The 72,089-nt window shown below is 41.5% G+C and overlaps 2 protein-coding genes and 1 long non-coding RNA gene across 4 annotated transcripts; 1 reads left to right on the plus strand and 2 right to left on the minus strand.

Annotated features, from left to right (window-relative positions):
* Positions 1–29,319: 29,319 nt before the first annotated feature.
* LOC311078114 lies at positions 29,320–29,995 on the minus strand. Its single transcript, XR_014605054.1, has 3 exons — positions 29,766–29,995; positions 29,570–29,673; positions 29,320–29,497 (listed from the first exon to the last, which is right to left on the minus strand). It is a non-coding gene; the product is annotated as an uncharacterized lncRNA (long non-coding RNA).
* Positions 29,996–43,476: 13,481 nt separating this feature from the next.
* LOC311071460 (uncharacterized protein) lies at positions 43,477–47,289 on the plus strand. 2 transcript variants are annotated; one of them, XM_084095869.1, is made up of 5 exons: positions 43,477–44,557; positions 44,708–44,829; positions 45,126–45,289; positions 45,381–45,513; positions 46,194–47,283. In XM_084095869.1, exons 1-5 carry the CDS (start codon positions 44,476–44,478, stop codon positions 46,698–46,700), a joined length of 1,008 nt encoding a protein of 335 aa, XP_083951995.1. In that variant the 5' UTR covers positions 43,477–44,475; the 3' UTR covers positions 46,701–47,283. The 2 variants fall into 2 exon arrangements, with proteins under 2 accessions (XP_083951995.1, XP_083951996.1); XM_084095870.1 differs by having other exon boundaries at positions 43,495–44,557; positions 46,239–47,289.
* Positions 47,290–47,291: 2 nt separating this feature from the next.
* On the minus strand, positions 47,292–49,514 carry LOC311071459 (uncharacterized protein). Its single transcript, XM_084095868.1, has 2 exons — positions 49,348–49,514; positions 47,292–48,769 (listed from the first exon to the last, which is right to left on the minus strand). Exons 1-2 carry the CDS (start codon positions 49,461–49,463, stop codon positions 47,563–47,565), a joined length of 1,323 nt encoding a protein of 440 aa, XP_083951994.1. The 5' UTR covers positions 49,464–49,514; the 3' UTR covers positions 47,292–47,562.
* Between the last annotated feature and the right edge of the window lie 22,575 nt (positions 49,515–72,089).

Below are 72,089 nucleotides of genomic sequence, written 5' to 3' on the forward strand. Positions count from 1 at the left end.
ACTAAGATTAAGACTTTACAGCTAACTAGACTAACAAACAACAAATACGATGTAACAATAACTCTCGACAGGACTCTAGACAAAGGTACTCACATGGAGTGTCTCAGAGAGATAAACACGCAAAGTTTAGACAATGAACCGACACAAGACAGCAAACACAAGGGGATTAAATAGGGAGAAACTAATGAAGACAGCAAGGTGACACAGATGAAACAATAATGACAAAACGAAGATAGCAAGTGGGCGGGGCAAGGTAACGAGACAACACAAGCACATGGCCCAAACACAAGGCCATGTGCTTGCACACAAAACACGGGTCTGTCATGATCCTGCCTCAAGACTAGAGAAAATCAAGGACACGAGGGCAGAATCATGACATAATGCATGTAATGCAGCTAGTGAGACACACATCTCAATCCATGCATTGTAGATACGTACACAGAGGCTAACTGCATTTTTAATGTATCTTCCGCTATAAATTGATTTCCAGGTGCTTTTTTTATTTTTTATTACTTTATTAAATATATGCATCATCATGTATGTCAAGTTCTTAATTTTAATCGATAAATTCAGTTAATAAGGCACTACTATGGGGCTGTAACCAGTCAAATAAAATCAGTATCAACAAAATCCATCTTCTCACTGCAGATGTGGGACGTGCAGAAGCTGACTCTGAATGGCATTAGATATAATTTACTGTTTAATGCAGAGGAGCCATGGATGCATTTACACCGCAATGACAATTGCATAAATAATGTTATGAGATTAATGTTTTAAATATAACATTTTGAATATAGAAATATGAAATGATGGAAACAATGAAATGATATGTTTAAATATTAAACTAAAACAGCGAGTAGGTGGCGGCAAGTCATTTGCTCCTGTCTGCTGACCGATTGCTCCTGTATGTCTTGCTGCTGAATGGTTCGCGATATGCTCCGTATAGCTTTCTATTTTGAATCTTCATTTACTATCATTCCTTGTTGTTTATATTGCTTATTTTTCTTGTGCGCTCGCGCCATCCGTGCCTGCCGTCTTTTTTTCTTTTTTTTTCTCACGCCATCTGTACCTGCCGTCTTTTTTTTTATTTTTTTTATTTTTATTATTTTCTCGCGTGCTCGCGCCATCCGTGCCTGCCGTCTTTATTTATTTATTTTTGAGTCCATCAAACAACTGTGGTGAGTAGGATCAGTCAACAGACACAATGAGTTATGTCATCTTCTCCTCTTATTGTCACTTGCACTTCATGTAACATGTATAGCATAGCCTTCTCTGTCAGCACAGGATTTACATGTGATAAATGCAGGGAGATAGTCAGGCTGACGGAGAAGATTTCAGAACTAGAGACATACACATCCAAACTTTAATCGAGGTTAATTGTAAGAGTGCAAGGGCTGTACATTGTTCGGTTCCGGCTGTAGAGCCCGTGCAGCAGGGCAACTGGGTGACCGTGAGACCCATGTAGTCATGGGACAAAACACTGCTCTTCCGGTACGATTACCATAACAAATTCTCCCCACTCAGTGAAACACCCACTGTGAATCCTGTTGAATGTGCCCTAGTTATTGGCGATTCTATTACACGGAACGTGAAAATGGAGACAACAGGCACCATAGTCACATGTTTGCCAGGAGCCAGAACACCTGACATCAAAGCAAATTTAAAAGTGCTGGCTAATGCTAATCGTAAATTCTCTTAAATTTTTGTGTTTTTGTCAATTTCCCATTCATTTCCTATGGTTGGTCATTTTCTCCATTCTGATGGAGTTTTGGTTCCTAGCCACTTTTTCCTTGGCACACACTCTAAACTACTGCTTGCTTGCCATTATGTAATCATGCAGAGTGCTCCCAATGCAGCACTCAAAGCAGCATGAGTTCCCTTGAAAGAGAACTTAGTATGTGTCTTTGATACAAAGATACTCAAAAAGTTGCGGGGCTGTGCCACCTTGACACATCTTGATAGATCCTGTAAGAATTGATAAATTAGGAGATGCCAGACAGTCTGTTTCGGGGGTGACCAGACCCTGAGAGGACAAAAGGACCTCTCTGGCGATTACCATTTGAACTGGCCCTCGTGCACCATTGAGACGAATGTCTCACCTCCGAGTCATCTTAATCTACATCTCTTTCCCTCTCCCCTCACCCCCTCTCTCTCATGCTCAGATGATCACCTGAATTCACCCAAGAAAATGTATAGTTTAATGTGAATGATTATCACAGTGTATTTTTCATGTTTGGTATCATTTAAAATGTCACAGTGCGACTGGTACAAATGTCTCATTTTCAATAAGTAAAACAAAAGGTAATAAGGTTTTTAAGAGTTTAAAGATAACTGACTTACAAAGGAAGGTGGTCTCTCAAGACAAATGGTCTTAACCTTAACCCTTATGTGCTGTTGGGGATGTTTTCATCCACTACGGGTTATTTTTGAGTCTTAATTTGGCCATAATTTTCTCCATGTTTCAGCAAATGGAATGATTTTTGGTGACAAATCTTATTTTTACACATATTTTGGGAAAATGCTTTGAAATTTTTCAAAAACAACAGTACACTGTGGGCAAATTCACTACCCTTTCGTTATGTTCGTGGCTGAAAACAGCCACTACTTTAAACTGCTGTAAAAATGTATCAGATATTTTTTTTTTTCTTTTTTTTTTGCATAAATGTATTAATCAAGCTCAGTCCTGATCAAAACTACTAAATGTTTAAAAAAAAATCAGGATTTTTGTCAATTCACCCTTTAATTGCCAAATTCATAAATGATGTCACTGATTTGGGAAAAAACACACACAAAATGACTTATTTTCAATATAAAATGTGAATGTGGACTGGATTTTTTTTACCTTTTATCACAGTCTTGGACATGTCAAAGATTAGAAACAACATTGTTTTTGATGCATTGTTAGTTTTTGTGCAGCATCAGATTTTAACTTTTTCTCCCTCATTTACTGTTCGTGGCTGTTTTTGCCCCATTGACTTCCATTATTTGTCATTTTTACTGTTGATAACCAGGTGGCACCATTAACCCGTTAGATAGGCCTGTGCAAAAAAAAAAAGCTTAGTTTCTGGCTTTTACATGGAGTTATATGGAGTATAATAGCATATTTGTGTGTGTGTGTGTGTGTGTGTGTGTGTGTGAGTGTGTGAGAGAGGGAGAGAGAGAGAGAGAGAGTATGAGAACTCACCTTGATGTGTCTGAGAAAATCAAAATATGCACCTCAGCTCTCAGAACTACATGGAGTAAACAAAAACAAAGTAAGTGTATTTATGCATCTGCTGCCTTTTGATGGTGAGAAATGCAGACTAAACAAAGCAAGTGGTTCCCTTTCAAGGGAACTTGCGTTGCGTCGAGATTGACGCTATGGGGAACGCCTTGCGTGATGATGTCTTGAAGCACATGTAAAATCAGTCCAATGGTGTGGCGGAACGTCAGAGGCTGGTGACGTCACGTACCAGGAAACTATAAAGCCGGCCCGAAAACAGAAAGCAAAAGCTTCTCTGTCTTCAGTAGCGCTCTATGTGAAAACTGTCCCGTTATTTGGTGTTGTTTGTCTTTATATCATATATATATATATATATATATAAAGTCATGGCGAGCAAGCAGCAGTTCAGACAGTGTGTGCACCCCTGCCCGCGTTATTTAACGGGTGGGGACACTCACGTTCTGTGTGTTGCTTGTTTGGGTGAAGAGCATGCCCAGTCAGCACTCGAGGGTGCTGGCTGTGAGCATTGTGACGCGCTCCCTTTGCGTACACTCCGATCCCGCCTGGCGTTCTTTAGCGAGGACGCTCAGGCTCGCGTTCCCCAGGGCTCTGGTCCCGCCGCTGCCGAGGCACGGCGCCGATCACAGACCTGGGGTTCGCAAATGGATGTATCAGCGGGGTTTGAGACGGGCCCAGCCTTATCTCAGCCTTCACCTGATAGATACGGTGTCTCTTCTCGGGGTTCGGAAGCACGCGCTGTGGTTCCTTCCGCCCCGATGGAGGCACCAATGGGGCTCGCGAATTATTTCTCTCCAGCGACTGCATCTTCCCTAAAGGCTCCAGCTCTGCCCACTAAGCCCATCAGAGTGACATCCTCTCTGGTGGGCAAGGCTTATTCCGCTTCTGGTCAGGCTGCAGCGTGTCTTCACACCATGTCACTTTTGCAAGCCTATCAAGCTGAATTATTGAGCGATCTAGATGAGGGCGGGGGGATTGGTCCTGAGGTTGTTTGTGAACTACGTAGAGCCACAGATTTGTCTCTCAGGGCCACCAAGGACACCGCTAAATCCATCGGCCGGTCTATGGCAGCCCTGGTGGCCACTGAGAGGCATCTGTGGCTCAACCTCAGTAACATCAAAGAGAAAGAAAAAAATATTCTTTTGGATTCGCCTGTTTCTACGTCAGGTCTCTTTGGTAACGTTGTCAATATTGAAGTTGAGAAATTTCAAGAGGCATCCAAGCAGGCAGCTGCCCTTCAAAAACTCCTTCCCCGCCGCTCTTATCAAGAGGCTGTTGAGCGGGAGCAGCCTCACACATCCAAAATGAGCTCACATTCATTACATCGTGCCACTCAGAAACAGAGCGTTTCCTCCCGTGCTCCCCCACAGAAATCACAGGGACACAGAGGGCGCTCTCAAACCCAGCAGCCTTCAAGGGGTAGAACGGATCTGCGGACCGTTATTGTCGCCAAGAAGGCTGCGGGGGAAACCCCCCCCCCCCCCCCCCCGAGTTCTAAACAAGTCAGTTATGCAGCTCAAGTTCAAAATGTTGACACTGAGACAGATCGTGCCACAGATCAGGTCCGAGGACTGGTTTGTCACGATAGATCTCAAAGACGCATATTTCCATGTTTCCATCCGTCCTTATCACAGGAAGTTCCTGAGGTTTGCTTTCGGGGGCAAAGCTTACCAATATCGAGTTCTTCCATTCGGCCTAGCTTTATCACCCCGCACTTTCACCAAATGCGTGGATGCAGCTCTGGCGCCCCTGCGCCTTCAGGGTATTCGCATCATGAACTACATCGACGATTGGTTGATTCTAGCTCAGTCGCATCAGATGGCGGTTCGGCATCGAGATGTTGTTCTCGTACATATGAAAGAGTTGGGGTTACGGCTAAACGCCAAGAAGAGTGTGCTCACTCCACTTCAGAGAACCACTTTTCTGGGTGTAGTTTGGGATTCAGTGTCGATGCAGGTGCGCCTGTCACCGCCATGCATAGAGTCCATCCTTGCAGCTGTAAAAAGTATAAAGCTAGGCCAGTCACTCACTGTCAAACAGTTTCAGAGACTGTTGGGCCTTATGGCAGCAGCTTCCAACGTGATACCTTTTGGACTACTGCACATAAGGCCCCTACAGTGGTGGCTCAGGGCCAAGGGGTTTTCCCCGAGGGGCAATCCGTTTCGCAAAATCAAGGTCACGCGGCGCTGCTTACGTGCCCTGATTATGTGGAAAAAACCTTGGTTCCTATCCCAAGGCCCCGTGCTGGGAGCTCCCTGTCGTCGCAAGCTGCTAACGACGGATGCCTCCCTCACGGGCTGGGGAGCGATCTTACACGGCCGCTCAACTCAGGGTCTGTGGAGAGACCATCATCTTTCATGGCACATCAACTGCCTGGAGATGTTGGCTGTATTTCTGGCTCTCAAGCATTTTCTCACAGATCTCAGGGGACACCATGTTTTAGTTCACACAGACAACACATCGGTAGTCGCCTACATAAATCATCAAGGGGGTTTGCGCTCTCGCCCATTATGCAAGTTGGCATGCCATATCCTCTTGTGGTCCCAGGACAAGCTGTTGTCGCTCAGAGCAGCTTACATCCCTGGGGACCAGAATTTAGGAGCAGACATTCTGTCGAGACAGAGGCTGAGGCCGGGGGAATGGAGGCTCCACCCCGAGGTGGTGGAGCAGATATGGAGGGTGTTTGGCCGAGCACAAGTGGATCTGTTTGCGTCTCGAGAGACGTCTCACTGTCCACTTTGGTTCTCCCTCACGCATCCAGCTCCTCTCGGACTCGATGCTATGGTACAGACGTGGCCGAGGCTACGTCTATACGCTTTCCCCCAATTGCTCTGCTCCCGGGAGTTCTGGAGAGAGTTCGCAGGGACCGGATTCACCTAATTCTTGTAGCCCCGCGCTGGCCGGGCAGAGTTTGGTTCCCCAATCTTGTGTCTCTCCTCGACGGGCCACCTCTGGAGCTACCCATCAGGAGCGACCTGCTGTCCCAAGCGGAGGGCTCGATATTTCACCCCCGACCAGAACTGTGGAAGCTGTGGGCTTGGCCTCTGAGGGGGCCCAGCTCATAGAGTCAGGTCTCTCAACTGAGGTTGTAGAGACCATTCTACATTCCAGAGCTCCCTCCACGAGGAAACTTTATGCCCTGAAGTGGAGAGTTTTCACTTCTTGGTGTAGTGACCGTCGGTTGGACCCAGTTAACTGCCCAGTCAGTACAGTGCTGGAGTTCCTGCAGGACCGGTTCACTGCAGGTCTAACCCCGTCCACTTTGAAGGTTTATGTGGCGGCCATAGGTGCTTACCACATTCCTTTGGGTGGAATGTCTGTGGGGAAGGACCCTTTGGTATCTCGTTTCCTCCGTGGCACTTTGAGGCTGAGGCCTGCAGCTTGTTCCAGGGTGCCCACTTGGGATTTGGCCGTTGCTTTGCAAGGTCTTTCCCTGGCTCCCTTTGAACCCATAGAGGAGGTTCCTGCTAAGTTTTTAACATTGAAAGCTCTTTTCCTCCTCGCCATTTCTTCTCTTAAGAGAATAGGGGATTTACAGGCATTGTCGGTTGCCCCTTCATGCTTAGAGTTTGCACCTGGTATGGTCAAGGCATTTCTCTATCCAAGACCAGGTTATATCCCTAAGGTCCCCACTAATGTGGTCAGACCTATCATTCTGCAGGCCTTCTGTCCTCCTCCCTTTCAGAATGCGGACCAGGAAAGAAATAATTTGCTTTGCCCAGTTCGGGCGTTAGATGCTTATGTCCACAGAGCTGCCCTGTGGCGTAAAACAGATCAACTGTTCGTGTGTTTAGGGTCCCCAAACAAGGGGTCCCCGGCATCTAAGCAAACTATGAGCAGGTGGGTGGTCGAGGCCATTTCACTTGCTTATGAGGCGGCCGGACAGCCTTCCCCTTTGGCTGTCCGGTCTCACTCTACAAGGAGTATGGCGGCCTCCAAGGCCCTTATTTCAGGAGTTTCACTTCAGGATGTTTGTGATGCAGCTGGCTGGTCCTCACCGCACACCTTCGTCAGATTTTATTCTCAAGACTTGAACTCTACACCAGGGTCTCAGGTTTTGTCTTCCTAGTGCTGCTCACTCGATTACACACAGGACAGACATTTGTAGCTATGGTGGCGTTGGTATAGACGTTCCCCATAGCGTCAATCTCGACGCAACGCGAGTTCCCTTGAAAGGGAACGCCACGGTTACGACTGTAACCTCGGTTCCCTGAAGAGGGAACGAGCGTTGCGTCACCTTGCCATATCTCCTTCATGCCTGTCAGCGCCTACTTCAGACTTTACGAAGCTTTCGCTTTCTGTTTTCGGGCAGGCTTTATAGTTTCCTGGTACGTGACGTCACCCGCCTCTGATGTGCTTCAAGACATCATCACGCAAGGCGTTCCCAATAGCGTCAATCTCGACGCAACGCTCGTTCCCTCTTCAGGGAACCGAGGTTACAGTCGTAACCGAGACGATTTAAACACTTGCATGCAAGCCTGCTGGTCATTTGATGGTGAGAAGAGCAGCAAGCAACGTGAGAAAGGGCTTGACTTGTAGTGAAGTTGTGACACTGTCACATTAATTTAAGTGTTCCTTTGAAAACAGAAATGCTTATGATTGCTCAGGAGGTATTATATTGGTTCACATAATGTTTATGTATGATGAATGATACTCCTGTGTATTCCTGTGTGATATGCTTAGCTTCCACTGTGTATGTTGGTAAGAGGGGATGTCTCTTTAAGGCTCGGCCACCCGCACTTACTAGGAAGGCGTGCCTAAGCTTATGAATGGAGGGTGAATCAGGAAGGTGGGAAGGTGTGTTTGAATTCATGGCGCCAGCAATGTTTGCTGCAGCTATAATATTTAAAGCTTGTTCCTTATGGTTTGATAGCATTTTCAAACGTTACTTTAAGAGACTGCTTTAATGGTGGAGAGAGGTCAGAAAATTATTCAACCACCTGGATTTTTCACTCGTGTACACATCTCTGGCAAACGGATTATTTTCACGGACTAATTTTTTCCTTTTTTGGTATGTGTGTGGATTACTTTTTTGTCTCGTTCCGATCGAGGATCATTCCCATGGACTAATGGACTGAACGTTTCCCGGTTGGAAAGACGGTAGCGAGCTCATGAGGCAACCCAGACATTTTTTTAAATTTATTTTTCCTGTACGGGGTGTTTGAAGGTGGTGAGTGCACGGGATAATTGTTTCATTATAATATACCGCGCTCAGCGCATCATTCAATTGAGCTGTTTTGTGTGTTTTATGTTTATGGTGTTCAGCGCCGTCTGAATATTATTGTTATCTTTTATGCTGTGTGACTTATTCACTATCATACATCTGCTCGTGCTAATTTATATGTTAGAGAAAGTATTGATGTAGGTGACAGTATTGAAGCTTTGGTGATATTCGCCATTATTGTATTCATTCCAAAGAATCTCCTTGTGCGTTTATAGTAACACTGCTGTTTAAAAAGAATATTTGAGGGCGGATTGTTACAGATGGTGGCCCGTACGGGGAATGAAATGTAATTTTGTTGATTTTGCTTTATTACCAGAGCTATGTGAATATTGTTTACTGGTATATATATATTAATTATATTTTGAACATTTGCTGAATACTTTCCCTGAGCAATCTTTGCACATATTATACTCTGTTTGATATTGCATTTAAGCACAAAAAAAAAAAAAAAAAAAAAAAGGGAAAGGGAAAAAAATGACAGACGTGCCAGAAATAAGAGTCGCACAACTTGTGGAGCTTGATGAAGTCCAGGATGAAATATCTGAGAATGACACCAGGGCCTCTACACCTACGTCAGAGCATGGGGTTAGTGAACAGCACCATTAAGCAAGGGGAGATGCATGGGTCACTAGGAGAAATCCTGTGGGGGAAGTAACATCCCTTATTAGTTCACTTTATATCTCAGATCCAGAAGAGAATGAACAAAGCATTGGAGATGAGGGAGACACATCTTATCTCACGCTTCCCGTTCTTACTACTATTACCAATGATTTGGGATCAGTCATGGACAGATTAAATACACTTGAGACTGACTTTAGAGATTCGATTAATAGTGCGTTGAACAGAGAAGTGGGCATAAGGAGTTATGTTAACAGAAGTGTTGAGGTGCTTGAGCAATGCATGATATCAACATTAAAACAGTTTGAGGAAAAATTAGTGGATTGCTTGCAAAGGCGTGATGAAAAGTGGAAAGCAGAACATGAACGTCTGAAGCGAGCCAGCCGTGTTGCTCTCCCTAGGTCTCTTCCACGCACAGGAGTTACTCTTCTTCCACCCCATAGCCGCTCTACTCCTGCCCAAGCTTCATCTAGTGCTTTCACACAAACTGCAGCTCCTCTGGGTATAGACGCACATGTAATGAGCCCGTCTATCAGCAGAATTACTCCATCTCGGCTTAACAACATGACAGCTCCTGACATGGCGGCTGGTTCTGACAATATTGATCAGTCTTCAAATCCTTATGCTCGAGTGTTCATTCCGTGCCCACCAGTTCCACCCGGTGCACCGCTTCAGACACCATTCAATGGAGCACTTTCTCATCCACCTATACAGTCTTTCATGCCAAGCACCAGTATTTCACCTTCGTTGGGTGTTTCATGTAGTCAAGACATCAGACCACCTGTGGTTTATTCACGACCAGCTATTCAGATGGAATTTCCTTCATTTAGTGGATCTAGGGAGGTGGCCGATGTTCTCAACTTTGTTGATCGCTGCGAAACATTCTTTGCAGTACGGCCATTGTCTGATGCAGAGCTAATAGGCGCCCTATCTAACACTCTTAAAGGGCCAGTACATAGCTGGTGGATGGTGGCGAAACACAGGGTGAACAACTGGTCTGAGTTTAAGAAAGCCTTTATGGATGCCTTTCTCCCCCCTGATTACCTCACCGAGGTAGAAGAAAAGCTCAGAGACATGGTCCAGTTGCCTGATCAGTGTCTGAGGGATTTTGCTTACGATTACCGTGCTCTCTGTTTGCGGTGGAAGCCAGACATCACAGAAACCGAGTTGGTGCGCAAAATCCTTAATAACTGCAACCCTCGAATAGCTGGTTGTCTCCGGGGTACGGTAACAAACGTGGACCAGTTGGTTCAGACTGGCACCTTGGTGGAGAAAGACTGCACATCGTCTAAAGAATACTGGGGGAAAGTGGACCAGCAAAAGGCCAAGGAAAAGGGCTTAAGGAAGACCCAGGACAAGGGACCTGCTAAAGAGTTCAAGAAACCTGCTGATGTGGTGACAGTAGTGCAGCTAGGACGGAAATCTCCAATGGTGCTCCTCCATGTTCCAATAGAAGTGAGGGGAAGGCAGTGTCATGCGGTGTTTGACACAGGATGTACTTACTCACTTATGCGGCAGGGTCTCTGGCTGGAGCTGGCTCGCGATGGTGAGCGACTGAAGCCGAGTGACAATCAAAACTTTGCCTTGGCCGATGGGAAGACTTATGGTGCTGTGGGGAAGACACAGATGGTGTACGTCTGGCATGAGGTGATATGGACGCTGGAGATATTCGTCATGGCTGACAACCACTTGGCTTTCCCTATCATTCTTGGTTTGGATTTCCTCAGAAAAACCTCTACCATCATTAATATGGGAGACCACACTTATGGGGTGAAAGGACCCAGGGGTTATAATTTCCATCCCTTTCTGTCTCACCCGCTGGAGGAAACGTTGATGCAGGAACCTGAAACTAGTTCCAATGCCAGCCTATATGTGGCTGTTCCTTACCCGGGGGCTTTGAGTCCATTACCACCATTGGGAGTGGTGTCTTCTGCTTTTCCAGACCAATCTTCAGAGGTTAGAGAACTGTTCCAGGCCTGGCCGAGGGTGTGTTCTGGGACACTGGGCAAGACCAGGGTTGAAGAACATCGTATCTTTACCACTGACGAGGTGCCTGTTCGCTGCAGGGCATATAGGGTTTCGCCTTTTAAGCGGCAGATTATTGCTGACCATGTGGAGCAGATGCTCAAGGATGGCATTATTGAGCCGTCACAGTCCGCCTGGGGTGCTCCGGTGGTATTAGTCAAGAAGCCAGATGACTCCCTTCGATTTTGTGTGGATTTTAGGCACCTCAATGCCAAAACCCATCCAGATGCCTACCCTATGCCTATTATCCACGAGATACTGGAGTCTATGCATGGTGCAGCCTTTTTCAGTACTCTTGATTTAAAGTCTGGATATTGGCAGGTCGCCATGTCCGAAGACAGTAAGGCCAAGACGGCTGTGATAACACCTATGGGCCTCTACCAGTTCAAGTGTATGCCTTTTGGGCTCCGGAATGCTGGAGCCACTTTTCAGCGACTGATGGAGAAGGTTTTGGGAGAGCTTAGAGGGAATACCTGCTGTGTGTATATTGATGATGTCATAGTATTTTCACCTACACATGAACAACATCTCCAGGATCTGCATGCTGTCTTAGGGAAGTTCCACAAGGCTGGACTGACCCTTAATATCAAGAAGTGTATCTTTTTCCGGCAGGAGCTGAGGTTCTTGGGCCACGTAGTTTCAGACAAAGGCGTGCAGGTGGATCCAGGAAAAATTGAGGCAGTGACAACATATCCTAAGCCCACTAACCTCAAGACCCTTCAGCGTTTCTTAGGCCTTGTGGGGTGGTACCACAAATTTATCGACCATTTTGCTGACTTGGCTGCCCCATTGAATCGTCTGAAGAGGAAGACCGTGGAGTGGGACTGGTCAGAGGAATGTCAGCAGAGCTTTGATCAGCTGAAGAGAGCGCTGGTGAACGCACCTATCCTCATGCAGCCTGACACCACCCTACCCTTTGAAATCCACACAGACGCTAGCGATGTGGGTTTGGGGGCTGTATTGGTGCAGAAAACATCAGAAGGCGAGAAAGTGATCGCGTATGCATCCAGAGGGATACGTGGGGCAGAGTGTAATTACTCCACCTCTGAAAAGGAGTGTCTTGCCGTCGTTTGGGCGGTGGAGAAGTGGAAGCACTATCTTGAGGGGGCTGAGTTCACCATATATACTGACCATGCTGCCCTGACCTGGGCCTTCAATTGTCCGAAGACCTGCTCTCGCCTGACTCGTTGGATCCTGCGGCTTCAACAGTTTCAGTTTAGAGTCCAGTATAGGAAAGGACTCCATAACCTTATGCCTGATGCCCTGTCCCGAGCAGTCACACCTCCTTCTTCAACTGCCGTTTATGCTGCAGCAAATGCCTATGTTTCTTCTGATCTGCCTTCCTCTCTGTCTGAAATAAGGGAAGCTCAGGAAGAAGATTCAGAGGTCACCGATCTGGTACAAGGGGCGGATGCTCTGAGTATGCCTGGCCGGATAGGATTCACAAAGCTGCAAGGCCTTCTGTATCGACGGTCACCTGTAAAAGAAGGAGGTGATAAATATCAGCTGGTCGTTCCAAAGTCTCTCGTACTGGTCTTTCTGACCTACTTTCACGATCATCCTCTGAGCGGGCATCTGGGTAGGCTGAAAACACTCTTGAGGATCCTTGAGGTCGCCTGGTGGCCATCCATTCGAAAGGACGTTTGGAACCACGTCAAGGTTTGTGCCATCTGCCAGGTCTATAAGGCTGGAAATCAAAAGCCAGCTGGCCTCATGCAGGCTACTCCTGTGGAAGAACCCTGGGCAAAGCTAGGGATTGACCTCATGGGGCCATTTCCCCGGAGTAAAAAAGGCAACACCATCCTTCTTGTCCTTGTGGATTACTTCACAAAGTGGGTGGAGATGTTTCCATTTAAAGATGGCAAGGCACACCGCATTGTGTCAATTCTGAAGGATGAAATCTTCACCCGCTTTGGTGTTCCTCGGGAGTTGGTGTCTGACCGGGGGCCGCAGTTCACTGGCCATGAAGTGGCTAGCCTCTGTAAGACCTGGGGAGTAACACAGAAATTTACCACTAGTTATCACCCCCAAGCTAACCTTACTGAGAGGTCCAATCGGTCCATCAAGACGATGATTGCATCATACGTGGGGAACCAACATAAGAACTGGGATCAGTGGATCAGGGAATTCCGTTTTGCCATCAATGCCGCCTATCATGAGACCACGGGCCAAACACCTGCAGAGCTGGCGCTCGGAAGGTCCCTGAAAGGCCCACTGGAAAGACTCATTAGTTCCCCTCCTACTCCACAACAGTTACCATACACCCTACTGGAAAGACAGAAACAAATGAATGATCAAGTCAAGAAGAGAATTGGGGTGTGTCAGTCTAGACAAGCCAGGTATTACAATACCCACAGGAGAAGTGCACAACTCCTGCCGGGAGACCTGGTCTGGGTCCGCACTCACCCACTCTCTAAAGCCTCAGAAAACTTCTCATCGAAGCTTGCGCCTAAGTGGTCGGGTCCAGCCACTGTGATGAGAAAATTAGGCCCCATCAATTACCATGTACAGTGGAATGACCAAAACAAAAAGATGGACACGATTAATGTGGTTAATCTGAAGCCCTACTTTGGGGTTCAGCCTCCAGCTAGGGGGGGGGATCTGTGACACTGTCACATTAATTTAAGTGTTCCTTTGAAAACAGAAATGCTTATGATTGCTCAGGAGGTATTATATTGGTTCACATAATGTTTATGTATGATGAATGATACTCCTGTGTATTCCTGTGTGATATGCTTAGCTTCCACTGTGTATGTTGGTAAGAGGGGATGTCTCTTTAAGGCTCCGCCGCCCGCACTTACTAGGAAGGCGTGCCTAAGCTTATGAATGGAGGGTGAATCAGGAAGGTGGGAAGGTGTGTTTGAATTCATGGCGCCAGCAATGTTTGCTGCAGCTATAATATTTAAAGCTTGTTCCTTATGGTTTGATAGCATTTTCAAACGTTACTTTAAGAGACTGCTTTAATGGTGGAGAGAGGTCGGAAAATTATTCAACCACCTGGATTTTTCACTCGTGTACACATCTCTGGCAAACGGATTATTTTCACGGACTAATTTTTTCCTTTTTTGGTATGTGTGTGGATTACTTTTTTGTCTCGTTCCGATCGAGGATCATTCCCATGGACTAATGGACTGAACGTTTCCCGGTTGAAAAGACGGTAGCGAGCTCATGAGGCAACCCGGACATTTTTTTTAATTTATTTTTCCTGTACGGGGTGTTTGAAGGTGGTGAGTGCACGGGATAATTGTTTCATTATAATATACCGCACTCAGCGCGTCATTCAATTGAGCTGTTTTGTGTGTTTTATGTTTATGGTGTTCAGCGCCGTCTGAATATTATTGTTATCTTTTATGCTGTGTGACTTATTCACTATCATACATCTGCTCGTGCTAATTTATATGTTAGAGAAAGTATTGATGTAGGTGACAGTATTGAAGCTTTGGTGATATTCGCCATTATTGTATTTATTCCAAAGAATCTCCTTGTGCGTTTATAGTAACACTGCTGTTTAAAAAGAATATTTGAGGGCGGATTGTTACAAAGTTTTAGAGATGATTATGCCGCCTGACCCCTCCAGCGAGCTGCAGGATGTATCGTCTTCTCCCTCTGACACCACAGACTCAGGAGAGTCAGATCCTGATTTGGATGTGGCACCCTCATCATCCTCTCTAGCTTCCACTGAAGGCGAGGCGGATTCGGAGGATCCTGGATCTGGGTGGATTGGGAGAAACGGCAAAGTGTGGTTTTCCACCAACGCTGAGACAACTCCCTTTCTTCAGCCTGCCAACTCCCGTGACTCCAGGGCCGACGCGCTATGCCATCGCAAGGGTCCAGAACATGGATTCCGTGTTCAATCTGTTTTCATTTTGTGTTCCTGCAGAGTTTCTGGTGGTCCTGGATCAGCTGCTCAGGTCTGCTTAATTGGGTTTGGAGCTAAACTCTGTGATTGTACACTTGAGTGTTTTTGTTTCGAGGCCGACCAACACAAACCGAGACATGGGAAGAAAAAAAATGGTGGCGAGACTAGATGGCAAACAATACTGTAAAGGGGAGAAGACAAACAATATTATTATGTTATAAATAATTTGTTCTGTGTTCATCTGCTTACCTGTACAAAGTATGCATCATGAATAAGCGGTATTGAATTTGATCTTTTGATTACACTGTTTTACTACATTAATACTACAAACCTGATAAAAATAACTGGTGGGCAATGGAAAGCCTCATCTAATATCTCATCTACACATAAGATGTGATTAAAAGCCCAAATTTACAGCTCAAGTCTATAGTTAACCTGTTACCTCTAGTTAGTTAGCTAACTTAGATGCTAACGGACTTTTTCGAAGACACTAAACCATTTCTATACAGTAAATATTCAACGGAAGCGAGTGATTTACATGAAAGAAAGTCTCAGAAACATTTGTATGTACTATTTGTGTAATTTTATGGACTGAACTTACCTTAAAGTAGTTAAAACAACAGTGACAGACGTAGTTTCGCTGATTGTCAGTTGAGCTGCCGCCTCGTTTCCATGGTAACGCCCTCCGCTCCAGTTCAAATGCGGCTTGAATGTTCAGCGCGCACGCCCATTAAAACACGTAGAAGTCACGCAGCATTTACATACATTTAGATTGATGGAGTGAATTTGATAATCAGCTAAAATATCCTGAAACCTGATGTATTATTAAGTGGATAGTAGGCCTGTGGCCATCGCAAACTGTAAATGGAATGAAAATATGAAAGCATTGAAAATGTAAAACAATGTTTGAAGTCATTTATATAATAGGCTTATAATATAATATAATATAATATATAGGTCTTAGAAATGGTAAACGTGGTGTAGAAATAAAATAGCAAAAACTACATGATATAATTATGAACATATTTTCTCATAGGCTACACAAATTTACAGATGTAACACGAGGAACAAGCTTCTAAGCATTTTTAAAATGTATTTCAAATATACAAAATGTATTTCAATATATTTGCTTCACATATATGTGAATATATTAATAGTGCTGTTGTTTATCGGGGTCTACGCAGTGCTTAATTTGTAAAGGGAGGATCCTCCCCTTACACTGCCTACGTAGCTTTACGGCGCCAGATAATTTTTAACGCATGTGCTGAGGGGGTGCTAGATCATTGATGGGGGGAGCGGCGCAAAACTTGGCCACTAAATATTTAATATTCAGTTATGTTACTGGTCACAATTAAAGTTTTAATGGTAACACTTTACGGTAAGGGTACATGAATTATCATGAATTCATGTATAAATTCATGCATGAAATATGCATTCATTCATGCATTAATATCTCATGAATCATCAGGAACTAACACGAGTTCAACGTTTTTCATTCATGACTTCATGGATGAACAACACCTTAATTAAAACATTAACTAAGATGAGTACATCATCATGAATTATGATTTATTACGCATGATCATGATGTTTTCTTTGTTCACACAAAAAATTGGTCTTTACCACCCATTGTGGATACAGCTATGGTTATGGTACATGCATCATCATGAATTCATGCATAAAAAAGTATTAATTCATGCATGCAAGACTACTCTTCGAATTATTAAAGGAATGTACAAAAATCCACATTATCTAATGCATGCATACAGGCTAGAACAGTATATCAATTAATGTGAGAACTTTTTTTCTGAATTATGATCTGAGTTCCCAAGCATGTTCATGTCCACACAGTACATTGGCTTGAACTTTCATGTTCATATTCATGTCATTTCACAGTTATGCCACATTGTTCATCAGTGTTTCAAAGCACCAAGTCACCACTTTAGTTGAGGGGCCACACACATGATGAAGTCATAGATAAATAATGCTTAGTTAATGATGACTACTGTATTTGAATGCCAACAGAATTTGTATGTTATGTGCTGTGATTGGCCAATTTTGGGGTCTGTCCATTTACCTGCAGGCTATGAAGAAGACATGAACATGATGGATAACTCAGATCATAATGAAAACACATTGTTCATCAGTGTTTCAAAGCACCAAGTCACCACTTTAGTTGAGGGGCCACACACATGATGAAGTCATTGATAAATAATGCTTAGTTAATGATGACTACTGTATTTGAACGCCAACAGAATTCGTATAATATGTGCTGTGATTGGCCAATTTTGGGGTCTGTCCATTTACCTGCAGGCTAAGAAGACATGAACATGCTTGGAAACTCAGATCATAATTCAGAAAAAAAGTTCTCACATTAATTGTTCTAGCCTGTATGCATGCATTAGATAATGTGGATTTTTGTACATTCCTTTAATAATTCGAAGAGTAGTCTTGCATGCATGAATTAATACTTTTTTATGCATGAATTCATGATGATGCATGTACCATAACCATAGCTGTATCCACAATGGGTGGTAAAGACCAATTTTTTGTGTGAACAAAGAAAACATCATGATCATGCGTAATAAATCATAATTCATGATGATGTACTCATCTTAGTTAATGTTTTAATTAAGGTGTTGTTCATCCATGAAGTCATGAATGAAAAACGTTGAACTCGTGTTAGTTCCTGATGATTCATGAGATATTAATGCATGAATGAATGCATATTTCATGCATGAATTTATACATGAATTCATGATAATTCATGTACCCTTACCGTAAAGTGTTACCGTTTTAATTTTATTAAATTGAACAAGCACAACATTCAGCATTCAATCAAATATTCTAAAAGATGTAGGCTATTATTAATAATAATGTTATTTCAACACAATATCTTGTTATTTCGACATAATATGTGTGCGTGCAACAAGCAAGATGTGCATTTGTAAATCCGGTGACGCGTGTATTGATTTTTATTAATAAACAAGTGTTTTCTCTGACAGTGTCGACTCGGCTGCAAAGATATACACATAAATAGGCCTAATGGATTACATAATCAGAGAGTAGCCTTTTTCTTTTTTCGTTTTGAATTATTTCGTTTAAAGACATTTCAAGCTTTGTGTATTTGATGTATTTTTCATGTCTGTGTGAGTCATACACTGAGTTTCGTTAAGTTAGGATGAGATGCGCTCCAGTTCACGTGCAATGCAAGTGACCACGCGGGCGCCTCCATGATTGTCTGTTTTATTCATTAAATCCAGGCAATTGGTTGATGAAAAATTGATTAAAATTAAGATACAATTTATACAAAACGAAATTCACTTTAAAGAAAGGCTTTCTACAAAACAAAACTTAATGAAGTGGTCAAAATCATGCCTGACCCGCATGTCTCATATTGTGCATCCTATCTTACTCGGTTGTGCTGTTCACTTTTCATAAATCAACATAAATGAAAAAAAAAAAAAAAACATAATATTTGAACAAATATGAAACTAAATGTGCTTTTTTAATGGCTACAACAGTATAGTAGGCCTACATACTCTCTATTTGTACAAATTGCTGCACATTCATTTAATTCTGAATTTTGCACACACAAGTTGAAAGGCATTTGTTCAAATCAAGTTCACGGATAATTGTGCGTGCATTTATTAATCATTATTATGATACTAAAATCATAAAGTAGGCTATGCTATGTACAAAAAATCAGATGAGCCCAGAATATGAACGCAATTACACGTTAAGCATTTTCCTCCCATAGAAAACCATAAGAACGCTTAATGTGGCTTAATGCAGATTAGAATGTCCCCTTATTTTGTCGAAATAACGAGATATTATGTCGATACTAGGCTACTGCTGTGTCCACCGTGGTCTCCACATTCTTGATCAGCGGAAACGATTGTTGCTTGTTTGGGATCTGACTGGCCAGGATTTATGCCAAATCATGTAGGTATTTATATGGTTTGCGAACGTATAGGTGCTTACAAATAATGTATTTCTGGCATGTGCAGTGACACGTAACTTTGAAACTATTTCTAATATCTATTTCTTCACTTGCTACAATAGACTTTAATTGTATTTATGCTACATTAGGGCTATATGTGGTCCAAAACAGAGCGTCTTGGGTTAAATAAACAAAGCCAAATTTTCAAGTCTTTTTTCGGGCTAATATTGGACCAAATCAGACGGACCAAACAAAGCCCAATTTTCAACGTCTATGTTTGGGCTAAATTTGGACCAAATCAGACGGACCAAACAAAGCCCAATTTTCAACGTCTATTTTTGGGCTAAATGAAGACTATGACGGGCCGACTTGATTTAGCCAAAAAAACAACGTCTTAATGACGTCTGGGGCCGGTTTCACAAAGCTATTTTAGACCGGTCTATAGTGTTAGACAAGTCTAAAATTTGCTCATAGACTAGTCTAATGCAAGTTAGACTGTTTCACAAAAATAAAGACTGACTTAATTTAGACCAAAAAAATTAGACACCTTACCCCCAGGCTAACTTAGGTCTAAGACTCTATGTTACCTTGGCAACCAGCAGTAACAATCAGTTACAAACTGCCAAAATAAAAGGGAAAATGGCTCATAATTTAAACATTTCTTCCAGTTATTACATTCCCAAGTAAAATGTCCTTGTAACTGTTAGGGCCGTTACATAGTCAACGCGAGCAACGATCGACGCGCTCCTTTTCATAGTCTGAGCAGTGGATGCAAGCGTCACGGGCGATGCGTGAAATGCAATACACCGCTCACGCAACTGGGGGTAGTAGAGTCATAGTGGAGTCATAGCTCTGAACCTGAACGCCCTTCTATTTCGCTTCAAACGCTCGCTTTATACGCGCGTCCTATTCGCCTTGGACGCGCGGATGGATTCAAAATGTTCAAGCGTCGAACTAGACGCGATAGACGTGAATTTGACGCTCTATTCGCGTTTGGTGTGAATGCTGCATAATAACAGGCTGCGATGTCAAGATTGCAATGCTGAAGTGTGTGTGTGTGTGTGTCAGAGAGAGAGAGGCACGGGCGCGACCGAACAATGGAAACATAAAAACATACGCCGTCATTTATACTCCTCCAACAAACACATTTTTTCCGCTGGGGTAAACAGCACTGAGCGGTTGAATGCGCTTACTCGATCCGCCATGTTTTTTGTTTTGAAAAGTGTCTTATTTTACCCAGAATGCATTGCAGTGTAGTCCTACTTAAGATAGTCAGAGTCTTAAGTGCTTTGTGCAACGGTCTGATTTAGATGTCTATCTGAAGTCTGACTATCTACTATATCTAAGCCATAGTCAAAGTCTATCTTTGTGAAACCGGCCCCTGGTGCTGGGTGGGAAGCTTACAATCCCTTCGATCATTTGATGGAATGATGCCAAACTGCATTTGAGGCTGTATCTCTGCAAGGCTTTGGTATACTAACACCAAATTTAGTGTGCCATTGCCACCCAACACTGACCACACCAAATAAATTTCTTGTTAGCACCACCTCAAAAGTTATACGAATTTATGTTACATTGAAAGTAATTGTATTTAAATTGTGGTTTTAAACCATTTTGCTTAAAATCGTCTTCAAATACTTTTTACTAGTTTTTTGCAGTTGGTCGGATGCGCACTGTTTTGCTGGCTCATTATTTTGCCTATAGTATTTTGTCCCTTAATTGCTGTTTGCAGCTATATTTAAGTTGAGATTGTTGTATCCGTATTGTATCCGTTAGTTTTCTTTTTTTTTTTTTGCTTTTGCTTTTGAGTCTATGGCAGCCGTATGAACCATATGGTTGAACGGTAAGGAAAGATAAAGGACAGTCGGAACAATAACCACAGCAATTTTGGAGTCTCTATCTCAGGAGTATCCAAACTTTTTTTTAAAGAGGGCCAGATTCGATGTTGTGAACACACCTGGGGACCGGACAGTATGGATTCTATAGTATCTAGAATGGCTTTATTTATAAAAAGAATCTCTAATAGCTTTTGATTAATGCCTATTTTAATGAAACTGTCTTGATAGATTCCTTGAGTCATACTGACAGCAATAACAATTATGCCATATTAGGTCAAAGTTGCTGTCTGCCATTTTTTATTTCTTTGAAAACGAGTAGGGAACGAGATTCTGCATCGATACTCAACGCTTTGGGGAATGCCTTCGGCATGAAGCATCTGAAGTCAACTATGGTATTATTCCAATCTTGATTGTTGTAGCGTCATTGCGTCACTCGTGACGTCGCATGTGACGGTGATCCGGAAGCTATAAAAGGATCACAGGAACCAGGAAATGTTAGCTTCTGATTGGTCAAAGCAAGTCGTTCTCAGGGGCGTGAAAAGTGTGGCCGAGGGATGCAGCGTCTCGTTCCCTACTCAGGGAACGAGGGTTACAATAGTAACCCGAGGCGTTCCCTTTCGTAAGGGAACTCCCGCTGCATTGATACTCGACGCTTTGGGGAACGAATACCCACGCCGCCACACTGAGAGAAATACGCCCTGGTGTAAAGCATCTGGCACACTCACGGACAATAGAAATGAGTAGAGGGCAGATCCAACCTAGCTTGTCATAAGATTTGGTGTAAGAAGGGGAGGTCTGGAGCCAAAGGCTCGACTGACCTCATGGAAGGGAACCCCAGACAGTAGAAAGTATTAGATAAGAGGTGAAGGCAAAGGCGCACCTTGTACTCCAGATATGAGTGGTTTCTGCAGATAACCAACTGTCAAATTGATAAAGGGGAATAGCTCCTAACCCTTGATACAGTGAGGAAAATAAGTATTTGAACACCCTGCTATTTTGCAAGTTCTCCCACTTAGAAATCATGGAGGGGTCTGAAATTGTCATCGTAGGTGCATGTCCACTGTGAGAGACATAATCTAAAAAAAAAATCCAGAAATCACAATGTATGATTTTTTAACTATTTATTTGTATGATACAGCTGCAAATACGTATTTGAACACCTGATAAAATCAATGTTAATATTTGGTACAGTAGCCTTTGTTTGCAATTACAGAGGTCAAACGTTTCCTGTAGTTTTTCACCAGGTTTGCACACACTGCAGGAGGGAGTTTGGCCCACTCCTCCACACAGATCTTCTCTAGATCAGTCAGGTTTCTGGGCTATCGCTGAGAAACACGGAGTTTGAGCTCCCTCCAAAGATTCTCTATTGGGTTTAGGTCTGGAGACTGGCTAGGCCACGCCAGAACCTTGATATGCTTCTTACAGAGCCACTCCTTGGTTATCCTGGTTGTGTGCTTCGGGTCATTGTCATGTTGGAAGACCCAGCCTCGACCCATCTTCAATGCTCTAACTGAGGGAAGGAGGTTGTTCCCCAAAATCTCGCAATACATGGCCCCGGTCATCCTCTCCTTAATACAGTGCAGTCGCCCTGTCCCATGTGCAGAAAAACACCCCCAAAGCATGATGCTACCACCCCCATGCTTCACAGTAGGGATGGTGTTCTTGGGATGGTACTCATCATTCTTCTTCCTCCAAACACGTTTAGTGAAATTATGACCAAAAAGTTCTATTTTGGTCTCATCTGACCACATGACTTTCTCCCATGACTCCTCTGGATCATCCAAATGGTCATTGGCAAATTTAAGACGGGCCTTGACATGTGCTGGTTTAAGCAGGGGAACCTTCCGTGCCATGCATGATTTCAAACCATGACGTCTTAGTGTATTACCAACAGTAACCTTGGAAACTGTGGTCCCAGCTCTTTTCAGGTCATTGACCAGCTCCTCCTGTGTAGTTCTGGGCTGATTTCTCACCTTTCTTAGGATCATTGAGACCCCACGAGGTGAGATCTTGCATGGAGCCCCAGTCCGAGGGAGATTGACAGTCATGTTTAGCTTCTTCCATTTTCTAATGATTGCTCCAACAGTGGACCTTTTTTCACCAAGCTGCTTGGCAATTTCCCCATAGCCCTTTCCAGCCTTGTGGAGGTGTACAATTTTGTCTCTAGTGTCTTTGGACAGCTCTTTGGTCTTGGCCATGTTAGTAGTTGGATTCTTACTGATTATATGGGGTGGACAGGTGTCTTTATGCAGCTAACGACCTCAAACAGGTGCATCTAATTTAGGATAATAAATGGAGTGGAGGTGGACATTTTAAAGGCAGACTAACAGGTCTTTGAGGGTCAGAATTCTAGCTGATAGACAGGTGTTCAAATACTTATTTGCAGCTGTATCATACAAATAAATAGTTAAAAAATCATATATTGTGATTTCTGGATTTTTTTTTTAGATTATGTCTCTCACAGTGGACATGCACCTACGATGACAATTTCAGACCCCTCCATGATTTCCAAGTGGGAGAACTTGCAAAATAGCAGGGTGTTCAAATACTTATTTTCCTCACTGTACATAACTAGATGGATTGACTCATCCCAGCCCGAGGCCCAACATAGGAACCTCCAAGGCTAAGACCTTGACCATCCGACACATGCGATGGAGGATGGAATACCTGAAAAATCATGATATTGCCTACAGGCACCTCAGTAGTGGGGCAAAAATAATATAGAGTGGTGCCCACGCTAGCAAGTAAGAGGGGGCAGCACCACCACTCTTCCAGGGAGTAAGACGAGCAGGAAGCAGACTCAATAGATTCTCAAATATACTCATATATACTCATATATACTTATATAACTCATCCTCAGGGCATGATGGGTGCCAGGGATAACCCATCAGCCTGATGCCAATAGGCTGGATGACAGGATTCATCCTCCAATCAACAGGAACATGGAGTTTTAGTGGGAAAGTCCCTACGTGCACACCCTTAGAGGCTTGCGGAGGGCACCTGGGCCGCCACAGAGGTCCTAAGCATGAACGGGAGATTCCGTTAGAGAACAGGATGGAACGCCAGTACTGAAGCCAGTGGGAAAGCCAGTGGGGAAGCCAGTACTGAAATTAACTGGGTTCAATGCCGTCCCTAACTTTAAATATTTAGTTCCTAGTAGAGTGGGGTTCTAGAATGGATGACCTGACCACCTCGGTGGAAAGGGCAACCTATTTATGGGCTGGTCCCCCTCAGAGGCCAGACCCATAGTCTCCATAACTCCGGCCGTGGATGAAATAATGTACCACCGGCCTGAGAAAGAAGATCTCTCCTGATAGGGATTTGCCAGGGAGGACTCTCCAATCTCACACCGTACCTCCTGACCCTTTCTAGAACCCCAGGGAGCTGAGCGATCAGGGAAAAAGCGTACAGACGTGACCTCGGCCACATCTGTACCATGGCATCCAAGCCAAAAGGAGCTGGATGTGAGAGAGAGAACCAGAGCGGGCAATCAGAGTTCTCATGAGAAGCGAACAGGTCAACCTCTGCCCGGCCAAACTCTCTCCATATGAGCTCAACCACTTCAGGGTGGATCCGCCATTCCCCGGGCCTCTGATGCGAATCAGATGAAGAATCTGATGCGCCAGTCTACAAAGAGGGCGTGATCTCAAGCCTCCTTGGTGGTTGATATAAGAGACCACCAACATATTGTCTGTCCTAATAAGAACAGGATGGCCTCTGAGTTCTACAAGGAAGTGCCTCAGGGTAAAAAAATACAGCCAGCATCTCCAAGCGATTAATATGCCATGAGAGATGATGGTCCTTCCAAGTACCTCGGGTGTAATGGCCCTCCATAACCGCACCCCAGCCCGTGAGGGACGCATCCGTAGTCAAAGTCCTTTTCTGACATGGTGCTCCCAGAACCGGGCCTTGAGACAGGAACCATGGTTTCTTCCACATGACGAGAGAACGAAGGCATCTGCGTGTAACTCTGATCATGCGAAAGGGGTTTCCCAGAGGAGAAAACCCCTTGGTCCTGAGCCACCACTGCAAGGCCCTCATATGGAGCAGACCAAAAGGCACTACCGTGGAAGCTGCAGCCATAAGGCCCAAAACTCTTTGAAAATGTTTGACAGTGATGGCCTGGCCTAACCTAATACTCTTCATTGTGTTTAAGATAGTATTTATACTAGCAGGAGACAATTGTGCCCGCGTCGTGACTAAGTCCCACTCTACTCCCAGGAACGTAGTCCTCTGAAGAGGAGTTAAGGAACTTTTCTTCACATTGAGTCTCAACCCCAAGCACCTCAGATGACTCAAAACAACATCTCGATGTTGAATTGCCAGTTCTTTCGACTGAGCCAAAATGAGCCAGTCATCTATATAATTTAAGATACGGACCCCCTGAAGTCTCAATGGAGCAAGGGCCGCGTCCATACATTTAGTGAAGGTGCGAGGGGTTAAGGCTAGGCCGAAAGGAAGAACCCTATATTGATAAGCTTTTCCCCCAAAAGCGAATCTAAGGAACCTCCTATGATGTGGAATGATGGAAATATGAAAATATGCATCCTTAAGATCTATCGTTACAAACCAGTCCTCGGATCTGATTTGCTGAACAATCATAGGTATAGTGAGCATCTTGAACTTAAATCTCCTCAAAGATTTATTCAATACCCTAAGATCTATAATGGGACGCAAGCCACCATCCTTTTTTGGAACTATGAAGTACCGGCTGTAAAACCCGGACTCCCTCTGGTGGGAGGGCACATATTCTATGGCCCCCTTAGCTAAGAGGGTCTAGACTTCATCTTCCATCACCTGATCCTGGTCAGGAGATACCAGCGTATGAGTAATACCACTAAATCTGAGTGGTCTATACTGGAAATGGATTCTATATCCTTTCTCAACTGTATTCAGGACCCACTGAGATATATTTTGAAGACACTTCCAGGTGTCTAAATAATCTACTAGGGGGATCAGTCTCTCAGGACTGACCTCAGGTGTTTTATTTATTTCTTCGGTGACCTGAAGCAATTTTCTGGCAGGAACTAACCGAATAATTTTTTTCTACAGGCCTCGTGAGAGGTAGCGAATGTTTCAGAGCCATAGATTTTGTAGGAACATTTTGTGAAATACATTCGCTGTAAGTCGATGCGTCCCGAAGCGCACTTGGCGGCGGGAAGCAACATCGATTTCCTGAGGGCTCCGTGGAGCGAAGTTTTAAAAAGCCCACGCGGAGGGGGACGCCCTCAGAGGCCTGAACCTCCCGTCACGGCCTCTTAGCCGAAGCCTTCCTCGCCTGAATAACAGTCCTCAGATATGTTTTCGGTTTCGAAGGCTTCGACTGAGGGTGTTGCCTCTGACTCCAGGCCTTTTGAGGGGGAGCACGAGAGGCAACACTCTTCTTCTGCCTCAGCAGGTGTGAGGAGCTGGCGGCAGCCTCATGGGACTGCCCCCTGGCAGCAGACCCACGAGACCTGGAGCGATGGCGGGGAATAAGCTCTTTGAATGCGGCTGACTGTCGTTTCGTCTCCTGAAACCTATCGACGACATTGTTGACACCGTCGCCGAAAAGGCCAGAAGGCGAAACTGGGGCATCGAGGAGACAAGCCCTGTCCTTGTCCCCAATGCCCGACAGATTCAGCCACAAGTGTCTCTCCGTGGCTACCAGTGCTGCCATGGAGCGGCCGATCTCTCGGATGTCATTGAAGGCGACCTCCCCGCTGTCGTCCACCTCTTTGAAGAGGTCGGTCTGGTATGCCTGCAACAGCCCCATCGTATGGAGACAACTACCAGCCCGACCTGCCGCCATATATGCCTTCCCAACCAAGGCCGATGTTGTACGGCAGGGCTTGGTGGGAAGCGCCGGAGCCCGCAGGGATGATGCAACGTCAGGGGAGAGATGAGAGGCAAACGACTCTTCATCCCATAGCCCTCCTCCTTGGCACCCATTATATTAGAATATAGATGGACGTTGGGGCCAGATATTCTCGAGGAGAAGGGCTTATTCCATGATCTCCACACCTCGGTGTGGAGATCGTGAAAAAATGGCAGACTCCAGCGTAGAGGCTGTGATCGAGTCTGCAGGAAGCACTCATCAAGTTAAATTTTTTTAGTTGCTTCCTGCATTTCTGGTGGCCAATCGATTTTTAATTTGGCCACGGCTCTGGTCACAACCTCTAGCAGCTCCTCAAAGGCAGGGGAATGGGGAGGCGAATTTTCACATTCCCTGCCTCGATGCCCAAAATATGTAGCTCCTCGGAACCAGATAATTCGAGCATCGGTTCTACTGCAGAGGCGGAAGAAGCCGCAACGCGGGCTTCCGCACCCTGAGCGGAACTCATGGAGCTAGCTTCAGAATGTTGAGAAAGGGCCGAGGCCGTCTCAACATCATCCGCTAGCTCCCTTTGCGATCCCCATGAATGCAGACGCCGCGCTGCCTCAGCAGACGCGGGACCTGATCCACGGGGAGCGCGAGCCTGACCAGCTTCATCAAACATGGCCCGGCGGGAGCGGAGCGTTCTTAGGGGCAGTGTTTCACAGTTAGCACAGACAGCACCCTCGAGTGCTGCCTGTGCATGCTCCGCTCCCAGACAAACCACACACAGCGAGTGTGTGTCACCCTCGCTCAAAAAATGTGGGCAAGGGGACGCACACTGCCTGAACAGTTTCTCTTTGTTCGCCATCTCTTTTCGCTTTCTCACAGTGACAATACAACACCAAATAAGACAAACAGTTTGACACAGAACGCTTGCTGAAGACCAGAAGCTAACATTTCCTGGTACCTGTGATCCTTTTATAGCTTCCGGATCACCGTCACATGCGACGTCACGAGTGACGCAATGACGCTACACCAATCAAGATTGGAATAATTCCATAGTTGACTTCAGACGCTTCATGCCGAAGGCATTCCCCAAAGCATAGAGTATCGATGCAGCAGGAGTTTCCTTACGAAAGGGAACCAAATTTTTCTAACTCCTCATAGATCATTGCTACAATTTTCACCAAAATCAGTTCAGATCATGCCGACCAAAAGTTATAAACAGCTTTTTGATTGACCAAACCATTCTTGAATAACACATGAACGAAATTGATTGCATAATGCAAAGCTGATTCTGAGGCTGTAACTCTGCAACACTTAAGCCCAAAGTATACTTCGGCAGTCCGTGTTCCGCGATGGTCCACGCCGTGTGATGCAATTTTCGTCATTAGGAGGGTCTGTGGATGTCCGTGCGCACACTGTTGCGTGCAGCCCAAAGTTTGTGTCCGCATGGGCAGTGCGTCTACAATTGCGCATGTGTGAGTGACTTGAGTGCTTGAAAACAAAGTCCAATAGACAGTGTCCACTCTTTCCGTGCTCATGGCCAAAGGAGTATACTTTGAAAGGCTTGCACGCTCAACTGTGCGCGAAACGGAGCAGAACACAGTAAATGAAGTATACTCGGGCCTTTAGGCATATTGACACCAAACTTTGTATGTGTCAGCCACCTCACAGTTTTTTCATTATTATTCAATTCAAATCTGGACACAGAGAAAACATTTTGTGACTCATACTAGCTACATATAATAGCTTGATCAGTCACATCAAAGTAATCAGAATAAATATTGACTCAGTGTGACAAGGAAAATATTTTATAATATATACATTTGACTGTTTACATACCATGAACAGAGATGTGGTCTGTGGTCACTAATCAATCAGTGATTGACAAACTAAGATTCAAGTAACTTTATTTGCATGATGAAAAGGCTTTATATTGCCAAAGCATTGACAGCACTCTGATCCAATGGACACTGCTGAGCATTGTCAAATTTTCAGGCAGCATTGGGCAAATCAAGCAGTAATTGACATTACTCTGATCCAATTGCGTATGTAGCAGAGCGGGCGTGGTTTGGCTCAAATTGATATAATTTCCGACTACGCCACCTGGGGAATTTCACCCCAAGAATTTAACACAACCTCTAAACACAGGCACACACAGGTTCTAATCACTGTTGGAATCAGAGACATAGGTAATGAAAAAGATTTTATTGATTATTAGAAGACATAATGATTATAAAAGGCGTTGACCAGCAATCACTCTCATCTATTTACTTAATTCTATCGTTGGCAGCAGAGGAACCTGGGCTTACCCACAGGGGCAGTCTCAAGATATCACCCTTATGAAAATTACTCTATTCGCAGTGCACACACACTCAACGACTCATGTCAGAGAAGACCACGACACACAGTGAAGACGTCACCACCTAAATGGTCACTCGCCTGCCCCCGGGTGCCCAGGCCCTGCTAACAAACAAAAGAAAAAAAAAAGACATTATCAACCAGTGATATGCAAAAAGAACAAAATGATATAACCATAAGTCACCAATACAATAATCAAACCAAAATAAACATACACATTCAGAAAGATAAATCAATTAAAAGAAATAAACAGAAGACAACCAAAAAAACCTCAAAACATATCACTGAGAACAGAATTTACTGGAAACAGTGCACTGGAACAGTCCACTCGAGACAGTTCACTCAAGACGATTCACTCGAGGCAGTTCACTCGAGTCGGTTCCCTCGAGACAGTTCACTCGAGACAGTTCACTCGAGTCGGTTCCCTCGAGACAGTTCACTCGAGTCGGTTCCCTCGAGACAGTTCACTCGAGTCGGTTCCCTCAAGACAACAGTCAAACAGATAAAACAGAACAGCAGCCGATGAGGAGCAGAGCAAACAGCACTTTACGATGAAGCACAGGGCAGATAATTCTCATGCAGGACGCTGCTATTGTCCTTATCATGTGCCTAAAAACAAAACGAAAGGTGTTACACTGCAATTCCTTTTCCCTTGGCTTCACGCTCGAGCAATATACTCACAACAAAACAGGCTGTCCCGGGATTACTATCCCCGAACTATGCGGTGGATGGAGCCAGATGTCACCGACAAAACTCGTTTGCAGAAAGCGCAGATAGATCTTACACTACATTAAGCATACAGATCAGTCAGATTACCCGCTCAGCCAAAGCAAAACTTCATTTACAAAACACCGTCGCATACAAATGCTTCCCTTACCTGTCTCAAATGTCCATACTGAATTTCCAGAAAGCACACAGACTGGCAAACAGCACCGACAGTGAATAAGCAGCTTCAGCGATCTTTTACGAGCAACACCTGACACTGCACTCCAGCAAAAAGCAGCAGGGCGCCTGGGTGACGTCACGGCCCCGGATAGTGACGCACACTAAGGAACCGGTAACCCATGCTCTTATACGCACCGGATGCCAGGCCATTGGCCAAACCATAACAAGTAGGAGGGGTCATAACCCTTCCTGCTACACGTAGGTCATTGTCAGATTAACAGATTTATAGTAGTATGGTAGTCATGGTAGAATGGTAGTGTGGTAATTATATCACAACAATATAATGCTCAAGGAAATGCAGAACCTAAAGAGGAGTAAGAAAAAAAATTAAATGACTTTTAAAGCTGTTTGTTAGCTTCTCAGGTCAGGTCAGTTCAAAGAAAATATTTGTTTTCACAAGCACTTGCCCTGGTTAAGATGTAGCAATTAAATATATGCATACACATAAAACCAAAGTTGTAGTACAATGTCTTGAAAAAAAAAAAAGCAAAGAATATTCGGAATTAAGCATGTCTAAGTATTCCACAATTAGAGATATGTAAGTACATATCCACAGAGAAGTAAATAAGGCACTCTGTCACAAGTGTATTCTTTCACTTCTTACCAAAAAAATGCTATAATATCTCCCATGTTTCCACATATGTTCAAAACCATGACTGCTGCCAGTTACCACAGAGAGGAGAGGGATCAGAGAAGGTGTGCTGAAAAAGAGGGGAAGAATCACAGTAACCCCTAAGGGCTGGCTCTGGCGGAGGAACTGAGAGGTGTTTGGCTTGTGTTGCATTCTGGGGGAGTACAATGTCTCCCAGAAGGAGGCTATAAAAAGACAAAAGAGGCAGCAGGCCATGTGGAGTGACTGTTGAATGTGAGTGAACACCCACTCCAAATCCCCTGCTACCAGAGACACACACTTATTATACAACACACACATATATAGCGGACACACACAGAGAGCTGGAAAAGTAGAGTCATTAGCGCCCTCTTACTTACATAAGGGATGTAAATAGAGATCAGTGCTCAGCTTTCAGAACATCAGTGGGGAATATGAGACTCAATCATAAGGTCTCACTGCACTTAGCTCTCTCTCTCTCTCTCTCTCTCTCTCTCTCTTTGCTGATAATTTACTCACCCCAATGTCATCCAAGATATCCATGTCTTTCTTTCTTCAGTCGAAAAGAAATTAAGGTTTTTGAGGAAAACATTCCAGGATTTTTCTACACAGAATGGACTTCAATGGTGTGGTAGATTTTTCCCTAAACCTAACTATCTGGGTCTCGTCTACAAATCGACGTCCCCAAATGTCTACCGTCAACCTTTAATCTATCTGGGTCTCGTCTGCAAATCGACGTCCCCTGGGTCTCGTCTACAAATTGACGTCCCCATTCAATAATAGTCACATAACTAACTTGTTCCCCTAAACTAGCTTCCTTCCTAAACTAGCTTCCTGCGCAGGAATAAATCGACAAACAGACCTGCAAATGTCCTTTAAATGCTTTAATCACGGCCAGGAGATCTTCCCAAGCAATTCTCAGGGAATCTCTCCCAAGAAGCAAGGCCGGAGGATTTTTTGAGAATCCCACCGTAAAACACAGATACAACAGTTTTTATAGAATCGAGAAAACAAATAAGACTAACATGTCACCTTCAATATGATTTGTTCAATTTGTTCAAAAGCCCCAACCTTTTTCCTCTGTCACTGGCACAAGCAAACTCTGATTTTGTGATTACTTATCACAAGGTTTGAGAGTTAGTCATCCGTCTAGTTTCACTTCCCCTTTCTGTTATTTATACACACACACACATACTCAAAGTCACAAGTTTTCCCCAAAGAGTTTGGAAACATTAAAAACATATGAATGTCATTCCTGCAAGAAAAACAAATGTTAGTTGATTAATTAAAGTTGATTAATTAAAATCCATCACAATGGCAACCAACTATACCAATGTTCAAAGAAGGTTCAAATGTCCGTCTCAGTGCAGCTTCAAAGTCTCTACACGATCCCAGTCGAGAATTAAGGGTCTTATCTAGCGAAACGATCAGTCATTTTCTAAAAAAAATGGCTATGTGTCAGGCCATGCATGCCGAGAAAATTGCAAGTGAGCTTATGACTGTCCCATTGTCGAATGACACGATAGCTTGCCGTATTCATGATATTTCAAAAGACATTAAGAGTCAATTGATTGATAGGTTAAATGGAAAGAAATATGTGTTACAGGTCGACGAATCTACTGATGATTCTAATTATTCTCAGTTGCTGGCATTCATCAGATACACATTTGTTGGAAAACTGCATGAGGAAATGCTCTTCTGCTCAGTGCTGGAGGGCACTTGTACCGGCAGTGACATTTTCAACAAGCTGGACACCAGACTAAAGGAGATACGACTTTCATGGGATAACTGTGTTGGTGTATGTACTGATGGTGCAGGTGCAATGGTAGATAAAAACAAGGGACTCAAGGCAAAGGTTTTAGAAGTGGCTCCTCATGTTAAGTTTATGCACTGCATCATTCACCGTGAGTCTCTTGCTAGCAGAGCACTTGACAGTGAGCTTAACAGTGTTCTCAAAGGTGCAATCAAAATTGTAAATCACATAAAATCACATCCAGTAAACAGTAGACTGCTAGCCACCCTTTGCAATGAGATGGGCTCACAGTGAAAAAGCTGGAAAGATGGGCTGAGCGAGTTGAACAAGGTAATGTGGAGATGTTTCCTGAGCTGGATGAACATCTGGAGGAGAGTGGACTGAGTGGACCTTTTTTTTTTTTTTAATTGGCTGTCATGGCGAATGCGGAGAAGGCAAGTTATGAGCAACTCACCCCACGGCATGGAATAAAAGTGGCGGTCAGAGTTGAGTGCTCAGTTGAAGAATGTGTGTCACACTATATTTGAATTTGAATGCCACAGTCACACTATATTTTGGGCACACAAAATTTTTACGGACACTATAACAGTCGGGATATGATGTCACACTCTGCTATGTCTTTTTTTATAAACATCAATTCAAGATATAACAAATAGTAATACATTCAAATAAACAATCTACTCGACTTTACTGCAAAAATATGTGTTTCTTTTAATTCAGCCAAGAGGTCACGGCGTGACGTATTAATCTTCTACTGGTACGCATGCATATGAAGGTGTTTGGTGTTTTTAACCCCCAACGGTGCCTTCCAGGCAACGAGGGGATGGGTAGGTTTAACCTGTTAGCGTTCCTGCAAATTCTGCCAAAAACGCCTAAAAAAGGCCTACCCAAATTAAATTGCATGCTGTTCTTGAACCATTTGGAGTATATGCATGGTATTGGTCTCTTTTGAAAGGGGAGACTTTGAGGTTTGTTCCCAAACAGTCAGAATCACTGTAAGTCTCACTGGTATTGAGTAATAGAACTTTGAACACACTAAAAAAGATGGAAAAATGTTCCGCCTAACTTTTTTTTTGTAAAAAGATGCCTGCAGATAACTATAGCTGGGAGGTATTAGCTGGAAAACACAGTGGGATCACAGCATGAAGCCTTACCAAGCCCAATCAAATGTTGATAACAATACCTAAGCTAATGAGTGTTTTACACAGGTTTATCTAAGTTTATGTCTAGGCGCTCCCCAAAAAAGGCCACTTGGAGACTCCAAATGACACTTTGTAACCACAGACACATAACATGCTGCTATTCTTGAATGCTTTACTGTACAGTCATAATTTTGGGCTCTAATGAAAGGTTACACTTAGAGCTATTCTATTCCTTATTCAGATTCACTGTAAAAAATTGTTGACACATAGTAACTGAAGTATAAACATATTATATTGTTTTTTTGCAATTCTTGAAACTGAAATTTGTGCAAATAACAATACAAAACAAGTGTTATGGTATTAAAATATTGTTTAATATTAGTATTTTATACACTACATATATATCAAACTATTTAAAAATTTATGATTAGGTTTTTCTTTGGTTATTGAACCTCTCTAGGAAGGTGAAGGAAAGGGTTCCTCTCTTGATGTCCATCATATGGCTTTCTGCTGACTCCCATTCTTCATCCAGTTCAATGTCAGATGATTTTCTGTGATATAAAAAAGCAAAAAAACAAATAATTTACATCTTTTATGTATTGTGTACTATTTTAAACACACACACACACACACACACACACACACACACAAACCCGTGGATAAAGACACACAGGGACATAAACAACGATACACGCACACCTCATAACAATAACAAGAGCGCTAAAAGCACCAAACACACACAAACAAACACGGACAAACACAAACCCGTGGATAAAGACACACAGGGACATAAACAAACTGATAAATGTACAACACAACAGTAACATGAGCGCTCAATGCACACATACGCTTGAGGACGAGCTTTAGCCATCAGCAGTTAGCATTGGGCATCTCAAAACAGTGAAACACAAACACAAGATACTCAGAAAAACACGTCAAATATGTTATATAGTATAATAAAACACTTACTTGTCGAAAGAGACGATTTCCCATCAAAAAAGCCTTTCTCCAAAGTCATATGTCATTTGCTACAGCGTTACGCAGTTTTGCGCACGGGCGCACTGATCCACAACAACCATTTGCGCACCGTCATTGCTGGCCGTGTTTGGATTCCTCCCACAAAAACTGCATATCAATGTCTTCAGGAGATCATTGGCTATCAGAGACGTCAGTCATTTGCTAACATTGCTCCAATTGGAGTAGCCAAATGTCCGTCAAAGCGAAGGATGGACTGTGTCCCTAATGCGCGGTGACTGGCTCAAGCTGGAGGAAAAACCCCCCTTAAACTCCGTGATTCGCTGAAATCCGCTGTCATTCAAAAGTTCAGGGGTCAGCGGCCATTTTGAAGTCAAAATAGCTGTATTATTGACATGTAATTTGAAGATTTACCATAGTATGTTTTATAGTTGTGAGAGATCTGTCGGCTAACTTGGAATGCTACTATTCACAGTAAGTGGCTGTTTATTGATATATAAATGTGTTATGGACTAAATACTTCGCTGAATTGATTGTATGGAGCCTTTACAGTGTAACTAAACCATTGTTGTTGCAATGTAATGGATCAGTGGACGAACAGAAGGCTTTTTAGGCAAGTGTCTTCCACTTCCTGTTTGTTTATTTGGCTGTTGGTGGTCTGACAAATACACAGATTGTACCCGCTGTGTTTATTGTATCCTAAAATGGCTTATATCGTTAGAATCACAAGAATCTCAGCTTTCCATAGATATGCGACTTGTAAAAAAATATTTTTTTTTTTTTGTGTCTTTCATAAAGTTAACCCTCAAACCACCCAATGTCCCGCGGGCGACCCGTCGGACCACTATCTGGTTGAGGTTAGGGTTAGCTGCCTGGAAGGAGCCATTGGGGGCTAAAAACACCATAGAGCGCATATGAATGGAAGTCAATGGAATGAAATGTGCATAGTGTCCCCCTTTAGCGGTAGGAGAGGTGTTCGCCCACAGTTGTATTCATTCCATGTCTAATATGAATGGTGCTTTTGTGTTATTCCTGGATAAAGTTTAAAAAGTTAATGAGATTTTTTCATTACGTTTCATTAGGGTTTTCCGAAGAGACCAGTCTGGGACACGGGGGAGTTAACCCTCTGGGGACCAAGGTGTTTTTGGGGCCCTTGGGATGTTTTGACATGCCCTGACATTTGTGCTTTTTTCAGTTATTTATAAACGTTAATGGCAAAGGTGTAAATTCACTCTATATAGCACAAACGGGGCTACCATAATATGTAAGTAACATGTATGTACATGTTTGTATTTTTAAGAGAATAATGTTTATGCGTGGTTATTGAAAAAAATAAAAATGAAAGTTGCTGAAATAAGACCACAAAACACATACTAAATATGTGTCCACAAGACTTTTGACTGGCTTCTGGCTTCAAAATGATGTGAAAATCATCCTGCCTAATCGTTCTCATAAAACAATACATTGATTTAAACATTGTAAGACAGTTTTTTTGTCAGAAGAGGTTTATGCATGGGAGTGGTAATGGCCTATCAATATTAATGAGATTCAGACCAGGGGTGTGACATAGACACCCCCCCAATGGCTAATGGGCCATCAAGTGAGGCAGCCTGAAGAAAGAATGAGAGGACATTCAAAGGTTTTGTTTTTCAATCTGTTTTATTGTAATTCCTCTGTGTGGAGGAACTAAATGTTCTAAATTCTAAATGTTGCTCTAAGCAAATTAAATGTGAGCAAAATAAAAAAATAATCAGTCGGCTATAAACAAAGCAATTGTGAGCGATAAATAAACAAAAGGAATCTACCGATAAAACTGTAAAGGCAACTCTTGTGTACACTGTTTATCTTATTTTTTTTATTCAATGTTCAAATCAAAAACAGGATGTGCTATATATATATGTATGAGTAGGCTATGAATCCAAGTATGAATCATAATCAGAATAGATTTTATTGCCATTGTCAATGAAAGGTTTCACAGACTAGGAATTTTCTTCGGTGTAGCCTACTCGTGCAACATGAAACAAACTTTTGCTAATGATAAATAATAAGCAATAAACTATGGAAATAGGCATAGGCATAATTTGCGGGTGGGACGGATGGGACATGTTCCCACCACTTTTTAAAACATCTCGCGACACGAATGTACCAATTCTACAAATAAATAAAACATCTCCAGTTAACTGGCAGAGCATTCATTTCGTTCGTTTTTTAAATAAGATACTAGCGCTGAAATGTATTTTTTTTTAAATCAAGTGATCAAAGTGCTCGTTGCCGCTGCGATCAGTGGCGCAGATATGGTGTTTTCTCATGTGGCTCGTGCACACACCGCACTGTCTTCACTCGACGCGCGCTTCAATCCGGTGCGTTGCGGATACTCTCTATTCGTTCTGGTGAAACCACAAAACATAATGCAAACGTTTGCGTGTCCCTGCTTGATATACAACCACTGATGAACATAATCGTTTTGATGAGAGAAAAAAAAACTATACGAGAAAAAAAAAAACCTATACAAGGGCGGATTCGAACTCAGACCCTCTGACACGGCTGGCGAAAGCTCTACCACTGGACCATTAAGATACACATTGGTTAAATAGGCGGATCTATGTATTGGCACTGACAACATGTATTAGGCTACATCTCATTTAACGACAAATTAAACCCCATGTAACCTACTATTTAAATTGATTGCTGGACATCGTAATGTTATTGGCATCCATCTTCATTGAATTTTGAAATCAGATAGAGCCGGCCAGAGCGCTGCATAATAAGTAGTCACGCCGGCTTATTCAGTATGGAAATACACACCGACAATGACATGCCCCTACTGCGTGCTAGAATCTCCGAAAAACAAGCCGATTTCAAACTCAAAATGTACGCTTTTAAATATACCAATACTGCTATCTCAAACATGGAGAGGCTTCTTCGTGATCTCAACTAACAGATTCTGCAAAAAAACGAAAATCACCAATTTTGAAATAAAACGCTTATTTCTCATTTTGCTCGAACGTTGTGCTGCCGACTTGTGTCCCTGGTTTCCGTGACGGGTCACAAATGTGGACTCTTCGTCGCTAGTATCCAGGACGAGCTGAAGGGCTTCTGCACCGGTGTATCGTGCCATCTTCCCAACGCGCAGGTGACTGAATGATGAAACTTGAAGCGTTTAATGCATTTGCTTGGGGGCGTTTACATGTTTTGCATAGATGGCTTAACACATTATCTTGTGAATAGCGCGCTCCGTGAGTAGGCGTGAACGAATTAAAGTGAATGAGCTCGTAATGAGCTCGACTGGAACAGATTAAGAAGCTGAGAATATTTGTTTTTTATATAAATTACTTCATTTAAAAGATGAGATCTCAAGCTTTATGCCCGTGGGTATGTTTGCCTGTTTGACTGAATTTTCGCGGAGTTACAGATCATTTTCGAACGCGTTTCAAATTGGAGTTCACTGACAGAGAGAGTGCAGAACTCGCATCATGTTAATTTTTCTTTATTTGCCAAAAAGCAAAACACTTTATTTTTATTGTGAGTACACAGAAAAAAAATAGAAACTGAACAGGATCGATTGATGTATAACACGAAAATGAAAGTTCAAAATTAACAGAGCATTATGAACTTAATTTACATTGCTAAAAAAAAAAAACGAGCAAAACGCGCGGGCGCGTTTTTGGTCCCCAGAGGGTTAAGGAACCTGACTTTGTGAGGTCCGTCACAGAGCGTGAGGTCCGTCGTGGCACAAAGTTCTTGGAGAACTTGAGGATCATGACCACCCTCGAGCAGGTCCTTCAGTGCCTTGGCCTGATGGACCAGCAACAATGCCATGGCGTGTATGGCAGAGGCAGCTTCTCCATAGGCCTTGTAAGCCTTGCCGGTTAACCCTTTCGCACGTACGATCACACCGGTGTGATCAGTCTAGGCTGGTCCCTGGAGCGTACGATCACACCAGTGTGATTAGAACGGTCAGTGCATGACGTGATCAACTGCTAAATTCAAATGTGCTTTCGCTCGTTGGCTGGCACTGAGCCAGAGACAGGCGTGCTCAGAGCTGTCATATATCACAACTTTGTGTTTTCAACCACATAATGTTTATTTTAGGTTTCAGACATATAAGTACTTAAAAAACAATACATTTAGAGTTTGTAAAATACACACTGATGTCAAAGGAAGAGGCAATAATAATCCTTTCCATTATAATTAGTTTTATTCATATCAGATACACATTGTGTAAGTAACTTTTTGTGTAAGTGGCAGGTGAACTTCCCCCAGTTCACCTGCCACTTACTTTTATGTATTTCGGGAGAAGTGGATGAATTCACGTGTTGTAAATCCAACAGATCCGATTCTCTGAACAGTGTCTGCGGCTCAAACTAAGATGGCGGCGCCCATCGCGCATACAGCTCAACTAACGTGATCGTTATAAAGGTGTTTAAACAACAAAACACTTACACTTGCATATATTTGACAATCGGAATATCAGATATTTCATGCCATATCAAACAAATTTGTGAATATTTTGAATAAAAAAGGAAAAATGACATAAAAGCAGATCATCATTCATTCAGCTCTGTTGTTGCTGTGGTGTGTCACGTGACAAGCAATGACGCGTCACCATGGAAACCATAAAGTGACACATTCTAAATAACGGTCGCCTTGAAAAATTCACGCTGGGGGGTCAGCCAGAATATTTTAAACTTACGTGTGAAAGGGTTAAGTCCGACGAGTACTTACAGGCTCGGGAAGGGAGACACAGTTCTCCGCGCCAAGTGGAGTTAGGGCACAGTTGCATAGCAATGGCCCGCTCCACTGGTGGGATACGTGTGTAACCCTTAGCTGCCCCACCATCAAGGTTGGTGAGGGAGGAGGAGCCACCGGTACGGTTTCTGGCAGTAAAAGGTGCCGTCCATGCCCCAGTGAGCACCTCATGCACCTCCGGGAATAAAGGCTGATGGGTTGGTTGGTGGGTATCTCGCGCCACCCCGAGATACCAATCGTCCAGCCTTGAGGGCTCGGGACACGGTTGAGGGTTCCACACGACCCCGATCCTGTTGGTGGCCCGGGAAAGCATGACCATCATCTCCAGGTCCACCTCGGGCAGGAATCGTCAAATCGCCACCCTCCCTCCGATGCAGCGATTGACATCTGTTCATCATGGGGAGCGCCGAAGGAAATGACTGGTACACACCTCGTGGATGGTCCAGCATGTTCCGTTGGCGGCTCTACTGGCTGCGGAGCATGGGAGGGATGAGGGTTCCTAGGGAGTTGGCTCCTCGAAGGAAGCGCGCTCACCGTGATCCTCAGGTGAAAAACTGACTTTTTACACATGGATATTAGATTATTATATTAGATATTGTTTAAAAAACTACGAACAGTATATAATAGAAACACTAAAAATATGTCCTGGAGGGCCGCTGTCTTTTGAGTATGTAAGTTAATTTCTTTTATTCCTCCTCTTTCTGAGAAGATCTCAGTGACTGGCAGCCGTCGACTGAGTCAGCCCTGCAAACTTGTTGGTGGACAGTGGAAATATGCACTGATCCCAGATGATGTCCCTCCAGCAGAGGCTTTACCAGCGTCTCATTGTGCAGCTCACCCAGGATCTCCTGCTCAGCTCAATAACAGTCTACAGAAAAATATTTTCTTACAATCTGTTTTATGTGTACTGTTAATTTAAACTTTTATTTTGTTTTTTGTATTTTAAATCTTGTAAATAGTTGTAAAAAGTACTGTAAATAAAAATGTATAGAACAATTTATTTTCTATCAAATGTACAAATTCATTGAAAAGAAAATGACAGAATAATTTCTTTATTACATTTACAAGTCATAACTTGCATTACAAAAATAAACAATGCACATAAAATATTTTTTGTTTCATTTACAAACTATGGCCCTGTCCCATTTCTCCCCCCTTAAAACTTCCACTTGGTTTTGAGTGCCCTCAAAAGTAAAGTCCCCTCAACGAGGGGAAGTGGAGTTGAAGATCTTTCCCTATGAAATGGGACACCACTATATGCAAATTATATACATGCACATAACTATCCCAGTTATGATCAGGATATAAGTATCCATAATAATATGCTAGAAATCTAAGTAATCAAATGTAAAATAACACAGCATAGTTTATTATAGATAGATTAATGCTCATTAAAGCTAAAGTTATTCATTCAAGAGCTGGGAGAAATTTTCTCTTTGCCTTTAGTTGTTTTATTCACATTAAAGGTGTAATCATTCGCAGGTTTATTAGACGCTGCCACTTTAAGACCGAATGCAGATCTAATAATACACATTTTCTCCTAACTATTCCACAACCAACTCCCATTTAAGACATAAACTGTGTTAAAGTGAATCTCCAAACCGGTCATTTAGCCATATTTTTGTCTGTATTTGATCGTTTAGAACTTTAGACGCGCACATGAAACCCAAAGTATAGTTTGCTTGTCTAGTTGCAGTCCGTTTCCGAACGCGCGCCACCATGGGAACAGGGTCAAGTCTCTTGCGCGGATCATTGTGCTTATAATTTTAATAGCTCTTTTTACAATCAAACACCTCCCGCAATTTATAATCAGCAGACACTGCATTTTACAACCATCACTGATTGTGCTCAGTGCTGTTTGGGTTTAACGTTAGGGAGAAGTGACAGCGCGCTGTGAAGAAAAAGATGAAGCACTAGACGAACGCGGCTATTTTTTAAAAGTTTTACCTCACGTCTTCTTTTTATAATAATTGGAAGCCAACATCGAAAATAAAATTAGATTAACTACCCAGATAAGATGTATATTTGATGGGCAGACTCTCTTGAAGCACTCGGCAGATATCAACATCGTATAGATAGCTTCGTGAAATATTTTCTAACATTAGTGTTCAAAACTTTACAGTCCTTTGGATGTGCATCAAACTAATATATTCCAACATATTTAGAAATTTTAACATGCTTATTTGCGAAAATATAATTACAATTCAATTGTTCCTTTCCAGCGGTGTCCGCCATCTTGTTTAAAAAATTTTACCGGGTTGCTGAGCCCGCAAGGTATCCTGGGTAATTTCATCTTCCACTTCGTTTTAAGCCTGCATCGGACCGCACTATGTTTTGAGGGTTGATTTTAAGGGGAGAATAGCACTCCCCCTTGCTCTTTAGAGTATTGGGACACCCTACCCCTACACGAGAACGCGCAAAAACAAGGGTTAGGGCAGAAATCTAGGGTAAGGGGAGGTATTGGGACAGGCCCTATAACTCACATAAAAATAATGCATACGATTTTTTAATCTACAAATTTTAATTCACATAAGAAAAAGTTTATTTAATCTGTCAAGAAGAGAAAACAATCTGTGCATTCTCTCCCTGCTCTCCTGTGATCTCCTCTCCTCTGTCTCTCTCTGAGGGTGTACTCACACTAGCCAGTTTGAACCGTGCCCGAGTGCGTTTGACCACCAAAGCGCGGTTCGTTTGACTAGTGTGAGTGCTCCGAACCGTGCCCGGGCGCGGCTCGATTAGCCGGCCCTGGCCCGCTTGGAAGAGGTGGGCCAGAGCACGGTTCAGTTGGACTCGGGCGCGGTTCGCATGCAGTGTAAGCGCTAACCGTGCTGGAGCACGGAACAGGACGCATATAACAGGAAAATATATATATATATATATAATGACCAGGAGAACAGCAAGGATTTGCCGTGGAACAAATAAATGTAACCTTATTATAACCCTAATTTATATTTCCTATTTAGTTTATAATTAGGGCCCAAGCCCTGAAAGGGCGAAGGCCCTATTGTTTTCGGTAAGATTATTATTATTATTATTAGGGCCCAAGCCCTGAAAGGGCGAAGGCCCTATTGTTTTCGGTAGGATTATTATTATTAGGGCCCAAGCCCTGAAAGGGCGAAGGCCCTATTGTTTCCGGTAGGATTATTTTTTTTTATTTTTTTATTAGGGCCCAAGCCCTGAAAGGGCGAAGGCCCTATTGTTTTCGGTAGGATTATTATTATTAGGGCCCAAGCCCTGAAAGGGCGAAGGCCCTATTGTTTTCGGTAGGATTATTAGGGCCCAAGCCCTGAAAGGGCGAAGGCCCTATTGTTTTCGTTAGGATTATTATTATTAGGGCCCAAGCCCTGAAAGGGCGAAGGCCCTATTGTTTTCGTTAGGATTATTATTATTAGGGCCCAAGCCCTGAAAGGGCGAAGGCCCTATTGTTTTCGTTAGGATTATTAGGGCCCAAGCCCTGAAAGGGCGAAGGCCCTATTGTTTTCGGTAGGATTATTAGGGCCCAAGCCCTGAAAGGGCGAAGGCCCTATTGTTTTCGGTAGGATTATTTATTATTATTAGGGCCCAAGCCCTGAAAGGGCGAAGGCCCTATTGTTTTCGTTAGGATTATTAGGGCCCAAGCCCTGAAAGGGCGAAGGCCCTATTGTTTCCGGTAGGATTATTTATTAGGGCCCAAGCCCTGAAAGGGCGAAGGCCCTATTGTTTTCGGTAGGATTATTATTAGGGCCCAAGCCCTGAAAGGGCGAAGGCCCTATTGTTTTCGGTAGGATTATTATTATTATTATTATTATTATTATTATTATTATTTTGTCAACCTTTCGGCCACTTTTGGGGCCCTTAACATGCTCGAAAACTCTTGAAATTTTGCACACAGGTCAGAACCCGCGGCCATCAGGGCCGGACTGAAGCTGGTACCCGGGCGTGGCAGGGGGGCTCGACAGCGCCCCCTGGAACGGGATCCGAACACTTGTCCATAAATCAGACACGCTTGCATGTAATAATATGAAACTCGGTACACATATAGAACTCATCGGGCCGAACAACTTTCGTGCTCTAAGTTTTACGCCAGCCCAACAGGAAGTCGGCTATTTAGGGTTGTTTGGAAACGCATGCTGTGGAATTTAATGTACTCCTCCTAGGGAATTCATCGATTCGCCTCCAAACTCGGTGTGCATGAAGTCAAGACATTGAGGATGCTAAATTGCGGACGGATTTTTGATATCTCGAACGGTTTGGCCGTGGCGAGGAAACGAATTTATGGCGAAAAAATGAAACAGGAAGTGTGTTATAACTTCTGCATACATTAACTGATCTTGATGAAACTTCAGCAGTGTGTTCGTTGTAAGAGGCCGATCGCACAGATGTGACTATGGGGATGGCTAGTGTGACGTCACGACATCACTTCCGTGTCCAAGCCGCTGCGTCTAATGTAAACACAATGGCAGTAGCTAAGGAACCGGTCACTTTTTTTACGGTGACATCGTATTTTGCGGACACCCCAAAGTCCGTGAAAAAGGGTTTGAACTCGTACAACTCCAACAGAGTTGTAAATGTTAGTGTGCTGGCAGGTGGAAGTCTGAAAGGGAAAGTACAGGCTTCAATGAAAAGTAAAGTTTACGAGGTTGAGGTGAGGTCCCGACTCTTGAGTGACTCGTCAAATGGCACAAATTTCTATGACTTTTGTTGTTTTATATGAGCATAAAACAAATTGTTAATCAAACATTAAGCTGTCGCCCTTTACCATAAAAAGATTGTACATTTGTCACGGTTCAAACGTTACAAGTTTTTAGTAGCTACCGTTACCTCGCTAACATAAGGCTGTCGGCCACCAAGCTAACTTTACTGTACAAGTGTAACGTTAACTATTGTACTTAGCTATGTTAGAATAAGTACCTATGGTTTGTTGACAACTTAAAACTCTGGAAAAGTATTGCTCGCCCAATACAGATTAGACGTTACCTAACTAGTTGTTGGCTCCACCTAGTGCAACACAAAGATAAGAAAAACCTTTATTGATCTCACAATTCACTTGTTACATTCAGCTCTCAAGAAAACACTCAGGGTGTGCAGAATAGACAGGAAACGAACAATTAAATAGTAAATATAGGAGGTATCTTATACAGTGACTACCAGACTTCAGGGGGCAAAAAGTATAAACAATAAAAAAATAAACATACTATAATAAAAAAAAGTTAGCAGTGCAGGCTTACAGAGTGCACTACAAAGCTTTGCCTCTTAGCATTGTTAAGAGTTTTTTGTGAGGGTTAGCAAAGTTGATTTCACTCAGGTACACGTTGAGGGACAGGAAGTGAAGGCAAGTTCTTGCTCTTGTGCCATCGGGAGGTCCAAGTGCCACCATGTTGCAGCCCTCCTCATTTGGGCTGAGAAGAACTTCACCCGCACGGATGTCGAGTGTATGTGGAAGAGGCCCACGACACCCAAAACAGAGCAAATCACGGCCAAGAAAGTGTCTGTGATTGCACCTTCCACATCACAAGGTTAGTTCTTCGAGTAACTTGGAAATATCTGTCATGCTTTCTGTTTTGTTATCATTGGAAAAACAATGACCATATGTTTTCTTTTCATAGTAAAATCTAAGCCTGGGTTAGATAGCAGTTACCATCATATCCTTTATGCTATTTTTTCAGCTGGAATTAAACGCCCTGTCACCCCGGAGGACAGAGAATGGGCATCGTCATCTCTGGCACAGCTTGACCGTTTTACAGGTCTGGGTTGGATATTAGCTCCAGAACCTCCTGCACTGCCTCAGGTTTGACTTGTGTTTTGTTGTTTCATGTCCTGCTTTATCAGAAACTTCACATGTACACAACATTAAATCAGTTACAAAGATTGACGATATCCCTAGTAAGATGGTAAATTTAGTTTGACATATCCACAGATTTAAATTGCAAATCAGACATAAACCTGTTCAGACTTTAATTTTAACTTTATTCAAACCGCGCATTTCGTACACAAGGCAACTCAATATATGTATGTCTGTGAACAATGTTGACATGAAGGGATCTAATTGTTGTTATTCTGATTCAATGATATTTGTTGGGACAGACTTTTGACCCCTGCCATCACGTCAAAACTTTTGATGGGATATTGGCCAACTCCGGGTATTGTGAGGACAAAGCTCAACATCTCCTTTCATCCCTTGCTGTGAGCCCACAACAAAAGGAAGCCATCGAGAGGGCCACAGTTGGGCAAACTCAGAATGACTTATGGTAATAATACATACAAGGATCGATTGATTTCATGTGTACTAAAAGTCATTAGTGACTGTGAGGTTAACTGTTGTGTGTTTCTTTATAACAGGATGGCATATCGCAAGAAGAGAGTTACAGCCAGCAACTTTGGTCTTGTGTTGGCGGCAGTGAAGAGGAACTCTTACCCTCCTTCATTATTCAAAACGCTGCTTGGTCATTACAACTTCAAGCAAGGAGCTCATGTAAGTGATGGACACAAAGTTCTTTTAACCCTTGGGTACTGTAATAAAACATATCCTTTAGTTATATTTGTTATATGCTATCACACTCCTGGATCTTCCAAAGACTTGTGAAAACATCTGCTTTGGCACATTACTTTTTCTGCAGCATCAAATTTTAAGTAATACTCCCCAGCAACTCCCATTATAACCACAATTTTTCATTCAACCATGACACTGCAGTGAAATCACATATGAAAGGCATTCACAAGGTTAAAATCCATTATTTAAAAACAAAAAAATAATTGTTTTGATCAGGTCTGAGCTTGATGAATAGTGTTTGGGGAAAAAAGGTTGATCAAATTTTTTTATCAGAGGTTTTTTCAGCTGTAATGGTTGTGGCTTTTAAACAGCCAAAACTAGGTTTGAAAGGGTTGTATATTTGCCCACAGTGTATTTTAGACCGTTTACATTATTTTTTATCACATATTCAAAATTTATGTACAATTAAGTTTCTTCACCAAAAATGTTTTTACTCTCAAATACAGTGAAGGTTATTGTCAATTAGTTCTACATATCACCCTTTGGTGGCAGAAAAAACCCACATAGAGACCCTAGGGTAATTTTTAAATCAAACAAGTGTAAACAAAGATTGTACTACAAGGGTTGGGCTGATATTTCTTTCCTTCTCTCCCTTTATAAAGCACCTTGTGATGCCATTGTGTATGAAATTCCCTTTCAACCCCCAGGCTTGTGATTGGGGAATCGTTCATGAGCCAAAGGCTAAAGAAGAGTACATGAAGCGCACTGGTGTGACCATCCAGGAGAGCGGAGTGTTTCTCTCTGACAGTGGCCTGCTTGGTGGCTCTCCAGATGGGACAGTATCTGCTGACTGCATCATTGAGGTGAAATGTCCTTATGCAGCCAGAAACAAGACCATAATTCAGGCAGCAGAGGCAAAGGACTTTTATCTCAAACTGGATGAAGTTACTGGCCTACTGAAAATGAAGCCGACTCACAACTACTGGCATCAAATTCAGGGCAACCTGTACCTTACGGGAGCTGGCACATGCCACCTGGTGGTATGGACTCCGCTGGATGTTGTAATTCTGTTCATCCATAAAGATCCAGCTTGGGCAAACAACATTAGTGTTTTAGAAATATTTTATAAGGACATTTTCCTGCCCCATATTCTCTCCGATATTAAATGATTAACCCTGCATTTGTTTACATGTTCTAAATAGGGATGTCAGGATTCAAATATATATAAAAAAGTAATATAATAAAAAGTAAACTTATAAATAGGCAGTAGAATATCATTATTATTATTATTATTATTATCATTATTAGCAATACCTATACCTACCTAGCTAGCTATAAGAAAGCAGATTTATGTGGATGTTTTTGAAAGATCTATGTCTTTCCATGTGCTTACACGGTTCATGTCCATTTTTACGTGACAAACGCGGCTGCACATGATCCTTTTTTTTTTTAACTCTTCCTTTGGCCGCTATGAAAATAAGATTTTCACATTTAACTTATGAACCTGCCATTGACTTCATGCGTTTGAGTGGATTTATGGACCGCGGTTATTGTAAAAATCAGTTAATCTTGACATTCCTAGTTCTAAAGCATTATTTTCAGTTTGAATGTTGTAGCCTCTCCCAATTTGTATATATCAATATCTGTGCATTTGTACCAGTTAAAATGATGTTTGTGTGTTTTGTTGTTTTATTTATTCTAAAAAAGAAAAAGAAAAGCAGTAACATGCAGTTCAAATAAATTGAGTGGGAGCAACATAATCAGTGTGAAGACTTTTTAATTGTCTTGTTCAGCTTCAGTTGCATCCAGGCTGTCAAACGGAACAAAATTATTCATTCAGCTTATGGAGGATCAAACACAGTTGTGTTGATAATATGTATAACAAACCTTTAAAAAAATATAACATTTAACATGTGAGTTTAGGAAAATTGATTAGCAAGTAAAAAACAACATTGATACAGTTCATATGGAATACAGTTAAAGAAAAATTCAATGCTGATGATGGCATTGTGGCAAACAGTGAGAGGAAATTCATGCTATTTCACGGAGGATGGGTGTCTGTAAATTTGTGAGAGAAACACACACTTTCAGTATCTTGTTTGCATGCTTTTTATACTGGTACGGAATGTATGACAAAATGTGAAATGTTTTCAGGCGCTGAATAGAACGCTCCACATGAACTCTTGCACTGGCAATAAGTCTGTTGTGGTTGATTTCCTCCATTGTGAACTGTCCGTTGACAAGGAATGTTGGGATGTTCAGTGAAACACCTGCAGGTAAAATGTCACGAATAGTGAAGCCCTTGTCAGCCATCACCATGTCACCTGCTTCTAGCTGTTGAAGTACTCCGCAGTCTGCTGTTATTGCTTTGTCCGATGTGCTTCCACCATACAGGTCACTGGCGAAGGTAATGAATCCATTAGGTGCCACACCAATCAGAGCCTTAAGCGTGGTACCTCCTTTGTAATGACTGTACAGATGACTTTGGGTGTCCAAACTTTCTGTGTTGGACACAGGTACTTCAGTACAGTCGAGCACAATCCGACAATTGGGAAATGGTTGGAAGCAATGTGGCAGGGAGGTTTGGTTCTTGAATCTGGAAGGAATTTTGTTTTCCATCATGCCGACATACAAAATGTCATACAGGGCACTGGAGATGGTGATAAAGATGTTGGTGACTGTGGCCCGGCAGCAGTTAAACCTCACAGAAAGGTCAACAAGACCACAATTCAGTCGGAGTTTCATCAAAGTCAAGAGCAGCTGATCGATTAAGGGCATTTTTTGGACGTTCCAATCAAAGTGATACTGGAGATCAAATTTGGAAAGAAGGGTCTCCAAAAATAAGACTGTGGCAGCATCTGGCAAGCCAGTGTAATAGTTGACTATGTCTGGGTGGGAGGATATTTGACTAAATGAAAATGTTTGTTTTTGTTTCTCCAATTCTTTCTTCAGTTTGTCATTTTCTTTTCTGAGCATCTTATTCTCAATTTCAAGCACCAAAACACTTGAACTACTTGGGGTCTTCTGAGCAGTGTCAAGGTGACTTGGGCCTGGTTCAGCTCCTCCTTCGTCCTCTACAGTCGCCGGGAGCATTTTCTTTTGCCGTTTGGTCGGCTGGCTGATGTGAGGAAAAGCCTTTCCCTCATTCCAGGCAAACCGTGTGGGCCCCGCTGCTTTGCCATGTGGAAAATGCCATCCACAGACCCTTGAGTTGTAGTTAGGTGTGAAATCTTTACGCCTGGATAAAAGAAAAAAACATTACATAAAGAACTCTGTGGCGATAAACAAAAAGAAGTAGGTTCTGCCAGTGCAGAACCCTTGTCCCTCTCACCCCTGTTCCACAAAAGCAACACAATTTGGCAACTGTATATACATAAATAGTGACTTTTATATTGTTAATGGCTTCATTCTCAAAAATGTAAATACTGACTTTATTCTGGTAAATTGTCACGTAAATCTAAAAAAAGGACTTGTAAACGACTTAATTCTGTAAAATATTACGTATATCTCGTAATTAATCTCGTTCATTCTTGTAAAATGTTTGTTTTTTGTAAAAAAGTTTAATATCTTACAATATGACTTTTCATAAATAACTAGCTAGTTGATTCTCATAAATAACGACTTTAAACTCAGTCACATTAAACTAGTAAATGGCAACTTTATTCCCGTAAATAATGACTTTAATCTCGATTATTTTATGTGGCCCCACTCCATCGTTAACAGCAACAGGTAACGTTATCTCGGCTAACGTTTAGCGCAAATACTGGCGCTAGCCCGCACTTAAATGTATTTTTCATGGTTAGATATCCAGCTTACCGTATCAGTTTAAGCCATCTCCTCTTCTCGTTGTCATCCAAAGGAAAGCGGTAGTAACTAATCGTTTTATTGACATCATTTCTGTTGTTACAACTTGGGACACAGCACTGCACCATTCTAGCCCAATTCGGTTTGGACACGGAAGTGACGTATTTGGCTACGATGACGTAGGCACTAGCCATCCCTATTGTGAGTCAAAGTTATAGCGCCACCAACAGGCAGCAGGAAGTACATCACTATTAAAATGCTTTGAAATCACTGTCTTATTTTTACCAGATTTGCTTCAAACTTTATGTGTACAATGTAGACACACGGCAGATGTAAACCTGTGAAAGGATTATTGATATCTTAGATACTGTTGCCGTGGCAACGCATCAAACTTTAATATTCTTTTTTTATGCTTTTGAGACTCTTAACATACTTGAAATTGCATGAAACTCGACAGACACATCACATTTATTATCCAGTAGACATGTGCAAAGTTTCAGAAACGGGCGTGGTGAGGGGCTCAGTAGCGCCACCTTTAGTCATAAGTGGGGGTGTTAGTTTTATCAACAGCAACAAAACTTGGTATGTGTATTGTTCTCATCAAGACGGACAACTTTCTAATTTACATGAACCATCTCTGACCAACAGGAAGAGAGATATTTTGGTTTGAATGTGGATTTTCTGAAGAATTTTCTCTCCCTCTCTGTGTCTGTGTGTGTGTGAGGGGAGGGGGGGATTTGACTATTGCTTTTATATTGTTAATCAAGGTTTCAGGGGCTTTTGGGGTCCTTAACGTGCTCAAAAACTCTTGAAACTTTGCACACAGGTCAGAACCCACGGCCATCAGGGCCGGGCTGAAGCTGGGACCCGGGCGTGGCTGGGGGGCTCAACAGCGCCCCCTTGAACGGGGTTCTAAAACTTGATCCATATATCAAACACGCTCGCATGAATTAATATGAAACTCGGTACACATATAGATCTCATCGGGCCGAACAACTTTACCCCAGTCAAGTTTTACGCCAGCCCAACAGGAAGTCGGCTATTATGGGTTGTTTGGAAAACGCTTGCTGTGGAATGTGAAATACTCCTCCTAGAAAATTCACCGTGCCCCCTTCAAACTCGGTGTGGATGTAGTCAAGACATTGAGGATGCTAAATTGCGGACGGATTTTTGATATCTCGAACGGTTTGGCTGTGGCGAGGAATCGAATTTATGGCGAGAAAAGAGAAACACGGAAGTGGAATAACTTCTGCATACATTAACTGATCTTGATGAAACTTCAGCAGTGTGTTCGTGGTAAGAGGCCGATCAGATGGATGTAGCTATTGTGAGTCAAAGTTATAGCGCCACCAACTGGCAGCAGGAAGTGTGTCACTTTCAACATGCTTTTGACAAAAGTGGGGGGGTTAGTTTTAACTACAGTAAAGAAAAAATAGTTTGTATATTGTTCTCATCAAGCCGGACAACTTTCTAATTTACATTCAATAGCTCTGGCCATCAGGAAGTCAGATATTTTGGTCTGAATGTGGATTTTTTTGCAAAATCAGCCTCTGAATTTTTAGCCACTCCTCTTAAACTATTTATTTTATTTGTACCAAACTTTTTCAACATGATGAAACTACATTAAATATGCTAAATTGTGAATGGATAATAAATATCTCAAACGGTTTTGCTATGGCGAGGGATTAAATAATGTCCAAAAAGGAAACACTAAAAATCTTCTAAAAATGTAATTATATACCATTTATTTCTATATAAAAGTATACAAATATCACAACTAAACCCATTTTATTCTGTTTTTGCAATTCAAGAAGAATGAAAAAGTTAAAACAGGCTATTTAGTGCTATTTGGTTCAACAAAAAAGCAAACATAGGGCTATACTGCCCTCTTGTGTCCAAAAGGACATCAAAATAGTATATAAAACTTTTTACCAGGTAGGCCAATATTGTATTTAAATATACATGTATTAGGTATGTGTCTGAGGATATTTTCCCACCGGTTAATCGACGTGTGACACGAGTGGGTGCTTTTAAATCGCTAATATAATAGTGTAAGAAAAATAATGATAATGTTGCACACACAAATCACACACATGTGGGAAAGAATGATGCTTTTAAACAACACTAAACCGCCATTAGGTGTCGCCAGGCATCCATCTTAATAAGCGAGTCATTGATTCATTCGTTCAAACGATTCGTTCGAATGAGTCGATCATGATTAAGACAGATGTTTATGGATTGATCATTCAATCTTTGAGTCAACCGATTCGTTAAAAATGCTGAATCGTTCAGTTATGAGAAAACACGTGATGCGTGATGGTTCTGCCGTGATCTTTGTTTAACTATTTTCGCTGCTGAAACAGAACAAAAACAGTCAACATTGCATCTAAAATGTAAGTGACTTAATTGTAACTGTTTATTAACCTGTTGTATGAAATCTAGGGGTGGGAGAAAAAAATTATTCTTAGATGCATCGCGATGCGGACGTGGACGATTCTGAATCGATTCACAAATGTCAAAAAATCGATTCTCTAAAAAAATATTTTTCTAATAACGTAATATTGACGGACGGCAAAAGGCGGAACTCTAAGCGGACGTGCGTGCAGTCTGTGGCGCGCACATACCAGAGAAGTTTCTTCTGCTCACCAAGGCTGCATTTATTTGATTAAAAATACAAACAAAAACAGTAATATTGTAAAATATTATTCCAATTTAAAACAGCTGCTTTCTATTTTAATATATTTTAAACTGTTATTTATTCCTGTGATCAAAGCTGAGTTTTCAGCATCATTACTCCAGTCGTCACTGTCACATGATCCTTCAGAAATTATTCTAATATGATGATTGATACTCAAGAAACATTCATTATTATTTTAAATGTCGAAAACAGTTGTGTACAGTCTTTGATGAATAGAAAGTTCAAAAGAACAGCATTTATCTGAAATCTAAAGCTTTTGTAACGTTAAACACTACCGCTCAAAAGTTTTGGGTTAGTAATAATTAAAATTTTATTTTTTGGGGAAATAAATAAAATAAATCAGTACTTTTATTTATGAAGGATGAGTTAAACTGATCAACAGTTACAGTAAAGACATTTATAATGTTAAAAATATATATATTTGAAATATATGCTGTTCTTTTGAACTTTACATTCATCAAAGCATTTTGAAAAAAAAAAAAATCTGTACACAACTGTTTTCAACATTGAAAATAATAATGAATATTTATTGAGCATCAATCATCATATTAGTATGATTTCTGAAGGATCATGTGACACTGAAGAGTGGAGTAATGATGCTGAAAACTCAACTTTGATCACAGAAATGAATTACTATGTAAAATATTTAAAAATTGAAAACAGCTGTTTTAAATTGGAATAATATTTCACAATATTACTGTTTTTGTTTGTATTTTTAATCAATAAATGCAGCCTTGGTGAGCAGAAGAGACTTCTCCTAAAAACATTAAAAATCTTACTGACCCCAAACTTTTGAACAATAATATATATATATATATACATATATATGTATGTGTGTGTATGTATATATATATATATATATATATATATATATATATATATATATATATATATATATATATATATATATATATATATATAAATATAGCTGCGAGCAGCGATGGAGGGCCAAAGCCGGCGGTACCGCCACCCCGGTGCCTTTAGGTAACTAAAGGCACCGGGGTTGCGGTGCCACCGGCTTGGGCCCGTAATCGCTGCTCGCAGCTATATTTATTATTATTATTATTATTTTGTCAACCTTTCGGGCACTTTTGGGGCCCTTAACATGCTCGAAAACTCTTGAAATTTTGCACACACGTCAGAACCCGCGGCCATCAGGGCCGGACTGAAGCTGGTACCCGGGCGTGGCAGGGGGGCTCGACAGCGCCCCCTGGAACGGGATCCAAACACGTGTCCATAAATCAAACACGCTTGCATGTAATAATATGAAACTCGGTACACATATAGATCTCATTGGGCCGAACAACTTTCGTGCTCTAAGTTTTACGCCAGCCAAACAGGAAGTTGGCTATTTAGCGTTGTTTGGAAACGCATGCTGTGGAATTTAATGTACTCCTCCTAGGGAATTCATCGATTCGCCTCCAAACTCGGTGTGCATGAAGTCAAGACATTGAGGATGCTAAATTGCGGACGGATTTTTGATATCTCGAACGGTTTGGCCGTGGCGAGGAAACAAATTTATGGCGAAAACATGAAACAGGAAGTGTGTTATAACTTCTGCATACATTAACTGATCTTGATGAAACTTCAGCAGTGTGTTCGTTGTAAGAGGCCGATCACATGGATGTGACTATTGTGAGTCAAAGTTATAGCGCCACCAACAGGCAGCAGGAAGTACATCACTTTCAAAATGCTTTGAAATCAGTGTCTTATTTTTACCCGATTTGCTTCAAACTTTATGCGTACAATGTAGACACACGGCAGATGTAAACCTGTGAAAGGATTATTGATATCTTAGATACTGTTGCCGTGGCAACGCATCAAACTTTAATATTATTTTTTGATGCTTTTGAGACTCTTAACATACTTGAAATTGCATGAAACTCAACAGACACATCACATTTATTAGCCCGTAGACATGTGCAAAGTTTCAGAAACGGGCGTGGTGGAATGGCTCAGTAGCGCCACCTTTAGTCAAAAATGGGGGCTTAGTTTTTCCTAGAATCACAAAACTTGGTATGTGTATTGTTCTCATCAAGACGGACAACTTTCTAATTTACATGAACCATCTCCGACCAACAGGAAGAGAGATATTTTGGTTTGAATGTGGATTTTCTGAAGAATTTTCTCTCCCTCTCTCTGTGTCTGTGTGTGTGTGAGGGGAGGGGGGGATTTGACTATTGCTTTTATATTGTTAATCAAGGTTTCAGGGGCTTTTGGGGTCCTTAACGTGCTCAAAAACTCTTGAAACTTTGCACACAGGTCAGAACCCACGGCCATCAGGGCCGGGCTGAAGCTGGTACCCGGGCGTGGCTGGGGGGCTCAACAGCGCCCCCTTGAACGGGGTGCTAAAACTTGATCCATATATCAAACACGCTCGCATGAATTAATATGAAACTCGGTACACATATAGATCTCATCGGGCCGAACAACTTTACCCCCGTCAAGTTTTACGCCAGCCCAACAGGAAGTCGGCTATTATGGGTTGTTTGGAAAACGCTTGCTGTGGAATGTGAAATACTCCTCCTAGAAAATTCACCGTGTCCCCTTCAAACTCGGTGTGCATGTAGTCAAGACTTTGAGGATGCTAAATTGCGGACGGATTTTTGATATCTCGAACGGTTTGGCTGTGGCGAGGAATCGAATTTATGGCGAGAAAAGAGAAACACGGAAGTGGAATAACTTCTGCATACATTAACTGATCTTGATGAAACTTCAGCAGTGTGTTCGTGGTAAGAGGCCGATCAGATGGATGTAGCTATTGTGAGTCAAAGTTATAGCGCCACCAACTGGCAGCAGGAAGTGTGTCACTTTCAACATGCTTTTGACAAAAGTGGGGGGGTTAGTTTTAACTACAGTAAAGAAAAAACAGTTTGTATATTGTTCTCATCAAGCCGGACAACTTTCTAATTTACATTCAATAGCTCTGGCCATCAGGAAGTCAGATATTTTGGTCTGAATGTGAATTTTTTTGCAAAATCAGCCTCTGAATTTTTAGCCACTCCTCTTAAACTATTTATTTTATTCGTACCAAACTTTTTCAACATGATGAAACTACATTAAATATGCTAAATTGTGAATGGATAATAAATATCTCAAATGGTTTTGCTATGGCGAGGGATTAAAGTAATGTCCAAAAAGGAAACACTAAAAATCTTCTAAAAATGTAATTATATACCATTTATTTCTATATAAAAGAATACAAATATCACAACTAAACCCATTTTATTCTGTTTTTGCAATTCAAGAAGAATGAAAAAGTTAAAACAGGCTATTTAGTGCTATTTGGTTCAACAAAAAAGCAAACATAGGGCTATACTGCCCTCTTGTGTCCAAAAGGACATCAAAATAGTATATAAAACTTTTTACCAGGTAGGCCAATATTGTATTTAAATATACATTTATTAGGTATGTGTCTGAGGATATTTTCCCACCGGTTAATCGACGTGTGACACGAGTGGGTGCTTTTAAATCGCTAATATAATAGTGAAAGAAAAATAATGATAATGTTGCACACACAAATCACACACATGTGGGAAAGAATGATGCTTTTAAACAACACTAAACCGCCATTAGGTGTCGCCAGGCATCCATCTTAATAAGCGAGTCATTGATTCATTCGTTCAAACGATTCATTCGAATGAGTCGATCATGATTAAGACAGATGTTTATGGATTGATCATTCAATCTTTGAGTCAACCGATTCGTTAAAAATGCTGAATCGTTCAGTTATGAGAAAACACGTGATGGTTCTGCCGTGATCTTTGTTTAACTATTTTCGCTGCTGAAACAGAACAAAAACAGTCAACATTGAATCTAAAATGTAAGTGACTTAATTGTAACTGTTTATTAACCTGTTGTATGAAATCTAGGGGTGGGAGAAAAAATGTATTCTTAGATGCATCGCGATGCGGACGTGGACGATTCTGAATCGATTCACAAATGTCAAAAAATCGATTCTCTAAAAAAATATTTTTCTAATAACGTAATATTGACGGAAGGCAAAAGGCGGAACTCTAAGCGGACGTGCGTGCAGTCTGTGGCGCGCACATAACAGAGAAGTTTCTTCTGCTCACCAAGGCTGCATTTATTTGATTAAAAATACAAACAAAAACAGTAATATTGTAAAATATTATTCCAATTTAAAACGGCTGCTTTCTATTTTAATATATTTTAAACTGTTATTTATTCCTGTGATCAAAGCTGAGTTTTCAGCATCATTACTCCAGTCGTCACTGTCACATGATCCTTCAGAAATTATTCTAATATGATGATTGATACTCAAGAAACATTCATTATTATTTTAAATGTCGAAAACAGTTGTGTACAGTCTTTGATGAATAGAAAGTTCAAAAGAACAGCATTTATCTGAAATCTAAAGCTTTTGTAACGTTAAACACTACCGCTCAAAAGTTTTGGGTTAGTAATAATTACAATTTTATTTTTGGGGGAAATAAATAAAATAAATCAGTACTTTTATTTATGAAGGATGAGTTAAACTGATCAACAGTTACAGTAAAGACATTTATAATGTTAAAAATATATATATTTGAAATATATGCTGTTCTTTTGAACTTAACATTCATCAAAGCATTTTGAAAAAAAAAATCTGTACACAACTGTTTTCAACATTGAAAATAATAATGAATATTTATTGAGCATCAATCATCATATTAGTATGATTTCTGAAGGATCATGTGACACTGAAGACTGGAGTAATGATGCTGAAAACTCAACTTTGATCACAGAAATGAATTACTATGTAAAATATTTAAAAATTGAAAACAGCTGTTTTAAATTGGAATAATATTTCACAATATTACTGTTTTTGTTTGTATTTTTAATCAATAAATGCAGCCTTGGTGAGCAGAAGAGACTTCTCCTAAAAACATTAAAAATTTTACTGACCCCAAACTTTTGAACAATAATATATATATATATATATATATATATATATATATATATATATATATATATATATATATACACACACATACATATATATATATATATATATATATATATATATATGTATGTGTGTGTGTATATATATATATATATATATATATATATATATATATATATATATATATATATATATATATATATATAAATATAGCTGCGAGCAGCGATGGAGGGCCAAAGCCGGCGGTACCGCCACCCCGGTGCCTTTAGGTAACTAAAGGCACCGGGGTTGCGGTGCCACCGGCTTGGGCCCGTAATCGCTGCTCGCAGCTATATTTATTATTATTATTATTATTCTCCACATTTAATCGCATTTTTGAGGGCCTAAACATGCTCGAAAACTCACGAAACTTTGCACACGTGTCAGAACTGGCGAAAATTTACATCTGATATAGGTTTCAGAATTGGGCGGGGCAAAATGGCTCGATAGCGCCACCTATAAAAGTTCAACGGAGTGCGCCTCCCGCTGTGTTCCACGTACGTGTACGAAATTCGGTACATATATGTAATGACCTAATACCTACAAAAAAGTCTCTTGGAGCGTAGCCCTAAACCCAACAGGAAGTCAGCCATTTTGAACTTCCTCTCAGATTTTTGTGCAGTTATTGCCATTTTCAGGCCTCGTACTTTAACAAACTCCTCCTACAGTTTTAATCTGATCATCTTCAAATTTGGTGAGTGTAATCTTAAGGCCTTTGCGACGTTAAATTGCGAAGATCTTGAGTTTTCGTCGAAGGGCGGGTCCTCGGCGGCCTGACAAATTTCGATGTTTCGCCATGAAACAGGAAGTTGCTGTAACTCAGGCATGGAATGTCCAATCTGCCCCAAACTTCACACGTTTGATAAGCATTCTGTCCTGAACACATGACCATGCTCATATTCAGTTACAGTCATAGCGCCACCTGCTGGCAACAGGAAGTGACATGTTTAACACTGTTGTGGACTCCTAATAACATATAAAAAAGTGCCAGCAAGTGCTAAACATGCTAACAACATACTATAAACATGCTAAAACATGCTAGCAAACACTTAGCTAAGTGTTAAAGCATGCTATTACTGCAATTGAATAGGAATTTGCTGTAACTCAGGCATGGAATGTCCAATCTGCCCCAAACTTCACACGTTTGATAAGAGTCATGGCCTGAACACATCTACATGAGAATATTCAGTTATAGTAATAGCGCCACCTACTGGTAACAGGAAGTGTCATGTTTAACACGTTGATGCTGTTCTAGCAACATGTTAAAAATGCCATTGACTTCTAAACATGCTAGAAACATGTTAAAACATGCTAGCAATACTTAGCTAAGTGCTAAAGCATGCTAATTCAATGAAACAGGATGTTGTTGTTACTCAAGAAGGCAATGTCCAATCTGCGCCAAACTTCACACTTTTGATAAGCGTTTTGTCCTGAACACATGACCATGCACATATTCAGTTACAGTCATAGCGCCACCTGCTGGCAACAGGAAGTGACATGTTAAACACTGTTGTGGACTCCTGATAACATATAAAAAAGTGCCAGCAAGTGCTAAACATGCTAACAACATACTAGAAGCTAAAACATGCTAGCAAACACTTAACTAAGTGCTAAAGCATGCTATTACTGCTATTAAATAGGAATTTGCTGTAACTCAGGCACGGAATGTCCAATCTGCCCCAAACTTCACACGTTTGATAAGAGTCATGGCCTGAACACATCTACATGAGAATATTCAGTTATAGTAATAGCGCCACCTACTGGTAACAGGAAGTGTCATGTTTAACACGTTGATGCCGTTCTAGCAACATGTTAAAAATGCCATTGACTTCTAAACATGCTAGAAACATGTTAAAACATGCTAGCAATATTTAGCTAAGTGCTAAAGCATGCTAATTCAATGAAACAGGATGTTGTTGTTACTCAAGAAGGCAATGTCCAATCTGCGCCAAACTTCACATTTTTGATAAGCGTTCTGTCCTGAACACATGACCATGCTCATATTCAGTTACAGTCATAGCGCCACCTGCTGGCAACAGGAAGTGACATGTTAAACACTGTTGTGGACTCCTGATAACATATAAAAAAGTGCCAGCAAGTGCTAAACATGCTAACAACATACTAGAAACATGCTAAAACATGCTAGCAAACACTTAGCTAAGTGCTAAAGCATGCTATTGCTGCAATTTAATAGGAATTTGCTGTAACACAGGCATGGAATGTCCAATCTGCCCCAAACTTCACACGTTTGATAAGAGTCATGGCCTGAACACATCTACATGAGAATATTCAGTTATAGTAATAGCGCCACCTGCTGTCAACAGGAAGTGACATGTTTAACAGTGTTGTGGTCTCCTAATAACATATAAAAAAGAGCCAGCAAGTGCTAAACAGGTTATCAACATACTAGAAACATGCTAGCAAACACTTAGCTAAGTGCTAAAGCATGCTATTACTGCAATTAAATAGGAATTTGCTGTAACTCAGGCACGGAATGTCCAATCTGCCCCAAACTTCACACGTTTGATAAGAATCATGGCCTGAACACATGTCTATGCTCAAATTCAGTTACAGTAATAGCGCCACCTACTGGCAACAGGAAGTGACATGTTTAACACGTTGATGCCGTTCTAGCAACATGTTAAAAATGCCATTGAGTTCTAAACATGCTAGAAACATGTTAAAACATGCTAGCAATACTTAGCTAAGTGCTAAAGCATGCTAATTCAATGAAACAGGACTTTGTTGTTACTCAAGAAGGCAATGTACAATCTACCCCAAACTTCACACGTTTGATAAGAGTTATCTCTTGAACACATGTCCATGCTCATATTTAGTTATAGTCATAGCGCCACCTGCTGGCAACAGGAAGTGACGTTTAACACTGTTCTTGACTCCTAATAACATATAAAAAAATGCCAGTAGGTGCTAAACATCCTACCAACATACTAGAGACATGCTAAAACATACTAGCAAACACTTAGCTAAGTGCTAAATAATGATATTACTGCAATTAAATATGAATTTGCTGTAACTCAGGCATGGAATGTCCAATCTGCCCCAAACTTCACACTTTTGATAAGAATCATGGCCTGAACACATCTACATGAGAATGTTCAGTTATAGTAATAGCGCCACCTACTGGCAACAGGAAGTGACATGTTTAACACGTTGATGCCGTTCTAGCAACATGTTAAAAATGCCATTGAGTTCTAAACATGCTAGAAACATGTTAAAACATGCTAACAATGCTTAGCTAAGTGCTAAAGAATGCTAATTCAATGAAACATGACTTTGTTGTTACTCAAGAAGGCAATGTCCAATTTGCACCAAACTTCACACGTTTGATAAGAGTTCTGTCCTGAACACACATCCATGCTCATATTCAGTTATAGTCATAACGCCACCTACTGGCAACAGAAACTGACATGGTTAACACAGTAATGCAGTACTAACCACATAATTATTGTGTACTAAGCATGCTAGAAACAGACTAAACATGCTAGCAACACTTAGCTGAGTCATGAAGCATGCTATTATCACCATTATACAAAACATTTTGTAACTGACTTTGACATACTCTTACTATATATACCTCCTTAAATGTACATTTCCCAACCATGCTCTGTCTTCCTAAAGCCACCGAGTGTTGATGGCACGGGTGCGAGGGCCCTTTCATCGCTGCTTGCAGCTTTAATTATTATTATTATTCTTCTCCGCATTTAATCGCATTTTTGAGGGCCTAAACATGCTCGAAAACTCTTGAAACTTTGCACACGTGTCAGAACTGGCGAAAATTTACATCTGATATAGGTTTCAGAATTGGGCGGGGCAAAATGGCTCGATAGCGCCACCTATAAAAGTTCAACGGAGTGCGCCTCCCGCTGTGTTCCACGTACGTGTACGAAATTCAGTACATATATGTAATGACCTAATACCTACAAAAAAGTCTCTTGGAGCGTAGCCCTAAACCCAACAGGAAGTCAGCCATTTTGAACTTCCTCTCAGATTTTTGTGCAGTTTTTGCCATTTTCAGGCCTCGTACTTTAACGAACTCCTCCTACAGTTTTAATCTGATCATCTTCAAATTTGGTGAGTGTAATCTTAAGGCCTTTGCGACGTTAAATTGCGAAGATCTTGAGTTTTCGTCGAAGGGCGGGTCCTCGGCGGCCTGACAAATTTTGATGTTTCGCCATGAAACAGGAAGTTGCTGTAACTCAGGCATGGAATGTCCAATCTGCCCCAAACTTCACACGTTTGATAAGCATTCTGTCCTGAACACATGACCATGCTCATATTCAGTTACAGTCATAGCGCCACCTGCTGGCAACAGGAAGTGACATGTTTAACACTGTTGTGGACTCCTAATAACATATAAAAAAGTGCCAGCAAGTGCTAAACATGCTAACAACATACTATAAACATGCTAAAACATGCTAGCAAACACTTAGCTAAGTGCTAAAGCATGCTATTACTGCAATTGAATAGGAATTTGCTGTAACTCAGGCATGGAATGTCCAATCTGCCCCAAACTTCACACGTTTGATAAGAATCATGGCCTGAACACATGTCCATGCTCAAATTCAGTTATAGTAATAGCGCCACCTACTGGCAACAGGAAGTGACATGTTTAACACGTTGATGCTGTTCTAGCAACATGTTAAAAATGCCATTGAGTTCTAAACATGCTAGAAACATGTTAAAACATGCTAGCAATACTTAGCTAAGTGCTAAAGCATGCTAATTCAATGAAACAGGATGTTGTTGTTACTCAAGAAGGCAATGTCCAATCTGCCCCAAACTTCACACGTTTGATAAGAGTCATGGCCTGAACACATCTACATGAGAATATTCAGTTATAGTAATAGTGCCACCTACTGGTAACAGGAAGTGTCATGTTTAACACGTTTCCAATCTGCGTCAAACTTCACACTTTTGATAAGCGTTCTGTCCTGAACACATGACCATGCTCATATTCAGTTACATTTATAGCGCCACCTGCTGGCAACAGGAAGTGACATGTTAAACACTGTTGTGGACTCCTGATAACATATATAAAAGTGCCAGCAAGTGCTAAACATGCTAACAACATACTAGGAGCTAAAACATGCTAGCAAACACTTAACTAAGTGCTAAAGCATGCTATTACTGCAATTAAATAGGAATTTGCTGTAACTCAGGCACGGAATGTCCAATCTGCCCCAAACTTCACACGTTTGATAAGAGTCATGGCCTGAACACATCTACATGAGAATATTCAGTTATAGTAATAGCGCCACCTACTGGTAACAGGAAGTGTCATGTTTAACACGTTTCCAATCTGCGTCAAACTTCACACTTTTGATAAGCGTTCTGTCCTGAACACATGACCATGCTCATATTCAGTTACATTTATAGCGCCACCTGCTGGCAACAGGAAGTGACATGTTAAACACTGTTGTGGACTCCTGATAACATATAAAAAAGTGCCAGCAAGTGCTAAACATGCTAACAACATACTAGAAGCTAAAACATGCTAGCAAACACTTAACTAAGTGCTAAAGCATGCTATTACTGCAATTAAATAGGAATTTGCTGTAACTCAGGCACGGAATGTCCAATCTGCCCCAAACTTCACACGTTTGATAAGAGTCATGGCCTGAACACATCTACATGATAATATTCAGTTATAGTAATAGCGCCACCTACTGGTAACAGGAAGTGTCATGTTTAACACGTTGATGCCGTTCTAGCAACATGTTAAAAATGCCATTGACTTCTAAACATGCTAGAAACATGTTAAAACATGCTAGCAATACTTAGCTAAGTGTTGTTGTTACTCAAGAAGGCAATGTCCAATCTGCGCCAAACTTCACACTTTTAATAAACGTTCTGTCCTGAACACATGACCATGCTCATATTCAGTTACAGTCATAGCGCCACCTGCTGGCAACAGGAAGTGACATGTTAAACACTGTTGTGGACATATAAAAACATATAAAAAAAGTGCCAGCAAGTGCTAAACATGCTAACAACATACTAGAAACATGCTAAAACATGCTAGCAAACACTTAGCTAAGTGCTAAAGCATGCTATTGCTGCAATTAAATAGGAATTTGCTGTAACTCAGGCATGGAATGTCCAATCTGCCCCAAACTTCACACTTTTGATAAGAGTCATGGCCTGAACACATCTACATGAGAATGTTCAGTTATAGTAATAGCGCCACCTGCTGTCAGCAGGAAGTGACATGTTTAACAGTGTTGTGGTCTCCTAATAACATAAAAAAGAGCCAGCAAGTGCTAAACAGGTTAGCAACATACTAGAAACATGCTAGCAAACACTTAGCTAAGTGTTAAAGCATGCTATTACTGCAATTAAATAGGAATTTGCTGTAACTCAGGCATGGAATGTCCAATCTGCCCCAAACTTCACATGTTTGATAAGAATCATGGCCTGAACACATGTCTATGCTCAAATTCAGTTATAGTAATAGCGCCACCTACTGGCACCAGGAAGTGACATGTTTAACACGTTGATGCCGTTCTAGCAACATGTTAAAAATGCCATTGAGTTCTAAACATGCTAGAAACATGTTAAAACATGCTAGCAATACTTAGCTAACTGCTAAAGCATGCTAATTCAATGAAACAGGACTTTGTTGTTACTCAAGAAGGCAATGTACAATCTACCCCAAACTTCACACGTTTGATAAGAGTTATCTCTTGAACACATGTCCATGCTCATATTTAGTTATAGTCATAGCGCCACCTGCTGGCAACAGGAAGTGACGTTTAACACTGTTCTTGACTCCTAATAACATATAAAAAAATGCCAGTAGGTGCTAAACATCCTACCAACATACTAGAGACATGCTGAAACATACTAGCAAACACTTAGCTAAGTGCTAAAGAATGATATTACTGCAATTAAATATGAATTTGCTGTAACTCAGGCATGGAATGTCCAATCTGCCCCAAACTTCACACTTTTGATAAGCGTTCTGTCCTGAACACATGACCATGCTTATATTCAGTTACAGTCATAGCGCCACCTGCTGGCAACAGGAAGTGACATGTTTAACACTGTTATGGACTCCTAATAACATATAAAAAAGTGCCAGCAAGTGTTAAACATGCTAACAACATACTAGAAACATGCTAAAACATGCTAGCAAACTCTTAGCTAAGTGCTAACGCATGCTATTATTGCAATTAAATAGGAATTTGCTGTAACTCAGGCATGGAATGTCCAATCTGCCCCAAACTTCACACTTTTGATAAGAGTCATGGCCTGAACACATCTACATGAGAATGTTCAGTTATAGTAATAGCGCCACCTACTGGCAACAGGAAGTGACATGTTTAACACGTTGATGCCGTTCTAGCAACATGTTAAAAATGCCATTGAGTTCTAAACATGCTAGAAACATGTTAAAACATGCTAACAATGCTTAGCTACGTGCTAAAGAATACTAATTCAATGAAACATGACTTTGTTGTTACTCAAGAAGGCAATGTCCAATTTGCACCAAACTTCACACGTTTGATAAGTGTTCTGTCCTGAACACACATCCATGCTCATATTCAGTTATAGTCATAACGCAACCTACTGGCAACAGAAACTGACATGGTTAACACAGTAATGCAGTACTAACCACATAATTATTGTGTACTAAGCATGCTAGAAACAGACTAAACATGCTAGCAACACTTAGCTGAGTCATGAAGCATGCTATTATCACCATTATACAAAACATTTTGTAACTGACTTTGACATACTCTTACTATATATACCTCCTTAAATGTACATTTCCCAACCATGCTCTGTCTTCCTAAAGCCACCGAGTGTTGATGGCACGGGTGCGAGGGCCCTTTCATCGCTGCTTGCAGCTTTAATTATTATTATTATTATTATTATTCTCCGCATTTAATTGCATTTTTGAGGGCCTAAACATGCTCGAAAACTCACAAAACTTTGCACACGTGTCAGAACTGGCGAAAATTTACATCTGATATAGGTTTCAGAATTGGACAGGGCAAAATGGCTCGATAGCGCCACCTATAAAAGTTCAACGGAGTGCGCCTCCCGCAACGTTCCACGTACGTGCACGAAATTCGGTACATACATGTAATGACCTAATACCTACAAAACAGTCTCTTGGAGCATAGCCCTAAACACAACAGGAAGTCAGCCATTTTCAACTTCCTCTCAGATTTTTGTGCAGTTTTTGCCATTTTCAGGCCTCGTACTTTAACGAACTCCTCCTACAGTTTTAATCTGATCATCTTCAAATTTGGTGAGTGTAATCTTAAGGCCTTTGCGACGTTAAATTGCGAAGATCTTGAGTTTTCGTCGAAGGGCGGGTCCTCGGCGGCCTGACAAATTTCGATGTTTCGCCATGAAACAGGAAGTTGCTGTAACTCAGGCATGGAATGTCCAATCTGCCCCAAACTTCACACGTTTGATAAGAGTTCTGTCCTGAACACATGACCATGCTCATATTCAGTTATAGTCATAGCGCCACCTGCTGGCAACAGGAAGTGACATGTTTAACACTGTTATGGACTCCTAATAACATATAAAAAAGTGCCAGCAAGTGCTAAACATGCTAACAACATACTAGAAGCATGCTAAAACATGCTAGCAAACTCTTAGCTAAGTGCTAAAGCATGCTATTATTGCAATTAAATAGGAATTTGCTGTAACTCAGGCATGGAATGTCCAATCTGCCTCAAACTTCACACTTTTGATAAGCGTTCTGTCCTGAACACATCTACATGAGAATATTCAGTTATAGTAATAGCGCCACCTACTGGTAACAGGAAGTGTCATGTTTAACACGTTGATGCCATTCTAGCAACATGTTAAAAATGCCATTGACTTCTAAACATGCTAGAAACATGTTAAAACCTGCTAGCAATACTTAGCTAAGTGCTAAAGCATGCTAATTCAATGAAACAGGATGTTGTTGTTACTCAAGAAGGCAATGTCCAATCTGCGCCAAACTTCACACTTTTAATAAACGTTCTGTCCTGAACACATGACCATGCTCATATTCAGTTACAGTCATAGTGCCACCTGCTGGCAACAGGAAGTGACATGTTAAACACTGTTGTGGACATATAAAAACATATAAAAAAGTGCCAGCAAGTGCTAAACATGCCAACAACATTCTAGAAACATGTTAAAACGTGCTAGCAAACACTTAGCTAAGTGCTTAAGCATGCTATTGCTGCAATTAAATAGGAATTTGCTATAACACAGGCATGGAATGTCCAAACTGCCCCAAACTTCACACGTTTGATAAGAGTCATGGCCTGAACACATCTACATGAGAATATTCAGTTATAGTAATAGCGCCACCTGCTGTCAACAGGAAGTGACATGTTTAACACTGTTGTGGTCTCCTAATAACATATAAAAAAGAGCCAGCAAGTGCTAAACAGGTTAGCAACATACTAGAAACATGCTAGCAAACACTTAGCTTAGTGCTAAAGCATGCTATTACTGCAATTAAATAGGAATTTGCTGTAACTCAGGCATGGAATGTCCAATCTGCCCCAAACTTCACACGTTTGATAAGAATCATGGCCTGAACACACGTCTATGCTCAAATTCAGTTATAGTAATAGCGCCACCTACTGGCAACAGGAAGTGACATGTTTAACACGTTGATGGCGTTCTAGCAACATGTTAAAAATGCCATTGAGTTCTAAACATGCTAGAAACATGTTAAAACATGCTAGCAATACTTAGCTAAGTGCTAAAGCATGCTAATTCAATGAAACAGGACTTTGTTGTTACTCAAGAAGGCAATGTACAATCTACCCCAAACTTCACACGTTTGATAAGAGTTATCTCTTGAACACATGTCCATGCTCATATTTAGTTATAGTCATAGCGCCACCTGCTGGCAACAGGAAGTGACGTTTAACACTGTTCTTGACTCCTAATAACATAAAAAAAAATGCCAGTAGGTGCTAAACATCCTACCAACATACTAGAGACATGCTAAAACATGCTAGCAAACACTTAGCTAAGTGCTAAAGAATGATATTACTGCAATTAAATATGAATTTGCTGTAACTCAGGCATGGAATGTCCAATCTGCCCCAAACTTCACACTTTTGATAAGCGTTCTGTCCTGAACACATGACCATGCTTATATTCAGTTACAGTCATAGTGCCACCTGCTGGCAACAGGAAGTGACATGTTTAACACTGTAATGGACTCCTAATAACATATAAAAAAGTGCCAGCAAGTGTTAAACATGCTAACAACATACTAGAAACATGCTAAAACATGCTAGCAAACTCTTAGCTAAGTGCTAAAGCATGCTATTATTGCAATTAAATAGGAATTTGCTGTAACTCAGGCATGGAATGTCCAATCTGCCCCAAACTTCACACTTTTGATAAGAGTCATGGCCTGAACACATCTACATGAGAATGTTCAGTTACAGTAATAGCGCCACCTACTGGCAACAGGAAGTGACATGTTTAACACGTTGATCCCGTTCAAGCAACATGTTAAAAATGCCATTGAGTTCTAAACATGCTAGAAACATGTTAAAACATGCTAACAATGCTTAGCTAAGTGCTAAAGAATGCTAATTCAATGAAACATGACTTTGTTGTTACTCAAGAAGGCAATGTCCAATTTGCACCAAACTTCACACGTTTGATAAGAGTTCTGTCCTGAACACACATCCATGCTCATATTCAGTTATAGTCATAACGCAACCTACTGGCAACAGAAACTGACATGGTTAACACAGTAATGCAGTACTAACCACATAATTATTGTGTACTAAGCATGCTAGAAACAGAATAAACATGCTAGCAACACTTAGCTGAGTCATGAAGCATGCTATTATCACCATTATACAAAACATTTTGTAACTGACTTTGACATACTCTTACTATATATACCTCCTTAAATGTACATTTCCCAACCATGCTCTGTCTTCCTAAAGCCACCGAGTGTTGATGGCACGGGTGCGAGGGCCCTTTCATCGCTGCTTGCAGCTTTAATTTGTTATTATTATTATTATTTTTTTCTACTTCTCGGGCACTTTTGGGGCCCTTAACATGCTCGAAAACTCTTGAAACTTTGCACACGGGTCAGAACCCGCGGCCATCAGGGCAGGGCTGAAGCTGGTATCTGGGCGTGGCAGGTTGGCTCGACAGCGCCCCCTGGAACGGGGTCCGAAAACTTGGTCCATAAATCAAACACGCTTGCATGTAATAATATGAAACTCGGTACACATATAGATCTTATCGGGCCGAACAACTTTCGTGCCCTAAGTTTTACGCCAGCCCAACAGGAAGTCGGCTATTATGAGTTGTTTGGAAACGCATGCTCAGGAATTTGAAACACTTCTCCTAGGGAATTCATCCAATCGCCTCCAAACTCGGTGTGCATGAAGTCAAGACATTGAGGATGAAAAATTGCCAGGGGATTTTTGATATCTCGAACGGTTTGCCCGTGGCGAGGAAACGAATTTATGGCGAATAATGGAAACAGGAAGTGTGTTATAACTTCTGCATACATTAACTGATCTTGATTAAACTTCCGCAGTGTGTTCGTTGTAAGAGGCCGATCACATGGATGTAACTATTGTGAGTAAAAGTTATAGCGCCACCAACTGGCAGCAGGAATGTGTCACTTTCAAAATGCTTTGAAATCACCCTCTTATTTTTACCTGATTAGCTTCAAACTTTATGTGTACAATGTAGACACACGGCAGATGTAGACCTGTGAAAGGATTATTGATATCTTAGATACTGTTGCCGTGGCAACGCTTCAAACTTAAAAAAAAAAAAAAAATGCTTTTGAGACTCTTAGCATGCTTGAAATTGGATGAAACTCGACAGACACATCACACTTATTAGCCAGTAGACATGTGAGAAGTTTCAGAAACGGGCGTGGTGAGGGGCTCAGTAGCGCCACCTTTAGTCAAAAATGGGGGCTTAGTTTTTCCTAGAATCACAAAAATCGGTATGTATATTGTTCTCATCGAGCCGGACAACTTTCTAATTTAGAGTTATTAGCTCCGACCAACAGGAAGTCAGATATTTTGGTTTGAATGTGATTTTTTGGAGAATTTTCTCTCTCTCTCTCTCTGTCTGTGTGTGTGTGAGGGGTGGGACGGATTTGTCTGTTGGGTGAGATTTGCTTTTTTGTTTTTCAAGGTTTCAGGGGCTTTTGGGGCCCTTAACGTGCTCGAAAACTCTTGAAACTTTGCACACAGGTCAGAACCAACGGCCATCAAGGCCGGGCTGAAGCTGGTACCCGGGCGTGGCAGGGGGGCTCGACAGCGCCCCCTGGAACGGGATCCGAACACGTGTCCATAAATCAAACACACTTGCATGTAATAATATGAAACTCGGTACACAAATAGATCTCCTCGGGCCAAATTACTTTAGTGCTCTAAGTTTTACGCTAGCCCAACAGGAAGTCGGCTATTTAGCATTGTTTGGAAACACATGCTGTGGAATTTAATGTACTCCTCCTAGGGAATTCATCCATTCGCCTCCAAACTCGGTCAGCATGAAGTCAAGACATTGAGGATGCTAAATTGCCGACGGATTTTGAATATCTCGAATGGTTTGGCCGTGGCGAGGAAACGAATTTATGGTGAAAAAATGAAACAGGAAGTGTGTTATAACTTCAGCATACATTAACTGATCTTGATGAAACTTCAGCAGTGTGTTCGTGGTAAGAGGCCGATCAGATGGATGTAACTATTGTGAGTCAAAGTTATAGCGCCACCAACTGGCAGCAGGAAGTGTGTCACTTTCAAAATGCTTTTGACAAAAGTGGGGGACAAAAGTTTAAATATAAATTTATTAGGTATATGACTGTGAGGATATTTTCCCATCGGTTAATCGACGTGTGACACGAGCGGGTGCTTTTAAATCGCTAATATAAAAGTGAAAGTAAAAAAACGGACGTCCGCACGGACATTGATAATGGTGCACGTTGGAAAGAATGATACTTTTAAACATAACACTAAACCGCCATTAGGTGTCGCCAGGCGACCATCTTAATGAGCGAGTCATTGATTCATTCGTTCAAACGATTCGTTCGAATGACTGAGTCATTCATGATTGAGACAGATGTTTATGGATTGACCATTGAATCTTTGAGTCAACCGATTCGTTCAAAATGCTGAATCATTCAGTAATGAGAAAACAAGTTGCTGTGAGATGCGCGATGGTTCTGCTGTGATCTTTGTTTAACTATTTTTGCTGCTGAAACAGAACAAAAACAGTCAATATTGCATCTAAAATGTAAGTGACTTAATTGTAACTGTTTATTAACCTGTTGTATGAAATCAATGTCACAGTTTCAATCGTGATTGTATTCAGGAAATAGTTGCCTACTCGTCAAGTGAGGTTGCTTAACTCTATCATATGTTATAAAATATATAAAAACTCCATATTTGTAATTTTTATAGTCAGTATGTTGTTAACTGGGTTGCTTTTTTGTGTGCTGCGCTCATTTGTTTACAATTCTCCTGGAGAAGCTGCATGAGCCTCAGCAGTGCAACCTTGTTACCATTGATCAGTAATACATTTATTATTAACTGCTGATTGCAACTTAAAATGAATGCAATGAAATTAGAATAATCTCTCGTTTTAGTGATTCCCAAGTTATTTTTTTGTTATTGACGTTCTAATCAGGATATACTCTGGTCGGGCAAGTAAAATTCTCTTTCAGGTAGGCCTATTGTATTTATATATAAATATATTAGGGATGTGACTGTGATAAAAAATTTCCCACCGGTTAATCGACGTGTGACACTGCTGGGGGCTTTTGAATCGCTAACTTAAAAACGAAAGTAAAATATGTTCGTCCGCACTGACATTGATTATGGTTGGGAGCAGAGCGAGCTTTTTCAATGAATTCCTATGGAAGTAGGAATGAATGCCCGTGCAGCCGTGAGCATTTTATTTCAATTTTAAAGTTAGCACCATAAAGTATATTTTTATGTCTCCACTGTTCAATCACGCCCACGACACACACACACACACACACACACACACACACACACCAGCATTGCAATCTTGACATCGCAGCCTGTTCATTATAGCCCTAATAAAATATAATTATAAAATAGTCAACCTAACTTATCAAAATTACACTGCTCTGTTTAAATAGTCAGTAGTACAATTTGTACCATTTTTTTGTGAAGTGACAAGACAGAGAATATTACTTGTCTGATATATATATAATGTATATATCTTTTGTTATATATATACTGTATATATATATATATATATATATATATATATATATAAATATAGCTGCGAGCAGCGATGGAGGGCCCAAGCCGGCGGCACCGCCACCCCGGTGCCTTTAGGTAACTAAAGGTATCGGGGTTGCGGTGCCACCGGCTTGGGCCCGTAATCGCTGCTCGCAGCTATATTTATTATTATTATTATTTATTTTTTTCTACTTCTCGGGCACTTTTGGGGCCCTTAACGTGCTCGAAAACTCTTGAAACTTTGCACACAGGTCAGAACCCGCGGCCATCAGGGCTGGGCTGAAGCTGGTACCCGGGCGTGGCAGGGGGGCTCGACAGCACCCCCTGGAACGGGATCCGAACACTTGTCCATAAATCAAACACACTTGCATGTAATAATATGAAACTCGGTACACATATAGATCTCATCGGGCCTTACAACTTTCGTGCTCTAAGTTTTATGCCAGCCCAACAGGAAGTCGGCTATTATGGGTTGTTTGGAAACGCATGCTGTGGAATTTGATGTACTCCTCCTAGGGAATTCACCCGATCACCACCAAACTCGGTGTGCATGAAGTCAAGGCATTGAGGATGAAAAATTGCCAGGGGATTTTTGATATCTCGAACGGTTTGGCCATGGCGAGGAAACAAATTTATGGCGAATAATGAAAACAGGAAGTGTGTTATAACTTCAGCATACATTAACTGATCTTGATGAAACTTCCGCAGTGTGTTTGTTGTAAGAGGCCGATCACATGGATGTGATTTTTGTGAGTCAAAGTTATAGCGCCACCAACTGGCAACAGGAAGTTTGTCACTTTCAAAATGCTTTGAAATCACTCTCTTATTTTTACCCGATTTGCTTCAAACTTTATGT

The sequence above is a fragment of the Abramis brama genome (assembly GCF_963993115.1).
Source record: "Abramis brama genome assembly, chromosome: 2".
Classification (NCBI taxonomy): Eukaryota; Metazoa; Chordata; class Actinopteri; order Cypriniformes; family Leuciscidae; genus Abramis; species Abramis brama.

Coding starts and splice junctions, on each gene's coding strand:
- LOC311071459 (XM_084095868.1), bottom strand. CDS start 49,463: ATGGTGCAGTGCTGTGTCCCAAGTTGTAACAACAGAAATGATGTCAAT. Junction 48,770..49,347: donor AGATGGCTTAAACTGATACG/GTAAGCTGGATA, acceptor TCTTTTATCCAG/GCGTAAAGATTTCACACCTA.
- LOC311071460 (XM_084095869.1), top strand. CDS start 44,476: ATGTGGAAGAGGCCCACGACACCCAAAACAGAGCAAATCACGGCCAAG. Junction 44,830..45,125: donor AACCTCCTGCACTGCCTCAG/GTTTGACTTGTG, acceptor TTGTTGGGACAG/ACTTTTGACCCCTGCCATCA. Junction 45,514..46,193: donor ACTTCAAGCAAGGAGCTCAT/GTAAGTGATGGA, acceptor CCCTTTATAAAG/CACCTTGTGATGCCATTGTG.